The sequence below is a fragment of the Calonectris borealis genome, chromosome 10 (assembly GCF_964195595.1).
Source record: "Calonectris borealis chromosome 10, bCalBor7.hap1.2, whole genome shotgun sequence".
Lineage (NCBI taxonomy): Eukaryota > Metazoa > Chordata > Aves > Procellariiformes > Procellariidae > Calonectris > Calonectris borealis.
The window spans coordinates 19,209,136-19,280,631 of record NC_134321.1 but is presented as its reverse complement, the minus strand read 5'-3'; the positions used below and the strand labels follow the sequence as shown (position 1 = coordinate 19,280,631).

Here is a 71,496-nt window from a genome sequence, read left to right as displayed (position 1 = left end):
GTTCAAGAAGAACCTCTTTGCAATGACCCTCACCACTGGCACAAGCAAGTGGAAAGACTGAAATTCAGCTTGAGGGAGGTGCTGAGCGTGTCATTCTCACAGGATAAGCAGGACTGCATTTGTGTGCGGAAGAAGGACTCCTTGATTAGAAAAAACGCCTTGAAATTTCTTTCAACCCAGCTATCTCTGCTAACCAGCAAATACCACTCAACTTTCTTTTCTTATTGGAGAATTCTGCTCCGGTTGCTCCATGGCTGTCTGCTTTTCCATCCAATTGAGGGTGGGGTTTGACACCCCCTGTTTGCTTTTACAAGCTCTCAAGTCTGTACGGCAGCCCTTGTGGTTGTGTAAACCAGGCTGACCGTGATTTTGTGGCTAACTTGTACAGGCAGCAGACAGGAGATGTGGCAGTGACACAAGGTAAAAAGAAACAGCAAACATTTTCCAAACACTTCCATTATTCTGAGGGCGCTGCCATTCTGGAGTGTCCCTAGCTGAGACAGATTCTCAATACGATTTACAGGAATACACAAACTCTTGAGGATCCACTGTTCTAAGCTCAAACACCTTGCAAAAATGAAAGTTTCAAAACTGAGCATGCACTCAGGGCAAAACTCGCAAGTTTACAACTACTCATTTTTCAGAATTCTTTCAGTCCTCTTTTACATCCACTGCAATTACATCCACTGCTCTGGTTTGAAGTAAGCAATAACAAGAAGGGAAGGTAAATGAGATCTGAGCCCTTTGTTTCTGTTATTGCTGTTTTGCTGGAACTAATATAATAAAAAAAAAGCTCCTCAATGTGCAAACGTTTCTTACATTAACTAATAGAGTTACAAAGAAAAGGAATTAAAACAGTACAACGCTTACCAAGAACCTTATTCGGTTTCATTTAAGCTGTGAGAGAAGGAAGTGAAAGAATGTGGAGTGGCAGAGGAAGAAAGAAAAACAAATGGAAAGAAATACAGAAATGTGTTTTGACTATCCCCTATATAGACTGTCCTCTGTTAAATTGACAGAAAGTACAAAAGAATCTGTGGAAGATCTCAGGAGGAGATAGATCCATCTTAGTTATGGTTTCTTGAGGCTTTCAACTTCTTAGTGAGCAGCATTTGTTGTATTCACCTCTTCTATCTGCCAAGAGAGAAGACTCCGAGCTACTCAGCATGTAGGTAGGCTTCTTCAAAATGCCTCTGTGCTGCTCAGGCAAACATCCTAAGACAGGTCGGAACAGAGATGTTCTTGTCATATCTGAACAGTCATTGTTTGGACAACTGAGGACAAAACTTTTGTCTCTACAGAATCGTAAGTCTCTAACTCCATTTTTCAGATATTGCAGAAAAAGAAAAGTGAAAGAAAATCCCTTTTTCCTGCAGACTACAGATCTAGGTCTCGCAGAATCCAACCACAGCTTTTAACTTCTGGAAACCAGACAGAAATTCAGACTTATCACAATGGTATCTGGAATATTTAACACCCCAAATATTCAGAAGAGTGAGGTAATGTGGTAGGAATTATTCCATTAACAAATTCAGATCATTTAAATTTTATCACCTTCAGCTGATGAAACAGTCTTAACCTAGTGTGCCAGTCTACTAGTAACTTTTTCTGACCATCAAATTTTTTTCTTGTAATGTTGAAAGACACTGCTGGGAAGAGTTAGGGTAAGACTACACTCATTTCCAGACAGGATATGCTAGAATACAGTTTTGAGCAACTTTTTGTCTTCAAGGTAAGACCAGGATTCAATATTGTCTCCCCTGACCTGTCAGGTCAAATGGGGAGAAACATTCCTCAAAGTCAATAGCAACTGTAGGTCATGCATCCCTGAGGCCTGGCTTTAATCACATCATTTCTGTGCACCAAAAGAATATGAAAACAAGGTACCAAACCAGCATGTGCACAGGACAGTTAACTGCACTATAAGTAGGCCAAACGGTCCAAAGACACTGAAAAGGGGTAAGCTAAAAGCTCAAGCCTCTGCATAAGGACTATAGGTGTCAAGCTGGGCTGCAGAGGAGGACTAGGCTTGTTGTCCTTGCCAACTATTAGATCACATCGGTGTCAGTCCCTCATGATTTCCCCTCTCCCTACCAAAATTCCCTGCTGGTCCCACGATCACTTGAAAATGCAAGGACAGAATGCTTTAATGAGCTGGAGGCAAGAGAAGCTGGCCACTTCTGAAAGACCTATGACTTTTCACATCATCAGGTAAGAGCCTCCTGTGGGAAATGCAATTTTTATATTCACTTTATCCCTCCAATGCATTGACTCAATCGATTAATGGCAACTTCCCAATGCTCTGCTTAATTTTACTGCCAAGTCAGGATCATGCTGGGGGACAAATAAGTAAAGTCTATTAGAAGGGAAAAATGCTGCACAGAAAACCAAACTCAGCAGAGCTACACCATGGATATTATGGCAAAATTCAAAGAAGCAGCAGATTTTTTGCTTCAGATGGGCAATAATGCTCCTCCAGCTTTCTCCCATATATCTCTGATGCTCCTCAGGTCTGCAGCCAGAAGGAATGGGAAGTAAACTCTCTCTTTGCCTTAAATGCTCATGTCTGATCAGGAGCTGAAAAAAGATACTTGCTCTGCCTGCCCCACTATCCCTTCTTTTATTCCTCATGTTTCTGTCCAGACGCATCTTCTTGCTTGCTTCTTGCATTCTTCATCCCAATTCCAAAGAATTGCCATTTCTGGGAATACCTTTCTGTGTACCACCATTAAGGGCTGAAGTTCTTGTTTTAGCTGGTTGTTTTTTTGCTTACCTATTTGCATTTTCCTCTCATTTTCTAGTCTGAAAAGTTCAGCTTGTCCTATAGGTGTGCATTCCTCAGTTCTGACCTGGGATAACACTGTAATTCTCAAAACACTTTCAAGAAATTACTTCATTTTCTCTTAATCCAAAAATTTACCGACACAATTTCAAGCCTGTTGCAAACCAACAGGCTGGTTCGCAGAAGGACAAAAGCAGCTCTGCTAAACTTTGCTAACCTTCCTTCTACAATTTCATGCCAAAAGGCTCTCTTAGGAAGTCCCCAGCAAAATTGGAGGCATTCTCAAAATATGTCCTAAAACATATCCTAATCTTTTATGAACGAGGAATTAGGGGCACAGAGACAATGGCACCCTACTACAGCCACAATGTAGATCTGTGCCAGAAAGGAGCAGAAAATGGCAGCAACTGGGAAGCAGAGAGGGAAGATTTAGCACAGCATCCTATTGTGAAGTTTTGGTTCTGTGAAAAAGCTCTAAATTTCGTCAATTTGGTGAAGTCTCTGTTATAAAACACTAGATACAGCCAAAGCTGGATATCTGTACAGCTCAGCTATCCTGAAACTCCCCATCTCCTGCGGCTGACTTGTAACTTGACCATCGATTCTTAATTACGGCTGCTGACCGCTGCTTCCATCTTCTACTGCAACTTGCCCTCCTGCCTAGACTATTGGGTCAGGCTGTCTATAGCATCAACATGCATAAAATAAAATGAGACTGTGTCAGAGATTTAATTTACTTTCCCTTTGCTACTGCAGGCTCCTCAGGCTTCTTTACAAAGCTCCTTTAGTTTCCATTTCTCCCTTTGAGTGACTGCTCCAGAATCTCACTCCTCTAGTGGCTGAAAATCTAATTTCCAGGCTAAGTTTATTAATAGCAAATTTGTACCAATTTGTCCTTGTGCCAGCATTGATCTTTATTATAAAGACCTTTTCTTCCCCTCTAGTATTTACTTTGCAATGAAGTGTTTACAGAGAGACACCACATTCCTCTCCCAGTCTTTGTTTTGCTAGGCAAAACAAACTCATCTCTTTTAGTTTTCTCTCATCTGCTAAGCTTTCTGTCCTTTACTCATCCTCCTAGCCCTGTTCTGCACCTGCTCCTGCGCGAGTACATTTTTCTGACAGAACTGTACACTGTGTTCTTGGCACACTCTTGCATCTTGGTTTTAAACCTCCCTATTTGTAGCAGGACTGTCTCCTTGAAACTATCCTACAACCGTTACCAGCCCTCACACTTCTCCACCATATGTTCCTATCGCTATCAAAGTTCCTCTGCTGCCTCCAGCAGCCTCCTCAGCACTCAGCTCATTCCCTCCTCTACTCCCACCTGCCAGCACCTCGCACACATTGTTCCCGCAGTGGCTGCGGACGCTCCTGGCCCAAAGATGGTGCCAGCACTCAGTCCCGCACCCTCTGTGCTTCCACAGGGCTCTCCCACACACTGCAGGTACCAGTCATACTGCCCTGCTCCTCGACTTTTAAAACAAGCAAACTCCCACAGAAGACTCCCGGGATCCTACGCCTCCTGGGCCTCCTTCCCTCGTTGGTAGGCTCTTCTGAACACCACTGACTCTCTGGCTTTCAACCCTGGATCTTCTATGGCTCAGTCAGCGGTGACAGAAGGACAGAGCCTCCCTTAGGCCCTCAAATCTTAGACCTCTGTCCTACTCAGAAGTACACAGCTCTTAACTAGACTCTGCAAGCTCTAAAATGCAGCCAGACAACCCCGTCAGAATGGCCAGATACATCAACTGAACCTTCCCTGCTGCCATGAACAATGGGAACATCCTTTTCCTAACATGGGCCAGTTCTCCTCAGGCTTCCCTGCCAATGAAACACCAATTCCCTGCTCATGGGCAACATTCCTGCTGACTTCATTACATTGGGGTTTCCCTGTAGCTTCTAGTGTCACACACATAGCTACGATGTCTCCCAGGTTACAGCCTTTTGCCTAGCCTTTCGAAGATCCACTTTCAGTATAAACTCAGACAGGGCAAAAACGGCATACAAAATACTGTTTAAGAACAAGCAAAGGCATTTTCATACTTGCATAAAGAATCAATTTGGACGTAGCTAAACCCAGATCTTAGCCTAGGGAATATTCCATTTTCCAATCCTCAATCTAATTCTGTGAACTGGGGCAAGTGGGGACATCTGTTGTCTTGTGGAAATAAAATTCAGAGGAGCACACCCATGGGAACTTGTCCAGTGCTATTTCAGTGGCATGGTTCCAGAAACTGCCCTCATACCCTGTCTTCACTCATGCACTGCTCCCAGATCCTTGCAGTAATAACGGCATTAAGGTTGCACAGCATAAACCAGTTCATGAAATCTGCTTGTTCTACACTAACTCAAAAACCGTCACCCATCTTCTTATCTCTGCATTTGCAACAAAGCTGTCAGCATCTTTATTTCTGACTTCTGGAGAGCTTAGCCCTCCCTGTTAGGTAAGAGTTTCTTCCACTGATACTATTAAGAAAAAGAAAGTCTTTAAATCAGTGGAGTGGGGTGAACATGGCAGCTATGTCTTGCTAAGGGCAGACCAGTTTTGGCAGCCCACTGCTGACTCATGCTTCTCTGCTGGGATACTTTACATCTTAAAATTATTGATGCCTGGATTGTGTACCAACTCCCATGAAAATATCCTACTTACAAATCCCATTGCCACTGCAGTTCTTTGCCATGCCACAGCGCAGATCTGCTCCTCCACTGTGGATGCTATTCCCAAATTGAACACCTTTGCTTAAGACAAACAAGCAAGCTGCTTCTACAGTATCAGTTTGTTTTCTTTTAACTATATGGTGTAATAGGTGCATGGATTTAACTTAAGACTGATAAACTCTTCATCTGGGCTGTGAGCCACACTGGAATTTGGTTCCCCAAACTAGCTTCCCACCAGTGTCTGCAGTGATGAATGCCAAAAGGTAACCACTGAAACACCTTCCTCCACAAGAGCAGCAAAAGCCGACCCACTAGTCATCAAATCTCAATGCAAAGCATGACAGGAAAGGAAACTTTGGCTCTATTAATTTTGCGGCCTCCCCGTCATGCTAGCTATCTTCCCCGCTCAGGCCATCCTGGGTTTTTTTGGAACTCTTTTTTATTGCTTGCTTGGGCAGCACCTTGGAAAAGAGAAACAGGCACGACAATGTTTGCTATTTCCTCCGCGTGGAGGGAGGCCTCCATGGAAGAGGTCCAACCGTGAGGGCACACTGTCCTTTCCTGTGTGAGGGGCAGGAAAGACAGCAGCTGTCTGAACAGCATGCTCCTGCCTCAGGACAAGGAGAATTATTTCACACCTGACATGGTATGTTACAAACAGTACAAAAGCAGCACAGAAGCCAGAGAAGGGCAGCTTGTGCAATGAAGGAAATTTTAGTGCTTTCACTATGGAGACTTGGGTTTAAGTCCTAGTGAAAAACATCTAAGTCTTCTCTACTCACAATGCTAAGGAGCATAACAAAGAGTACGTTTGCTGGGACAGAAAGACAGCTAGTAGAAAAGCACCATCAAAACATCTTCTTGGGAAGAACTTCTTTTAAGAGCAGATTTTTTTTTTTAATTTGTTTTTGAAAGAGCATTGATTTTGATAAAAGTTCCTGCCAAAGCTACTTGGAACAGATTTGTTTCTGGCAGTTCAGAAGCTCTATTTCAGAACTTCCAAATTGTACATATTTTATCTTAGAGGTTTTTATCCCACATGCATCGTTATTACCTTGCCCTAACATGACAGAAGTAGTGAAATATTTTATTGCTTTTTAAATCATTAAGATGAATTGCTACTTACTACAGAACGAAATGTTACCTGCTTTTCTAGATGAAGTTGTTCCTGGGTGTTGTAATGGCACTGCCAGACTTTCATTACATTGCAAACAAGGGACTTCTTGTTCTAGAGAATAAGATAAGACGTTTCAGTCATATTAAGCAGCAGCTGTTCTTATCAATTTAAAAAAAAAAAAAAGTAACTAACTACTGTGTTTTCTTATATAATATACATACTCTGACCTACTAGTAGTCTTTCCTCAGCAAATCAACAGTAAGCATAAGCAGTACAACAACTTAAAATGGATATAACTCAAAACAAAAATTCAGAAATCCCAGAGCAAAACATTTCTAAAACTCAAAATCTGGGACACAGTGTCCTCATAGGAAATTTTAAAAATAAATTATTTAATTCTGATGGGGGGGGGGGAGGAACAAACAAGCTTTACAGTGTCAGAACTTCCCAGGAAATGGCAATTCTGAGTTAGGCTAATGTACGTTAATTCTGAGAGGTCTTAGCAGGATTTTTTGCTAGGGACAAAGTCCAAGAGGATCAGGACGGAGGGAATTCTGCAGGGAACCGCAGCACAAACAGCGAGGTTACGGGAGGTCAGGCACAGCGGGGTGTGAGAGCGCTCCAGGGCTGAGCAGAGCTTTGGTGGAGGAGTAAGGCACTGCCAGATTAGAAGGGAAAGGAAAAAGGGCATTGCCTTCACTCTCCTGCCCGCTGTCTGCAGAAAAGCAGCAGGTCAGACCTTGAGAGGGAGAAGTGTCATGCTCCTGTATGGGACGGACACCGCTATCCATAAATGGGTGCTCGAGGCTCTATGGCAAGCGCCCACACCTAGAGGGGTGCTCAGGAAAAGGCATGCCATCAGCAGCGGGATGGTGCCTCCTTTCTTGCTTTTCCAGACTCTGCGTGAGCAGTGGAGGGTGCTAGCAAGCACCAACTGCTGCAAAGACAGGATTTCAAGCAGTTATTTTGTGATCAGGGCACCAACAACAGGCTACAGGGCATTCATCCGGATGCGTTCATCTTTTAATCTTTGTGCTCATGACTCATGACCTTTCATGCTCATGACCTAGCCTGGCCTTAATCCTGGCCCTACTTAGTTACAAAGTTACTTAATTACTAAATTAAATACTTAATTTATTTAATACTTGACTAATTTCATTAAATTATCTAGCTTTCACAAAGGCCACCTCTCCAAAGACACAATTTTCACTCCCAAAGAATTTATGCCCCTTTTCTTTCCCACATAGGCAATGATGGATGGAAAAGCCAAAATAAATTAATCACTACTCTTGGCTTTATTGCTGATCAATAGGGCACACAATCAAGCCCTGAAGCAGAACAGATGATATATTTGCTGGGCTTATGGAACTTACCGTGGAGTTTATTGCACAATTCAGGATCGGCATCACGTGTGTGTGTGTGTGCGTGCATTGCTGAGGTGGAAAAAGTTGTGATGCTGAACAAAGGGCTACTGTCTGCTGACACAAACGAGACAAAAAACTCACTGACCTGGAAGCTGAAGTATAAAATCTCCTTTCAGCCTGACTGCTTGCTGCCCATACACATTAAATGAAGAAGCCTTGTTTGAGTGAAGTATGATCTTAATACGCTCTTCTCAAGCAAAGAAAGAACATGCCAGGACCATGACTCCCACCCCAGCAAACACCATCAGCAGCAAAATCACGTGAAGGACAATGCAAGATGAAACTGCCTTTTAAATTAGGATTTTTCTGTCACAAGCTTACTCCAAATTATTTAGCATAAAGAAATTTATCCATGCAAGCCAACAATATTGGCAGGGGGAGAATTACACACAATACTGGCAGGGGAAAAGCGTACTGAAAGCTTAGAGAGAGATGGAGCAACCTGTGAGAAAAGCTTCTAAGCACTACGGCAATACAAACACACCATGAACTGTAAAGGCTCAGAGAAGGACTCCAGAGAAGCAGCAAGCTCAGAGTCAAAAGGGACGGTGAGAAGGGCACTCCCAGATAAGTGGCAGAGTAATATGGAAAAGGAGAAAAGATTTATCAGCTTAACAGCCACCAGTCCCTGGAAAGGCTTAAATCAATGACTGGATGCTTGTTTCACAGAATACAAATACCACATATGACCAGGTGAGCCAACTTTAATCCAACTGGAATGAGTGGGATGACTCCACTGAGGTCAACAGAGTTGTAACAGCTTACTCTGGATTTACAGCTGGAATATCAAAGCACTATGCAAACCTAAGTAATTAATCATAAGCCAAATGGCAGGCCAGGAATTTTATAATAATTCAAACCTTTTTCAACAATCCAAGCCTCTGTGTTCACATTCTAGACAGTCTTGGATATTTCAGATAAACAGTGAGGATTTTGACGGCAGAAGCCACTCTCCTACCAGCATTGCTGGGTACTGCGGCTCTTGCAGCAGCTCAGGCTGCCAGGTAAGGACTCCACTGCAGTAGGCACTGTGCTATCAAGCTAATGGGCATGCCCCACTGTGGTCATGTTATAGCGTATATAAAAAACACAGGAGACAAGCTAACCATCAAGAAAGGAAGGAGAAGCAGGTGAGGAGCTAAAACTATAGGCAGTAGCTAGCATAAAGTGGAAATCAAAATCTCCCTTGTAAGAATTGCTGAAGACATCCCACCAGAAGCAGAGTTCTGCCTCCCATAGAATCATACCCAACTGTGCAACTGGCGTTTACAGAAACTCAGCAAGTGGCATCTTTGTGACACACCCTAAGCAGTGCTCTGCTTTCAGTCAACAAGGCTCCTCAGAGCCTCTGTCCACTGTTGCTTGCCCTTTGCCTCTGGTCCACCAGAAAGCCATTCACGCTGGAGAATGGGCTCCATTCACTCTCTGAAGCACAGACATTAAGCAGAGATGCTCAGAGTTTGCCTCCTATATACAGCTTGTACCTTATGGAGGCTCAGCCCCACACTTCTAAACGTTTCAGAGTGGCAAAGCAGGAATGTGGCAGCATAAATCATCCCTCCTAAAACCTTGGCTTCATTTTAACACACCCTTTCTCAAGAATCTTGTCTTCTCTAGATGAACTTCATGTAATCATTTCTTCACCACTCCCTTCCTCCTCCATCACATCTGTCATTTGCGTACGTCCAGGTCCTGCAGTGTTTAGTAATGGCTGTGCCAGTAACACAAACTGTGAAAATTACCCTCACACCATATCTCAAGACTGAGGCTCTCCAAACTGAACATTTCTCTGGTCACATTCTCCCATCTTTTCTTCATGCAAACAGGAAGGATTAACAATAACTACTTCCTACTCTCGAGGCACTAACATCCACCCAAGTGACAGCTGGGATGGCTATACTATTTAAAGAACCAGTAAAGGGAGAAACAAGTACAGCTAGAGCTAGGCTGCAAGAACTGCCATTAAAAGCGTTCGAGCTCTTCATGTGACTCTGCCGGGGTTCTTCCTTTGCTGTAGCTCAGTTTCTCACCACACCTGTTGGCCCTGGATATTTAAATGGCAAACTCTTCTTTGCCATGCTGCAAATTCCAGCCTGGGAGCTGAGAATCCCTGTGATGTCTCCTGATGCTCCCTGCCATGGACAGGATGATCTCAGAACATCCTGGCTATCACAAAAGGAAGGATGAAGCCTGAGAGTACTTATGCAGCCCTTTGAAGCAAGCCGAACCCAGAGCAAATATATAACGGGCACAAGGCCATTTCCTCCCCAGGCAGCAGCTTGTTCACATGCAGTTGTTCTAAGGCCTTCTACCCTGTGGTAACCTTGTTCATGTAGCCATGGTTATCATCATAACACTAGCAGGGTAGCTGCAACCGAAATGACATGTTGATGCCCACTCTGCCCAAAATGCTGGGACGAGCACACAAGACACTGAAGAGTGACCATTCAGGTTTGCTGGTGAAGGGAGAGGAGGAAGCAGGTCTTCAGAGCTAGAAGCTGCCACTTAAAACAAAGCTACAGTTCTGACATCAACCACGTAAAGGAGACAAACCATGGAGACCACAACATGTGGCAGCACTTCTCTCCACCTGTTTGCAATAGCAACATATTTGATGCTCACGCGCTGTAAAAGCACCACTTGCTTTTGTGAACAGGATGCACTTCCTCAGCACTCTGCAGCAGGCTGGTTTGTCTGTGCACCACGCGCTCGTCACACTCAGAGATGCAGCGCTTGCTGCAGAAAAACTAGCGCTGGTACTTTGGCTTACTCCCACATCCTTTGGTTTTGCACTGGCAGCACTGGAAATCAGCAAAGCAAATCTGATTTATCATGCTGCAGCAGGGTGGTGTGCCTTGCCACCAAAAAGCAGATGAGATGGATTTCATAAAAGTTGGCTCATTCTTTGCTCTTTCTGGATGTAATTGAAGAAGAGGTTGCCATAGGATGGTCACAGTCCTTTCTGAAGTAACCGAGTACCCCGCATCCTCTATATAAGGTACTCTTACAATGGTCTGTAAGACAGCAAAGGGATATTATTCCAACTGTAACAGCAGGAAACAGAGTAAGCAATAATACACCCAAGGTCAGGCCTGCAGTTGTCACACAGCAGGGATCTGAACTCAGGTTTGGTGAATCCCAGTATAGGACGGAACGACTGGCAAGTTTCCAGCAAATACAGCATTAAACTTCCCAAAGGGAGCAAACTGGAATGACAGCTTATTTGCCTCTGACCTAGCAATAGCAGATGGAGAAGAGCGTGCAAGTCACACCTGCTTTGGGGCAGCTGGAATTACTCAGGCCTTGCTTGTGGGCAGGAACCGCTGCAAACAGGTTCCCCCTTCTTTGTCATCCCTACCCACTCTGTCCCCACAGTGATGCACTTCCCATGCCTGTTCCTCAGGCATGACAGAAAGAAATCTAAAGCAGTTTGCTCAAAGCAAATCCCTTGAAAAACAGTTGATTTTGCAAACGCACCAGTGCATCTGCACACACCATATTCACCAAAGGCCTGATCCTAGGATCCAGCCCAGAAGGAAAACCATCATGGTATTCAATTCAGCACAGCACACACAGGTTAGCCTGATCACACCTCTTACAACTAGCATATTCCTTGGTCTGCTCCATTCCTTCTACTTAAGGGGTAACATAACCCTTATGTACCCTCTCTTGAGGGGATCAAAAACCCCAAGTAACACGAGCAGGCAATTTAGCAAACCACTTATACTTTCATTCTACCCTCAGAAGGCTGTTCTGCCAGACCCATCATGGCAGTGACGGGCGAGACCCGAGAGTCCGGGCAGAGAGTTCCTATAGGTCAGTATCCTGCAAGACACCACCTCCTGCTTGCAGGCATACTTACAAGGGACTATTCCAGGCCGGAGGCAAATCTTGGGAATCGTTCAGATGCAGGCTCTGAACCCCGGGCATGTCAGCCTGAGCCCATCTGGCACAACCAGAGAGGTGACTGCAAGGCAGGAGAGAGCTGGGTACAGGTCTGATTCTGCAACTAGGGCACATTTTAGAACATCCTTGTTCTAAAGTAACCTCTGCTACCTGACCGAATTGCAACAACTGAACGCAGAGCATGCTTTGGCCATGACCCCAGGACTGCAGGGTGGTAGCATGTAAATAGCCTCCTGCATTCACCGGGGACTGGATGGACCATGCTGAGATTGCAGGCAGCTGCCAGGCAAAAGAAACAGAGAAGCACTGTGACATGACCTTCCACAGGGAGGAACATCTGAAACTTCCAGCACTTAACTCAAAGCATATCAAAACATCTATGGAAGAGGAAATAGGCTGGATAAAGTCTCTCTTGGTATCTCATCATCTTCCTGACTGTGAGAGAAGCCTTCTCTCACTGGGTATTTGTCCCTCTGTATGCACCCTGGAGTAGAAATAGTAGTTTATTAAAACTTAAATACAGCTTTTGAAAACTTGCCAAGACAAACAAAATGTTAATGCAAGTTTTGGCTTGGTCTTCACTGCTTGGGAAATATCTCCTGTAATAAGATGAGCTGCAGCAGCTCTGTTATTCCAATCACCATAGGCACAAGTATCACCTGCAACACGTCTGAAGCACACTACCCTTCAGCACACCTGGTCCCCCTTTACATCTCTCAAGCAGGGAGGGAAGGATGTGCAAGCAGCCTACAGAAACAACACAATGTTGGTGTTCTTTCCTCAGAAATGAAGACTGCAAGGAAACATGGAAGCTGCTCTAAGGAGAGAGCTGTTCTCCACCTCAGAACAGAAGAAGTACTCAGCTTTAACGGCAGCAAGGAACACTAGGTACAAAGGATAACTTTCTAGCAGGAAGAATAACAAAGCACTAGAACAGATTGCATGCAAAAGTCCTTATCAGCATTGGAGGCCTTTTAGATCAGGTTGGGCAAACATTTGTCAGGAATGATGTAAGCCAAGTTGATTCTTACTTGGATAGGGAAATTAGGCTAGATGACTGTCAAACTCTCTTCCAACCCATTTTGATCTATGGCCCTGCATCAAGGAACTGAGTGCTGGCCAGTAATCCACACACATTCAGTCATCTGGGTCCCCAGAGATCTCCTGTGTCACCCTAGTAGAGTCACTCTGTGTCTATCAGTTCCTCACCTGGAAAGGAGTCTCATCCCTACAAGAGCACAGGCTCAGCTGAGAGCGCTGTGAGGACAAGCACGTTTCTTAGACTCTCTAAGGTCCCTGAGAAAGTCCTTTTCACCCCACACCTTGGGTGGAAGATTGAAAACACAGGTGGTACTTGCAGGGTGCTTCATTGAAATTACACCAGAACAAGAACGGTACTCTGTCCTCCAGCATACCAGATTGTCCAAAACCATGGATTAATGCAGGCTTCAGGCCTCCCATTAACAGTATGAGGTACAACCCAGTCCTGTATCACGAGGTCCCCTCCCAGCTTCCCCACATGAGCCCCGCACCGAAGTTCTGTTTTACTGGCACAAGAATAGAGGTTAAAGCCCCACTTTGCAGCTGCATCCCCACTGAAGCCTTCTGTTGACCCGAGCTCTCTCACTGGGGGACTGCGTCTTGCCATGCTGCCCACTCAGCGGGAAGCCTGTGGCAGGACTGTTCTCCAGCACAGACACAGCTAAGCTGGGACCACAGCACCATCTGCAGGGCTCTGCCAAAGACCGAGCTTCTACCAGCTCCTCCCCAGGAAAGGCCAGCATGATCCTAGCAGACACTCGCACCTGGTAACTCTCCAAAACACAGACGTGAGCACACACACACAACCACACTCTTCAGAGTCCTGGAGGAAAACAAAGCCGCCCTCTGAAAGCATCACTTCAGGAAACAAATCACCGTTTTGATATAGTTCCAAAGACCCAGTAAGTCCCAGAAAATCAAATGTATGTCAGCTACTGGATTACGTAAAACGCCGACTGAAGCATCAGCCTTCTGTGGCTTCAGGGAGCCGCTATGCCTCTGCAGAGCTCACGTGCACAGTATATTGCTGGCGTCAGCTGAGCCTCCCGCTCACAGGCAACAAAGACAACACAGACACAGTCCAGTGCTTCAGCAAGGGCGCTGGGAGTGCCTGTGGCTCCTTAAAACCACCATCTTCAAAAAGCTTCGCAGTCCTTCTGTAGCAAAATGAGGCTGGGCCAATATGCGTAAAGCACTGAAGAACAGATTGTACTACACCCGCACATTCCCTCAGATGCGAGTCTGACAAATAAATCCAGCCTCTTGGGAGGAAGAACCATTTTTCTCCATTCTTGTCTTTATGAGAAGGTCAGCAACACCATGTGATTTTCTGAGATGTATAAGCACTACGCAGTGCAAACCCACAGAAATGTAAGCATTTTTATTATTGCGTTAGCTATAAATGTAGGAATTTAACACTTGCCCTACTGGATTAGGCCAAGAGTCTGTCTCATAGAGAAAGCGTCCTGCTCAGAGCGCTGACAAGTGATTGATCGATGCTTCCAAGAAAAGGCACGCTGCTTTCTGCAGCCCAGCCACCAGTGCTCTCAGCAGGACATCTAACTCCAGCTTGCTGCAGGGAATCAGCCTGCCCCTTGAAGAATGCAATATGATGCCATTTAACACTCTCAAAAGCCAGTAAACTATCCAGCTTTTAAGGTATCCTGCAGAAGTAAGCTGTGCGTATTGCTCCTTTTCATACATGAACACTGCCAACACCCAGATGAAATCTGTGAACTGTGTTTAAAATTTAAATTTAAAGAAATAAGTCTGACAAACTGAACTTTATAAAAGACCCTAAACTATTATTTAAAAAAAACACCAAACAAAACAACACCTCTTTGACTACAATTTGTACTCATGGCTCTAGCAGGCAAAACTGCCAGAAATCAGCTGTGCTGGAACTTTATTTCCAAACCTAGGACCAAGGGCACTTTAACTGAACTTTTTTAGTTCTCTCCTTCCCTAGATTTCCTCTACTGTGTTTAACCAGGGCAGGTACTGCAGTCCAGAGAAGGCTTGTAACTTCAACTAGAAAGGGTACGGGACATGGCAAACTACTGGGGTGCGCAGAGCGGTGGGGAGGATAAATGCAGGGCTGAGCGGTACAGTGGGGTGAAAGGCCAGTCTGTGAACAGAGCAGTAAATGCCCAGAGGGTGGGTAGAGGATCCAACTGGAGACCCGAGCGCTGGTACATCAGAGAGCGCTCAGGTATCTGTGGAAAAGCAGGGCCAATGTTCAAGAGTTAAAAAGCGAATGAAAGAGGACAGAGAATGGCTGTGGGAGAGGTAGAGGGGAAAGGGACTAGATGTATTAGTGCTCATGCAAAGCCCTCCGGATCTGCTGCAGCCTTCCAAACAGATGCAGCTCCTAGCTAATGTTTCCGGCTATGCACTCCCCGTTCAGCCTGGACAGAGAGCCTGATAGCACCTGCCGCTATCTGGACACTTCCACCCTCTACTGACTGCTCACCTCCACTGTTTCCATTCAGACTGGTAGACCAGATCCTTTAGTTCGCTTTCTTTCCTTCCTTCCCTGGCTAGCTATGGTCAGGAATGGAACTTGCAACACTGGAAACACCAACAACACCACGAAGCAGCTTGAATTTAATCCTTCCATTATTTATAATGTCATGATGTTGACTGTCCATTTCAAGGACTTCTCTCAGTGCCGTTTCAGGCAGCCCTACTCTGAGTCATGCTTCCCAAAGAAACAGACCTCAGCTATTCCCATGGCTGTCAAGAGACTGGGTCCTACTCCAAACTTAGACTGTTGTCAAATTTTGTACAAGTCATTTCACTTCCTGTTTTTCAACTTCTCCATCTGCGAAACTGAGTCACGATTCTGGCCTTCTTTGTAAAGTCTTGCATTTAAACGCCTTACGTGGAAGTTAGGCATTTCTATTACTATGCGAAGCAATGTGCGGGTGCCAGATGTTTATTCAGGTCTGCTAGCATGTTTGAAAACATAATTGCACAGCAGTTGCTGTAAGGACACTGATCTGAAGCACTATCTTTATTACAATGTTTTGATTGTTACTGGCAGCATCCACCAAGTGTCAGGTGCTGTAGATTTAGATGGTGTAACATGTGCACTGATCCTTCAATGACATGTCACTCCGCAGGACTGGGAAACGAAGGCTGCTTTGCTGTTGGAGATCTACTCCAGAGCATCAGGATCCCGGAATAGAACTGAATTTGAAATGCGCAGCTTAGTCATGTCCCATTATACCAGCAAATCCATGTGCTGATATAAGCCAGAGTTTGGACCTAACATTCAATCTGGTCACATTCTATACAAATTTATCTCAAGGCCAAAAAAAAAAGAAGTAAAATTCTTTCGAGGTCAAATGGGTGATCTGACATGTTGAGTAGTTGTATTTTTAATGAAATATCTGGAACTGTGACCTCTTCCATATTGGGTCCTGAGATTAATGAGTTACTTTAGCAGAGCAAACTAAAAAGTTGCATGCATTCCCTGAGGAAGATGAAACACTTCTACACGCCCTGCTGAACTTCTACATCTCTGGATGAAGACTGTATCAGGAAACGAGGGGGTCTGCCACTGCAAGGAGAGTTCAATGCACTGGGGAATGCAGTGGAGCTTCCTTTTGCCATGCAGAGTTTTCAACAAGCTGTTCAGCAGGGCTCGCCAGCGAAAAAGCATACTGCAAGAAGAGTTATTTCTGGTACAGTTGTCATCTGCTTTGTTTTTGGATGTGCAGAAACCTAGGCCTGTGGGAAAAAGAATGATCAGAGCTTTAAGCCTTGCGAGGGAGAACATGCCTCTACCTCCATCCTATAAAAGCAGCAATTTTCCAATGGTGATAATCTCACCAGAGCTAGTCACCCCATCAGAAATGCTTATCTGCATCAGAATTTCTGACTCAGAAACACTTGCCAGGCTATCTCAGGATACAAGAAGGTTGAGATACTTGAAGGGAGCCCTTATTTTGTTAAATATAGGCTTCAGCTGTGGACTTTCTCTGGCTGAGTTCATTCAATACATCAGGGTGCAGGGACATAATCTACAAAGGACACAGACCTATACCTGAAGCAAAAATCTGAAGGTAAAAGAGACTTACTTGCCACAGAAGTCCTTGTGAATGGCATGAAGGATGAGTAGTAAGTTGGGGTGTGCCTGTAGCCACTTGTCCACCATATCTGGGTGTCTGGGATCAACTTCCAAAAACACGCTCCTGAAAGGACACATTTGGGAGTAGAAAGTGGGGAGATGCACACATTTAGGTTGCTAAACTGATAAAAATTAAGGTCTTTGTTTCTGGATGACTCCCATCAGTGCAGGAAATGAGAAGGTCAGCAAACACACTGCAAACCAATAATCCTAGAACAGATCATAGCTGTCCATTTAAGACGCAGATCCCAACTACCTCCTTCGGGGGGAGAAAGTGTTGATCTTGGGGGGAATTCTCATGGTACTCCTCTGTGTGAGCAGTTAAACCTTTCTATCGAGATGTAAAGATCCCTTTTGAACCCCATGCAGAGATACTGCCAGCTCTGTCTTTCTGAAGCCCCCAAAGATTTAAGGCCAGAGTGAAGTTTTATGATGCAAATGCATGAACACTGAGGACTGGACTGGCAGCATGAAGTTCCTCTTTATGTAAGCAGGGTGACATTAAGTCCCAGTAGCAAGAGTCATAAAGCACAAGGTAGTACGCACATTTTCCCACAGTAAATGCCTCCATAAATCAATTATGAAAGCACCACTAGCATTCAGACCTACATAGAGGACCGTAGAAAGGAAAGTGCAGCAGCGATAAGGGAACTAATCGGACAACCTCAGTCAGTGCACCAGGACTAGGCCTGGACACTGCAGGGCTATTTCCATCTCTGCTGCAGCCGGGCTTTACGACACCAGCCCATTTCTGAGTCTCCACTCCCGCAACGCGGCAGAACCACCCTAGCTTACAGGCACGTGGAGACGATGGAACTGGTTACAGCCTGTGACAGTGCAGCAACATACAAGTTTAAGAGGCAAAGAACAGAGGCCAAGCACCAATCATATGCTCTCCCGAGAATTCCTAAAACGTCCCAGACTGAATACTCCCTACAAATTCACCAAACTAACTACAAGCTGGGTGTGGATCTCATTCCTGACCTTAAAAAACTTCCACTCCTCAATGGGGGCTCCACCTTATAAAACATGCAAAAAGGGAAGGAAAAAAAATAATCCTAACAACCAACCCCATGGGACCAATCCCTGTTGCTGGGAAGTTCTGAGGAGCATCTTCTGCTCTTGTGGTCATGCAAAGCATGAGGAATGAATTCTTCTGCATGCAGTACGCCTCTCAATATTACTGTTCCTCTTCTCAAAACAGCAGATTTTCAATGACCTCTCTTATGCTGGTAAAATGTCAGAAATTTTCAACAGGATATGTGAATGCCCTGGCACAACAGACTTTTGGGTATCATCATGTTGATCTTCAAGCACAAAATGGATCCCACGTGACAGAGAATAGGAACAATCCATCTTGAGTATTAACCATGGAGAAGTTTAACATTTAAGAAACTATCCCTGGCTGATCTTCTTTCTCCTGGGATATTCAGCATTGTATCCTGGCACAATAAACAAAGTTTCCCATAATTAAAGGGTGGGAGGGAAGTAGAGATCTACATCCATTCTCCCAGAGTTCTATATTGCTTCTCCTTCAATCAGTTATGCTGCTTAGAAAGCTTCCTTTTTTTTTTTTGCATTCTCTCTTTCTCTGCTGCTCTCTTTGCTGTTCTTTTTGTTGCTGCTTTGACCTTTAAAGATTCTTATTTCACTAATGACTATGAAACACCACCACTGGTCAAGGAAGGCTCATATCCCTTTATTAACCAATTTCAAGCTAATTTTGCTTATCCACATGACATTTTTTAAACTGCTATTTTTAGATGGGGGCGGGGGAAGGGGCATTTTTGCAACTATTTTCCCTCTGTACCCTCCTGTATGAAAACAGAAGTTATAGAAGTAAATGGACAAAAGACATGAAATTCAAATAGAGAACAGTGCTTACCCAGAATCCTTCAGAAGAGAAGGAGCCAGAGCCAGAATTGTTTTGATGACTCTCATCCCATCATCTCCCCCATCCAGTGCATCAAGGTCTTCATAGCTGGAGTGTGGGAATAAGACATTAATAGTAATTCATGTGACATGAGCCATGCCCTTGAGGACGCATTGCCCCATGCTCCATGGAGAAAGGTGCACCTAACACACCTGAACTCCATTACTCCTATAGCAGGTGACAGCACTCATAGCTTTTATGTAAAACACAGAGAGTAAGGCGGCAGCTACCCCTAGGCTGAGAAACACTATGTTGAGTAGAAGCAGAAAACATTCCCTGAACTCTGCCTGAAAATTACAGGGTCACACAGTTCCAACACATGGATCTGTTCTCTCTGTGCCAGCTGGACAGGGAGAGAGTGGGTTGTACAGCAAGGGATCATTTGCTTTATTTCAACCATGCCAACAACCAGGTTGGACTGCCTCCTAACCTAGCAGAGCAAATTATGATGTAGAAAGCTCATCTGTCAGAATCTCCTCTGGTGCACATCTTGTACAGAGGTGGGTGCAGGACTTTGTCCTGACATGCATGACAACCAATTCTGAGGAAGAACCAGCACACACAAAGTAGTACCACATCCCAAAAGAGCTTATTCATGTTTGTGTGGGTTTGTTTGCTTAAGACAAGTATTGGAATGAGAATGGGTCGCAGCATTTTCACCCAAGTTTTTTTTTCCATCACAAAAAGCTGCTCAGATTACTTGTACCTTCTTTCATAAACTCACACCAATTATGGAAAAAAAAAAAGGTCTAACAGGAGAAATGTTCTGAAACAGTTTTCGGTTAGAAACTTGTTAATTTCCAAGTGTGTGCTTTTTCCATTTTTATAAATATTTAAAATACTTTGATATTGTTTCAGACCTGTAAGCAATATCAAAGTAACACTGTATTATTATATAAACACACTTACGCTATGTACACGTACACTACATTTGCATGTTTTGTGTGCAATTGTATGTAGTATAAGGAAGCAGACAGAAAACCTTGCTTCAAGGAACAGGAGAAGAAAAATCTATTTATTGGATTACCGGAGGATTTCTGCATCCAGGGAAGCCATGTCTTCATGGAAGACATATGGGGGGTTACTGACTATGAAGTCTATGGGGCCCCAGAGTAGCAGCTGCTTGGCAGAACCTAGAAAAGAAAAAGAATCACAACCAGCTCTCAACCATAGCAATCTTCCCTATAAGCTCAGTGTCAAAATCCTATCCAGGAAACTGTCCCTCCAGACACATGCCCATGCGTATTTGGCTTTGCTTTTCTCTAATAAAATTTTATCCTATTTCTTTTTGGGATAGCCTGGCCTGCTCACTCTCCCACCTTGATGCAAGAGTGATACAAAGCTAAGCACAGGCAAAGTATCATTTTGTCATATCAACCACCCTGCTTGGCAGAACATGTTACAAAGCACAGGACCTTGATGCTCTGGAGCTCTGTGCCCATCTGGATCTAAAACAACAACCGGAACTTGAGAGAACCCACAAAGGCCTAAGTGGGAGCTTAGACTGCTGTCAGGATGCGTATCCTTCCTCTTATGCAGAAGGACCTCTAATGAGCAAAAGAGCCAGGCCCTTTCAGTAGTATCAACCATCTAATGGTTTGCTCTTCTGCAGATGGTTCAGCTCGCTACGCTCATGCCACTGTCCGGACTGACACATACCAGCCCTGAATCAGACATCATGTAACCGTGTGAGTGTGGCACTGTCCTCAGCCCAGCCTCTTGGCACAGGGCTTACCCATGCAGGTGCAATGCCAACACAGCTACACGGCTTCTGGACTGGAGCTGGCTGGCTTACTGCTTTTTGGAGCATGGGCAGCACAAACTCAGACTTGCAGATAGACGACTGTGCAGACATACCCCTAAGAAGTAATACAGTGTCAAAATAATAGTGTCAGAAAGGTGCACAAATAAATCTACAATGCTGGAGCTCCTGGCTCCACAGCTTCTGGCTAAGAAACAGCTGAGCATCTTACCTACCTAACTGGATAAGCCTCACCAAATGGTTTCAGCTGGGTCCGGGGAAGACAACAGGTATCCTTCCCTGGTTCAGCTCACCTAATTTCACATGAATAAGGCTGGGCATTTAATCTAAGCTAAATATCTGGGCTCCCTCTAACATCAACGGAGAGACAGGCACATACATGTTTATCTAAAGCAGCCATGTCAGCATGGAATGAATTACACTTGGTATATATTTGCCTCTCCCCAGTAACACTGGAGAGCACCTGAACTACCAGCTCAGACACAACCTTTAGACACCTAAAACCAGAAACAATTCACCTTCTGATGTAGTCAGGGACTTCTCTCAGCTGATCACCTGGCCTGGAAGTCTCTGAAGGGAAAAGCTTCACTGGCTCACTTCTTACTGACCTTTTTCTCTATTAACTTCAACATCCTCCTGACGCCTGCATCCCAAGGGGGTCCCTTGGCTGTCTCTCACGCCTGCCTCCCCCCATCAAAGTAAAAAGAGAGAAAGACAAAGGGGATTATAACAGTGAAAAGAGTTACTGTATGAAACATCATGATGGAGGATGTGGATCCTCTCCTGGAGTTGCAGCCTGTAAAATTCCAGATGCAAGAAAAGAAAGAAGAAAGATTAGGAGGCATGTTTCTGTGGATTCAAGAACAGCACATTCTATAAACAGATCATTAAATATCACATCTCTTATCTGATACACGTGTACCCTACCCCACTGACCGCAGCTGGATTCCTCTCAAGCCACAAGGAAAGTTTAGGATCTGCCCTCTGCCCAAGGAACAAAATCCAAAGCAAAGAGCACACTGTGCACCCATGGTGATTCCAGGGTGTGGCTCCTGTACACCCAAAACGTATACGTATCACCCCTTGTCATACATACAGCAATATTCCCACACCCTGCTGCATATTAACTACATCTCCAAGGCCTCCCCAAGTAAGCTCACCATCCCTCAAAAAAAAACCAAAAAAAAACCCCAAATCAAAAAAAAAAAAAAAGCCAAAAAACCCACAACAAAATCACCTGCTTCAAATACGTAAACCTGCTATTGTAAATGGAGACAACATGCTCACGTTTGCCACATTCTTTCTCCAGCCTCCTTGATAATCTAGATCTTAACAGTGTTCTGGCATCTGAGTGTATTTTCTAGGCATCTCTGGATGTCATGTCACATGCCAATGTTAAGGTGACGAGATGTTACTGCACCCTACCAGGAGGCCAGGACATACAGTGCAGCAGAACCCCTGTGCCAGACAGAGAGCTACGAAAAGGGACTCCTTTAGGGACAGCTCAGGCACAGACTGTATAGTATAATGTATTTAAAATACACACTAGGATCTCTCAGATGCTAGTTTCTAACTCATGATCTTTCTTGCCCCTGACACCTCTGGGCACATTAATTGGGAAACACGTTATGGTCAGTGCCCTTCATGTGCAGCCAGATGTCCCCTGGGTGCTCATACCAGGAGAACCCCTGAAGGCACTAGAAGACACAAACACCTCTCCTTTACCTATGACAAATGAGCAAGTAAGCATGCTGGCTTACTATTTTTAAGAAAACAGGTCTATAAACATGGTACTTCTTAGGGAGAAATCTTGGCCAAGATTCTGATCTGACTCATTGCACTAATCCAAGGTAAGAACAGCCTTGAGACTGCCAGACTGCCACTGCACGGTGCTCCAGTCTGTCACAACTTCGCATGATCCATCCCTTGCTCCCAGCTTGCTACAGAATATGCTCCCAGCCAGGGGAAAATAGTTGAGACAGCGATCCCCTTAAACCTTAGGAATCCTGAGCAAAGTTCCCTTGATGCTCCTGGGATAGGAAAGAGAGGCCAGTGTGAAAGTGGCCTTGGTGCTTGGTGACAACCTGATACTACAGGAGAGGTCACAGAAACAGAGAGCATGAGGCAGCAAGGAAGGAACAGAACCTCTAATTCCTCAGCTACATGGTCCACCCACCAAAATACCTCTGTCTTCTCACAGGTTTGCCTCTGGCTTTTGTGAAGACATTTGCACAATGTCAGAGGAAGCACTTTGCAAAGTCAGAAAGACAAGGCTGATCAAGATCTGTTGGTGGAGAAAGACTCCAAGCCTCCCACAGGAGATGCCATTCCCTGACCAGCAACAGCACATTGTGGCAGAGAGTCTGCACTGTCCCCTGACTCCTGTCCTCAATGCAGTCAATGTCTAGAGAAAACAAAACTGCCCAGCTCTTCCCAGCACATTCTCTCGTCCCACGAGAGACTCACCTCAGTGGCAGAGTCTTCCTCCCAGCTCTTCAGTGTAACACCTCAGGGCTACCCAACAGGGTTCATAGAGCGTGCTGCAACAAAGGCCTTATACCCAAGTCCTACTTGCCTTTGCTGAGGGCCTACGGTACTGCCCTGTCAGCACACACAGGCATCAAGAAAGGGAGGGGTTCCTGCATCTGCCTGCAATGTGCCCAGGTGGGCCATCTGGCCACTGGGATTGATTTAGCAAGAGCAAGACTCACCTAAGCATCTAGAGAACACAGCTGTGATAAGGGAGCTCTGAAAAGAAGGCAGGAACCAAGCTGGCTTCAGTCAAGCAGTAGCACAACTTATCCTGCTGGCTTCTCTCCCAAGAGCTACAGGGCACCATGCCATGGACAAGATCACAAGGACACAATGAAAATATCCGTGGAGAAATATGAGGTTCTCTGGCACTGTATTTACCCTCCCTCAGCCACTCTTGAGCCAACAAGCAATGTTAATAACAAGACTATTTTTTCCAGATGCCAAAGCAATAATCTACTAAGGAGGCAAAGATCTGGCCTGCTTTTATTATATCTATGAAAAATTGCAACAGAACTTGGTTTGACACTGACACATCAGAAGGAAATCTCTGCTCCCCACTCCCTATAACTGGACTAGGAGGCAAAGGGTAATAGTGAGGCGACAAGTTTGGGAAGGGCTTGTTACTACACATCACTTCAGACTCACATAAGAGCTGGGACTGGGTTGCAAGAAATGAAGAGATGCAGCTCAGTGCAGCCAGAAACAGAAGCAGCCTGTCTCTGTAGCTTCAATGCTGGCAGCAGCTGGGAAAAAAGGATATGTGGGCCCTGTTGACAGAAATGTCAGTTAATGAGCACCACTTAAGACTCACAACCGTACTAGACTCCATAAGAGGTAGCAACAGGAATGCTTTCCAAGACTGCTCTAATTAATGCCTAGGGCCCAGCGGTTTCTGAGGGTATGAATATATACTAGAGCTCTGTACCTTTTACAATGTCTACAGAGACTGGGATCCTGGACTCAAAAGCGTACTGACATTCTAGCTCTGGTGCTTGCTATGTTAGTGACAGTCCAGAATAACCTGGGTTAAGAAGAACCAGTTGAGGAAATGGTGCCACTAGGAAGGGCAAGGTCAACCTGATACAGAGCTGTTCTGACTTCAGGCACAAGATGCTTGACTCATTGTATGGGGGGTTGGACTAGATGACCTTTAAAGGTCCCTTCCAACCCAAACTATTCTACGATTCTATGATTCAGCAGCTCTGAACATCCAGCCACAGCTCAGGTGTCATGCAAACAGCATGGGACCCAGCAGCACCATTCTCACCAAACCCAAGACTTCAAGGAGGATGCTGACGGATACCACACTAGCACATCAGAGTGAAGGTGCTATTTGAGCGTGCAACCTTGTATCTGGAGGAGCAATGACAGAAACAAGCACAGCCGTAATGATATAGGGAGTCAGAGAGAGAAAGGTTCAGGCTATACTTGTCTTAACCTCCTAAGTGACATATACATTCTTACTAACTGCTGCCTTGAGTTTCCCAAGTTCACAGACAGGGATAAGAGTAGTCACCATGAAACACTGAAAACCCTTGAAAGACAGGCAGCGTTTAAGTACTATTGTTTTATTTAGATTGCCTCTGCAAAGCGCATTCACAAGTCAAAGGAAAAAAAATACTCTGGTAAATATAAGCTTTTTTTTTTTTTTTTTTTTAAATTTTTACACACTTTAGGAGCTCAACCTAGGGAACTAGTGAAACATTCCCTGGTTTCCAGTGGCAATAAACATGAACCACATGCCCAAATATTACGGACTCTTGGTCCTTCTCAAACAACAATTTACAAAAAACGGGTAATGTGGGCTTGTACCTATGTGCATTCTCCGCGGTGAGATCCACAGCAGCCTTCTCTTTATCCACAGCTATCACCCGGCTCTGGGACAGAAAAAACAACAACAAACAAGTATTACAACATCAAGGTTCCTGAGCAGACATGCTCTGCCAAAAGGGACATGCAAGATAAGAACTGACAATTCACTGTTCACTCCTGGCTCCTAAAAGGAATAGTTCATGAAGAATGCATCTCAGGGCACTGACAGGATTACGAGTCACTTCTAGTAAGCCCACTAACGTGACAGAAGGCATTCTGCAACACTGCCAGCAGCCTACCAAAATAGACAGGCTTCTGACCGAACCGACTCAGCTGACAACAATGGATTTACACTGACTCACATCACCCGATACGTTCATAGCTTCTAGACTCTGGCTAGTCTGGGGTAGACACAGGTTAAAGGAAGATCATGTCCTAGGCTTCTCCCCTCTAATGAGGGCAGAATCCCTTCCAACCACTTGGATAGAGGTTCTGGCATTTTCCATCTGTTATGCAGACACCTTTTGCCTAGTTACTCCACTACAGTCCTTACACCACATTCACTGTGTGTATTGACTGCATGTACTTGACTGTGTGTCAAGTATTTGAGAGTCCTCCAGCGTAACATTAAGAGATAGGACTACACAGTTAGAGATTTGTTTGACCTTCCATTCCACCTTGGGAAAAGTGCAGACAAAGGCCTGACTTGTTTTTGCTTTGTTTAATGTTTTTTAAACACAGATGTTGGTAAGTATTCACATAGAGAAAGCACGCTCAAAGAAACTACTTTGCATTTGGAGATGATGGTGTGATCAGCCATCATTCCTAGGGGGATTAATTTCACAGCCTGAGACTAGCATCCACACACATGAAGCTGACCCTTAAGGCGAAGGACACAGCTGAATCCTTAAGTGAAAAGTTGCTGTTGCTTTCTCAATACCCTAGTACCAAATTCTGCCTCAAATACTACAGACACCACACAGAGCGTAAACTCCACTTAGCTGTCAGTGTGGCTGCCACTAACTCTAATCAGTCAAGGCTCCTCATTTCTCTGGGCACAGCAGTTTGTATTAGTCAGCTGGGAAAGGACTTATCAGTTACAGGGACAGACTGACACAGCTCTTTAACTTAACAAGCAAGGAAAAGAGCATGAAGTACAGCTCAGGAAATCAGAGTAATTATACTTTGAAGTCATGAAGCTCAAGTATTAATCTTATCAGGTCACTGGGAGGAGGAACACAGGCATCAACCTCTAACTCTTACACACCAAGTCTTATACTTCTACAAGAGGAGGGGCTAGACACATCAATTCTCGTTCACGAGAGGGAACTGGCTGGTCTGCAATTCTGAGGAAAGGGGAATATTTTTCCCTTAACCACATGCGGTGAGATCTTGGATTCATTTCTCTTTCTGTTTACCAACAGATCTCAGTCCCCTTCCTGCTCTTTTCACTGTGTTCAAAAGGTGTGGGTTGTTATTAGGGGAAAAGACTTCAAAAAAGTAGTTTGGCAGTTGTGGCAGGTTGACATATGCTTGTCATACAGATCCCAAGTACTGACACTTCTGTGGTAATCCCTTCCCTGTATTAATTTAGTCTTCAGTCTCCTAGAGACAAGATCTTTCGATTCACAGCAAGGTCATTTTTAGAGATGACTGCCCCATAAATTCGACTAACAGAGTGTGTGCCCATGCCTCAGTCCCTCTCGTCCACAGCCCAGGATATTACTTAAACCAACATCCACCAGTGCTTCAAGCTAAGGTGATTAATAGTGAGCTGTGACAGCTGAAGAATGAGCACATTTGCTTCTTCCATCCTGACTATGCCTCCGCTACTCCTGCAGACAGCTGGGGAGAGCAATTCCTAAATATGCCTCTTCTACCTAGCATGAACTTATAGAGCCTGACTGTCAGAGACCTTAGCTGCTGAAGTTCCATCAAAGCGAAGAAGTTTGTCTGTGAAGTCTCAGTGAAGACTAGTAGAGTGGGATTGTCCTGTAACACGGGCATCTATTGTACCATGAGCACTGAAAAAAGCTCACCTGTGGCATTTTGCACAACAGACTCAGAGCAATTGCTCCAGAGCCACAGCCAATCTCCAGGATCACAGGATGAGGGACAGGACCTGGGAAGCAGAGGCTTGAATTTTTCTCACATTTCCGAGATTCTTCCTCTACAACTAAAGAGACGAGATCCTAAGAAAACAAACAAAAAAATTTCTAAGGGAGCTGTTTTGACTCACACCTTCATGGTCTGAGAACTGGAGTTTAAATTTCTTGACTCTGTAGCCCAATTAAATGTATTTTTGTTGCTAATTTTTAAAACACAGATGGCAGCAGTGAAACTGATACGCCAGAAGTCACTTCAGCTCCACCTCCCCCACAGGGTGCTTTGATTAGTAACCAAATCCTCAGGATACAATTTCCCACAGATCCTCTGGAATCTTCTAGCACTGTTGGGAAAAACAATAACCAAACAGCTGGAGCACATTATCTTCTGCAACACCATTTTATTTACTCCAAAATTCCGGCTTTCAGAATTTGTAAGCTTCAAAATTTAAGATTTTTACACTGTCTCAGTATGGTATGTAATCTGGAAGCAGAGGTACAGCTCCTAACAGCATCTAAACCAATAATCCAACCTGCAGATGGAAAGCAAAGGCAATGAATTACTAAACGATGCAAATGAGCAGCTCCCTGCATGGATTTCAGATTGTGGACTCCTACTACATTTTGTTGGTATAAAGTCACACGGAAAAGATTTTCACCCGTGCTCCTGGATCCGTATGCATCTCTGCCATCGCTGCCTCCTCCCTCCCATCAATCTCCTCTTTTTTAAATCCCTTTGCAATTTCATATAAAATCCAACACAGCAGGAGAGGTCTCAAAGATATACAGTTTTAAGGTTTGTGAAAATGAATGACTAGCTGCAAGAGAAAGCACACAGGTGCCTCCCGCAGACTGCAGCATGAACTTCCTGTGCTATTCACTGGAGAAAACTGTAAGACAGAAACCTTGTAAACACCTTGCGTGCACCAGCAGCTTCAGCAGGTGCTCACAACTCCCTGCAATCCTTGTGCTTTCATGGCACAACAGTACAGAAACAAGGTCTTACTGGCCCAAGGCGCTCCCACGATGGCTAGGTCATTTCACTTGAGAGGTCTGCTCTTGGACCTCTCCCGTAAATCCAGAAAACTTACCAAAGAGTAATTGGCTTGATTTTGCCAACAGTTAAAAATTAAAGACATTACCAGGAAAATTACTGGCCTTCCATTTTTACAAGGAATCTTGCATGTTCTTGGCATAAGCAGGAATATTTAAAAGCAATGCATCCTGGCAGGCAGGTCAGCTTCTCTTTAGTAAAGCCTTTTTCAGGAGCCTAAACCAGGTATGCTTGTACATAAGGGCATAAGCCCTTCCTTGGATATATCACCCTAACGGAGTAATAGATGCCTTGTGCAAAGCTGTAGTTTTTAAGAAGATATTTGTTGCTGTTGGTCATCCTTCATGCTAGGCCAATTTGTGTCTGCAGTGAGTAGGGAGGGAGAATGCAAACAAGTATTAAATTGAAGCATTCAGGTAGATGAGCTCCAACAAAACATCCCTAGCAGCAGAGCACCTGAGACATGCGCTGTTTTGTCAGGCAGTATTTTCCGAGGTTTCCCACAAGACGTGAATTTCTTTTAAACATATTGAAGTACCATGCCCCTGCATGAAAGCACACACCCAGTACTTAGAGAACAGAAGTGAAGCGTGCACTACTTCACAGTCAGGACGGAGAAACAGGCATATTTCAACATCGTCCAGGCCTTGAAAAGCCAGGCAGCTTCGAACCACTCCGTTTTAACAGAACCCTTTGCCTGTTAATCCCTCCTGCTGAAAGAGCCTGAAAGCATAAGTAAAAAGGAAAGATTTGGTTCATTTGAATGTGTACACACTCCATATTTCCTCTAGTAACATTACTACTTCTTCAGATCAGCTTTTCTGAGCCTTTGCCATTTTCAACTCAGCTGTGTTAGGCTTTGCTGCTTTTCCAGTAGCCTGGCTCTGCCAACAATAGCCTTTTGGGAGCCACTGGCTCCTCAACTTTCTTTAGGCTCCTTTTCACAGCCACAGCCTTTTGGGGCCTTCAGGGGCTTTTTAGCAACAAGCACCTTCAACTGTTTTCATTGTTTTCTCTCAAATCTTCTTCAGTTGTTGACCCGGAAAGAACCAGAGATGCCTTTGCTCACCAGATACTCAATGACAACAGCCTTCATGCTTCTCCAGACCGTGCCCTCTGCCTTCCACAGCTTTCAGTGCTCCTCAGCGATGAGCTCTGTTGTGCTCACACCCAAAAGCCCAAGGGGGAACAAGAAGCAGCCCACAGGCTGGAGGGCACTATTCTGAGAGGCCTCTCTCAAAGGTTCGTCTTCACTGCAAAGCTTGGTGACTGATACCTAAGCTAGCCTCAGCCAGGTATGAGGAGCCATACCCTGGTTACTATGTCATTATTGGCACTGCACTCATAAGGGAGTTTTGCTAACAGCCTCCAAAATCATATTCCTTGTTGCTGCACTGGGATTCCTTTCCTAGACAATTATGGAGGAAAACATTCTTATAGTCTCCCACCAGGACTGTGGGAAACCATTAGAGGATTACCAGCACTCAGATAACAACAGGGAAAACCAAACACTTCATCTACCCACTTTTGTACGAAAATGGTTTTTGCCTTTCAGCTAACAGCTCCAGATGAATCAGTTTGAAAACACTTCTGCAATGGAGACAGCCAGATATTGAAACTGCAGCTGGTTTGGGGAAGCAGGTGCTGATGATTCCAAGACCACAGAAAAAGAGCCACCCAAAAAATTCTGCTCGGCCATTAAATCACTCTTTCAAATACCAGCCATTGCAGGACGCTTACAAATATTTCCAGGGAATCTCTACAGTAACTCAGAATCATCTGTCTCCAGGGCTGATCACAGAGTAGCACAAGTTACTGATTTCAAATGTCCAAATGTAACTTCCATACAGTAGAACTACTGTCAGCATTTATTAACTTCCTTAAGGTTTATCATTAGTAACTTCAAGCTTGGAGTTTTTAATGGAACTTCTACTTTACACATTCCACAGTGAAAGTATTTTTAGAGTGCTTGCCAAAGCTCCTATTTAAATATGACTGATTTCAGTTTTAACCACATGTATATTAAAAAAGGGATGTTGGTATTACGTAGGCTTTGTATCCTATTCCCTGACTCCCCTGTCCTATTGTCTTGGTTATTTCATATACTTCTTACTGAGGCAAAGGCTAGTTCTCTCATCATACACGTTTATCATAATAGTTCAAAATTAAAAGATATTAAAAATAATGTGACAACCTAAAGAAATACATCCTTTTCCAGACATTAGTATTTCACTACAATTAAAAAGTTCAATAATTATGAAAATAAATTCTTTTATGAAATAAATTCAATTGGCAAGCAAAACAGAAGGTGTATTCTAACCAGCAAATTAGGAAAAAAAATTACTAGTACAGATTATTCTATGTTGAATTAAATTTGCAATTATGTATGTATTAAAAGCAAGAAGTAAAGACAAAACAGAAGGCACTGGAATAAGACATTTTGTGATTCTGCATTAACTGGCTGTGATACCATGGTCCTTTTCTTCACTTACAGCTTTCACGTGAAAACCACATTTCCCCAACATCTACAAAAGAATCAGGAAAACCCAGCAACCACGATACAGAGTATGTCCAGTTAGCCCACTACCCTTGCCACTAGGTTTCCTTTTCAGAAATCATGAATGATTAAGTTATCCAAAATTGTTCTGAAACAGTATTCTTCAGATTCTTCTCAGTATTTTCCATCTTTTAGCAAGTGATCCAGCCAAAATCTGTGCTTCTCCAAGCACACCATTATCTCCAAGATGTCACCACTGGAAACTGATAAATTACAGCACTTTGCAGAAGATAGCAGAACCACTTTCAAATCTCATCTTGGGAGATGAAGTATTTCTGGCCACGCATTACAGTGTTCATACAAAGACCACAAAATACTCTGCAAGACAGACATTCCCTACCTCTGTACAAGAATCTGGCTAGAGCCACGCCTGGGGAAGAGCAACAAAGAGGCAGAAGGTGCTAAAAAGAGATGCCAGTCCCAGACACAAAGAAACTGGGACAACTGCAGATGGCCAAAGGCTGTGGTCTTTATTGTGTAGGATTCTCCACATCTTCTCAGGCTGAACAGATTCCGAGCACAAACACCTGCTAATATAATGCCATCATTGCTAAAAGCCATCTTAACCACCCGTTTGATCACCAGCTCTAAAGATTGAGAGATGAAATTACAAAAATTCCACTGGGAAATAAGAGAAAACACTTTGGCAGCCTAGGTAATTAACCTTTGGAATACATTAGGTAAATTCTCCACAATCTGGCACTTTAAACCGAAATGGCAGGCCGTTTAAAAGGGCTTACTTTCACCCACATCATTTACAGGATTCAATACATCAGAGAGAGAATTTCCTTCACCACAGAAAAATGCTATTTTGGATAAAACAAAGACTTGACAATCAGCGCGTCTTTAGAGTCTCTAAAAACAGGAAAATGAGTTAGCTTGCGCAGGTGCCTCGTCCCTGCAACATGCTGAGCACTTCAGTACCTTTAACACATTTACCTCATAATTCCCATTTTCCAGATGAGCAACTGTAAAACAGTGAATATCCCAAACTCATGAAGGAGGACTACAGCAGAGCAGAGCATTGAACCCAATGCTCCAGAAGCCTCATTGGCACCTTTCCAATGACACCACTTTAGATCATGGAAACGGGTCCCCCCAAACTCCAGTTAGGAACAGGCAGGTCTACAGTTGTGTGAGGGCAACTGACCTCCTGCAGGAAAGCAAGAAGTCACAAAGATCAGAACCAGATTCGCACATCATCTAAACAAACAGTGCTTGGCTGCTCTTGAATTGTCTTTTTGTTTTTACTGTTGTAGATAAAAAACTGTAAATATAGGGGAAAAAAAAATCCAAAGTGCTGTATTAAGGAGCAAGTAAAATCATACATTAAAAGAATATCTTAGAAATGTGACCCAATTCCATATTTGCCCACAGCATGCTAACCACTGAACAGGATGAATGCTCAACTGTGGAGTTATTAAAATTCAAGTTATTGCTTACAGTATGCATCACTATTGTCAGTAACAACACAGCCTACACTAAAAATCCTGCTAACCAGTCCTACAGGTACCGGCAGAACTACTTTCATCCTGGAGCCTGGTGTACGCGTATATGGGTATAAGTGTGATATTTGTGTCAGCTGGGAAATGGAACATTTTGAAGATCTTTTCTCCCCTAGCCTGTGAAAGAAGCTCCTTCCCCCAGCAAAAGCCAGTTTTGGAAGGAGTAGAGGGACTGAATGGCAAACAGACAAAACCAGAGAGAAACTAAAATCCTCTCCTTGCTTTTGCTAGCAATGGCATCAAGGTGGAAGGGAAGGAGGGTCCTGGACATGGCTTGGGCACCCCCAAGACTCGGAGCTGTTGACATCTGCGTGCAGAGGCAGATTGCACATTTCATTCAATAGATGGGTGTACAGAGATGTTCAAGCAGCCGAGAGGAAGAGCTAGAAGTCACATGGAAAGGTGAGCTCAGTAGCCACTGCTGTCCCTTGGAGCAAATCTTACATATGACTAAAACTGCCCCACAGCTGTCCTCTCCCCCGCAGCTTGCAGGATTGCCATGCGCCTTTCCAGGGCACACCAGCAATGCCAGTGTGCTCCAGGGCCTTTTTGTCATGTTACAGGCAGACAGCACAATAGCCAGGGCAATAGGCTAGCCTTAGGAACAGGGCCAGCTCACAGCTCTGCAGAGTTACTAGTGTGACTAAATCCCAATCTCTGTGCATGTTGCAAACTCCCCTTGCACAGCAATAATCAATGAGCTTCCCCTTCTCCCGCATTTTACAGGATTTTGTGCAAATAAATATTCAAGAGGATGTCAAGAGCACCAGCCACCTCCGAAACCTGTACATTCACGAGGGTAGTAAGCTAGGTGCAAAGCGAAGTACCTGGAAGGGTTTTTACATTGCACTGGGCTGGAGGTGATGCAGGCATCAAGTGACAGATTTTTAGGGACCTACATTCTGTTGCTTAGCATGGAGTGGGGAAAAGGTATCTAGACCCTCTATGTCTTTGCCAGAAGTGAATTTAAAAATCTACAAGGAAAAACGCAGGACATCCTTGGGAGGGAGAAGGATATCTGGTCCTGACTAGCAAAGGAAGAGCTTGCAAGGACTAGAAGACTATAGGGACTGTGGTGCCCTATACAGGGGACACAAATATTTGCTTCCCATGCTACTTAATTTCCAGCACTCAGAGGTTCTCAAGCTTTTGTCTCTTAGCCAAGCCACTCACAGCCTGCTCTCACCTTGCAATTCCAGGAAGTTTTGCTTCACTGCCAGATTTGCCCTAAGTTCACGCTGTCATTTATTTGTTTGGTTTTTTTCCCCCCATCTTCTCTGTTGAACGAAACAAATGCAAAACTTTGCGAACACCTCCAGCTTCCCATGAACCTCTGCCTCACCCTTCCACCCATAACTCCTGTTCCCCAACCCACCCCCAGCACACACTCATGTTCTGACAGGTTCTTGGTATTACCTCCCCCTCCCTGCGGCCAGGTCTCTAGTTCACTGTATTTCTTGGAACTGCAGCTGCACAAAGAAAGCGTGAGGACAGTGTCTGCCAGCACCCAAACCACAAGCTCCACAGCTGCACAGCTCCAGCCAGCAGACAGCACAAGGTCAGGCAGCTTTCAGCACCAAGACAGTCGGGAGGAAACAGCAGAGATTCTCGCTGCTCAACAGTGGCTACAGAGCTGTGCGGAAGTCCAGAGTTGAGGCAACTGTGTGCTACAGTCCAACAACAGAGAATGACCCATCTGATGTTTCTGCGATTACAAGTACAAGGCTAAGAAAAGCAAAAGGAGGGGAGGAATGGGAAAGGAAAGAGTGGAGGTCACAAATTCACACTGTGCTCCCTAGAAGCACCCTTTTTTCGTGCCCTGCATGCTCTGGGGAAAGCAAGGAAGACAAGGTTCCAGGGGTACGAGCCAGGGTGCAAGAAGCTCTAACTTCCCAGGTTAGCAAACAGGACAAGGAAAGCAAAAGACACATGAAAACCTGGGTAACCTTCTCTCTGCTCTCGCACACTTCCTGGGAATGTTTTACTTATTTGTGTGCTTTCCAGAAACTTCTGTTCTCAGAATCCAGGACTTTCCATAGAGCTTGATCTGATATTAACCAAATCACCCCTCCCCTCCTGTTTGTCCACTTGGCTGCCAATCAGCACATGACAAAACACCAGGAAGCCAAGCTGGAAACCTAACTCCATGGCAATGGCCCTAGAAGATCACTGCCATGTACCCTCCTCCCAAAACCAAGCCGCCAAGCCAGCCCAGTGCCTAGTGGGGCAGGCAGGCCACGGTGTTTTTGTCCTGGGCTCTTCTGCCTGGCACCGCAGTAGGAAAGAGAAAATGTTGCACAAAGCCTATGAAACTCCCCCTATACAGGTATAGAAAGCAGAACACCGGAATAACTCCAGAAGGAGCCACTGATCCTGAAAGAAAAGGTGGCTTTAGGCAGAAGCAATGACAGACAAACAGGTAAAGGCATGACTAATACTGAGGAAGGGGTTTGGCTTCTCTGTCACACAACAGAAGCAGCTCCTGATGTGTCAGGGCACATGACAAATGCTGTTTCATCTGTTGGAGGAGAGGCTGTGACAGCGCCCAGAAATGACTTTACTAAAAGGCAGCAACCTTTGTAACCCATATATGCTAGTAGTGCCCAAGAGAAATTACCACAATTGTCACGTCTAAACTTAGCCATGCCCAAGAGGAGCAAGAAGAGTGGATCAACGTCACTGTAAAATGGCTGTACCTCGGGTCTCCAGCACAAACCTCTACCTAGGCACACCTCTCCAGAATCAAGGCATTTTCTTTCTCTGCAGATACTGGTATTGACCACTGCCAGATACAGCATCTAGACAGATGCGGTGGTCCAGCTCACTAATCCCTAGCTCTGAAATTCCAGTTACTTGGATGTCTGAGAGAAACTAGGGGGAAATAGATTTTTTCCCCTGTTCATGTGGGAATCCCCTCGAGTCCCACCCCTCCTGTTACAGCCATTCTATAGTTTGTTTTTCTCCAGTTCTAGTCCTAAATCTTGCTCTAACTGCTGATGAGCTAAGCTACTTAGCTGAAACTCTCAAAATAGAGACCCTCTTTCAATCGGAAAAGAGAAACTAAAAAGCTGATTCTTCATAGAGTTCTTTTAGGGCCAAAAAAATAAAGCATTAACAACACGGAGATCTGGGAGAACATATTAGGAAAGTCTGTATGAGTTAACCTGGGGAACAGGTTTGTGCATGACTTAAAAGAACAGCTGATGCTTTCCCTGCCTTCAGCACAGATTTTAGCTTTAAATGTACATTTTTGAGTCTGCCCAGGAAATCACCAACTTTGAAGTAATTCTCTGCACTAGCACAGCCTTTTTTTCTTGCATAGAAAGCCAGGAGAAACTACCGCCATAGTTTCATCTTGGCCAGTTAGCCAGGAACAATCCTGGTTTTTCTTCCATTTCCTTTTGAACAAGAAGAAATCTGTCCTGGGAAAACATCCTGTCCTGATTTTGAAGTAGCCAGCAATACACTCCTACTAAGCTGTTTCAGCAATTAATTACACTCTCTGTTAAAAACATGCACCTTTTCTTCTGGCCTGCATTTATAGTGCTTGTTATACACTTGTCTATGAAACCAAAGAGAATTCTGTTATCAAATTTCTGCTCCCTGTGCCAGGTAATTAACCCCTAAGCTTGTCTTTGATGAGCTAAACAGTCTTTCACAACAAGGCAGATTTTTCCAGCTGTTAATCCACCTACTAGTTCTTCTCCAAACCTAGTTTTCCATTTCATTCTCAACCGGTCAGTAACATAATTGGACATAATATTTTTGCAACTATTCCACTACTGCAGTACACAGATTATTTGCTACTTGTACTTGGCAATCCCCTGTTAACACATGCAAGGATCACATTAGCCTGCTGGGCAGCCCACTGAAAATGGGTGCTCATGGTCAGCAAATACCTGTAAGAGCCCCAAACCTTTCTCCAAGCTCTTCTGGCAGGGGAAGCCCCTCAGCCACAAGGCACAGGCTGCATTATTTAGTTCTGCATATGTGATCCTATTAAACACTTGTGCCTAGTTCAAAGGGCAATTCCAATTGCTCTGCAGCAACAACAGGTTCCCTTCATAATTCCCATTCCCCAGCCTCTGTGCCACAGCCCACTTTCAGAAAATATTGTTTTCCTCCAACATACTGGTAAAATATTACCTGTCATATGGGCAAAATCTGATCTATGTGAGGCCACAAGAGCAATGCTCCAACTTTAGCACATTTGTTTACAGCTACATTTTAACAGCAGTTAATTTTTGATCTATTAAATAATGCCCTATTGCATTTATGTTCAATATACCTTATAGGAGTCTATGTATATTTCAAGCTACGTACAAGACACGGCACCATCATACTTTTAGTTTCCCATATTGGGAAGCCAGTGAAACAGAAAGGAGAAGCAGCCTTCCTTTGAAGAGACAAAGGTCAGAGGCAAAACCATAAAAAAAAAGCCAATCTCCTGACTCCTGATCCATGGCTGTACTCCACTGTGACCTTTTGAACTTCCCGAAAAGTAACCATCTGTGGCAATGAAATTAGGGAAATGAAAGGCCATTCTGCATCAAAAGCTTCCTTTTAGCACTGATTAAAACAGAAAATGTGTACACTGCTTTGACATAAAGCACTGGAGAAAGGCCCCACCTTGCAATCTGTGTATTTGCGTATACATGTCAGGAAGTAAAAATCCTCCCTTCTCTGTGTGCTTGACCTTCCTGAAAGGTTAATGATTATGTTTAGCTAGAAGTAAGGTTAAACTTCATGAAAGGTTTCTCTCAGCAAATCTTTGCCTAAAGTGCTTTCGCAGAACACCCCAGCACAATGACTGCCATTCAGCTGACAGAAATGTTTTCGGTGTATTGAGCATGTTACCATGGGAAAGAAACAATCTATCTTGGGAAACAAGTTAAAAGCTTAAAAATCATAGGTGGAAGAAGAATTGATTAAACAGCGACAGCACTAAAAATTACAAATGCTATAGAGAGCATGAACGGTTTAGGTGTTACACAGAAAGAAGTAAGGGCTTTCCTGTCAAATGAGCAGGCAGCACGGAAGCAAAGAAAATACTTTTCCTACTTACAATACGAAATTAGAAAGATTCACTGTCAGATGATGTCATGGAGGCTAGACATAGACTCAAAAGAGGATTAAACAAATTAATGGAGGACAGATCCATTAGTGATTATGAAGCAGGATGGCCCCAAATCCAGCTTTGGCTAAGAATAGCCTTAACTGCTGACTATCAAAAGAAGGGGGGATCCTTTCATACCTATCTTTTCCCTTGTAATTTTGCCTCCACCATCTGCTACAAGCCCAGATCAGACAGACCAATATAGTCTGACCCACTTAGTCTTTTTTCTTGCTTTCACAGAAGATTGCGGCCACGATCTTTTTTGCATGACTGCTAAAAAATGTTCAGGACTGACTTGTAATTTCTTTCCCTCAGATGTCTCCCAGGCTAAACACACATCCTCACCCTACAGTGTCCCCCCCTTACAGGACAATGGACTGTTCTCATGACATAGCCACCACAACAAAGCCAAGACAGAAGAAAAATTGTGTAGGGTCTGAGCTCATGCTGAGATCACAACAGGTCAAAGAGGTGTCACCAGGGGACTCCTGGGTGGCCTGAGGGTCAGAGGGGATGGTGGGACTGTGACAATCTTCCCAAGCAGAACTGGAGCTCTCCTCCCAGCAGCTTTCCTCCAGCAAACATGAAAACTCGGTGTCCAAGAACCTGACTCTACCCACATAGTAGCTGCAAGGGATAAAGGGAGACCATTTTTGTTTCCAGTGAACAAATAAGCCTTCATTTGCTTTAAAACATAGCATCTGAGAGAGGAGGGGAGCAGAAACACCAGAAATCCTAGAATAATTAATAGAACTCCGCGAGCCTAAGCCTGGAGTGCCCTCTAGGGGTAAAAGACTGGTGAGCCACATACCCCAAACTACTTCCTTCAGAGAAGTCCTGGACCAAACTGAACCTTTCCTTAACGAAGTCGTGGTGAAACTTCATTTGGCCTATATTTGCCTGAACACAAAAAGGAATTATGTATCCACGGTTGGCTGAGTTCTCCTTCTCTTTGTCCTATTTTTCCTCTGATCCACAATGCTGCTGCAATGGTAACACAGCCCAAGTTTTAGAAAGCCTTGCTTTGGGAAAAGGACTTTCTTCTTCATTAATACAGTGACTGAGCAATGTTGAGGCAGGGATTCCTTGACATTACAATAATAATCGCATAACAAAGATAATTCACGAGAGTGAGCACATCCCTAAATTTTGGCCCGAACACCTCCCCATTGCAGAAACCTGGCTCTGGTGGTCACGCGAGGAAAGCAGGCAGGACACTGGGTTCTGCAAGCCCTTGCAAACCCAGTCAGTGCCTGCAGTCCAAAGCTTTGCTCACAGAGGGCCAGGTAACTGGAGGAAGGTGAGACTGAGGGCTGCTTAACAAAACTCTCCTCCAACGCAGTCTGTCTGTGCTCACAGAAGTATCCATCAGCCCTGCACGCCAAGAAGTTATGACTGAATGCAATCAGCTTTGTTATCCTGATCTCAGAGCTTAAACAGGACCTGCTAGTTTCCTAATTCTGGCTCCCCACCCAGATTCCCACAGAACAGAAGACCGAAGCCACATGTGCTAAAAAATATTCCCAGAGGGAGCAAACGGAAGAGGGTTCAGCTACGAGAGAGAACAAAACATACTATAAAGGGGCAAATTTCACACAGGGCAAAATTAAGCAGACAACTGAGCTTCTCTCTTTGCATGTGTCTCTCTGTCCCCAGGACTGAAACAATGCTGGTGGTTTATGTCATACTGTGTTTGCCTTCGTGCCATTACCAACGCGTCTGGGAACAAGAGTCATAACCCTTCTGCTGTAACCATAGAATAAAATGTGCGCCATAAAGATGGCTCCTCTTCTTTTCAGACTTTGAATCAACAAGTAGGAGCATTTGCAGAAGCTACATAAATATAACTAGGAAGCAAATTTTGCAGCTGCTTGTGTATCTGCACTGACAAGTGAATTTAGGGAGTCACATTTACTCCGCCAAGGACACGACATGCCATGTGGCTTCTGTGTGCAGTCACAGATAAGCAACTTGAACCTGGGATATCAATGTTGGTAATGAACTGCTTCCTAAAGAACAAGGATTACTTACAGATATTATTTGGTGAAAAGTTTCAGCACTACTGGTTTTAAGAACGCTGCAGACAATTCCTAAACAGAAAGAGAGCAACAAATGCAACTAACTTCAGTATTTTTGAAAGGAGATATTTCCACTGCAGTTTTAAAGTTCAGTGAAGTCTGGAAAAATTACTCTGATCAAATAAAACATAGGCAAACCCCAACCCAAACACACTCCACAGAGCTCTGAGTCAGAGATGACCAGCCTTTCCTTCCCAGCAGAAGGGAAGGATCTGGACACTAGCTCACTTTGTGCAACAGGTTACACACAGTACATGGATCCTGGAAGCAGCACATGCCTAAAGCAGTGACCTGCCAGGTGCTGCTAAATAGCTGGATCTTGTCCCCGTGCTCTTCCTATCCAAGTAACCTCCCCAGCACCACATCACAAGAAAACCCTCAGTTGCCAATAGAGCTCCATTCCTGAGCTATCATCATAAACTTCTGGCCTTCCATAACAGATGTGCTACAAATGTGCCTCCTTAGCAAGTACCGTGACCCATCAAATAAAGTCTTCCCAGAGAGACAAGGTTTGGGTTAGGCTGTTTATGCTACATTTTTGCACCAGGGTATGTTAAGTTCAAACTCAGCATGTTACACAGCACTGCATTTCAGTTTGGGCCAGTGGAGATGCTTTTACCAAAATCACGCCTGTGGGCACAATTAACAGCATTCTCAAGCATTAGCCACCCTGGCTTCAACTCCACACAATAGGCTTTTGAAGCCTGGCACTGCATGGAGAATTCTCCCTGGTTTTAATGCTCACGTTGCATCCACGAATTAATGGGGAGTTAGAGGTTGGAAATACTCTCTTGAATCAACCGGAGCAGAAATACTGTTGACAATAACAAAGCTAACCATTGCTGGGCTCCAACTGGCAAAACTATTCCATAGAGCCCTATCTCCAAACTTAATTGCCACGGAGTGATCAAACCCAGACACAACAAAGGGCTCACACCTTCTCTGGACACAAGTGTCATCACTATGATTTAGGGCCCAGCAGGCTCTCAATGAGATGCTGCTGATGCCTCACACCAAATCAAGACTTCTGAATATTCTTCTACAAGCTGAGATGAGAAGACGTCTAAGTGGTAGTTGTGCTGATTCCCACTAAACTGTCTGGAACCCTCTCATGGATTTCAGTAGCACCCTCTTCTTCACAGGGCACAACAGAAGCACAGACTGTCTTTGCCTTTTAACTTTTGTGTAATAAAAGGTGTCAGATGAAGGATTCTGCAGACTGCATCCTCTCTTTAGTGAGCTGCTGCTTTCTTCATACATTCCCAATACTATCCCTTTCCCAGAAAAAGCGAAGGTGGTCTTCCCATCTCCAAAGCCCACTCAGTCCTTGGCATCTCTTCTGACATTGTTAGTGGGGGACATTCTGTCTGAATGAGCCTTTTCATTCTTTTTACAGCATGGGGCCCTACTTATAGAGACCTGAGTGGAGGGCCGCCAGCAGAGTCACCAAGCGGCAGGCAAGCAATTGAAGAAAAAAATATTAGACTGAAACAGGTTTAAGCTTCTGGGACTCCTAAATGGACAAGCTATGGAGACCACTTCATCTCCAAAAGTTAACACAGGCTCCAAAAGAAAACAAATCCTCTGAAGAAAAAAACAAAACAAAACAACAAAAAAAACCAACACAAAAAAAAGAACCAACCCAAAACAAAAAAAAACCCTCACAAAACCTAAAACCTCCTGAGGACTAGTAAACAGAAATACTTCCTTGCTAGGATGGTCCGAGACCTGAAAGCTATGCTACTGTCAGGGAAAGTGTCACCACACAGTTCTTAGGCTTTTCCCTAACAGCAGGAACACTGGGGGGAATGGAGTTTCAACTTGATCATGTATGGCTGTCCTTTACATTCTTATGACTGACATTCATATTTAATTGCAGCCCAGGTCAGAACTTACCCTTCAGTTTCCAGTGTTTGTTTTGTTACCATTCAGGAAACAACCCTTCAGTTTCCAGTGTTTGTCCAGAAACCACTGTGGAGCCATCAGACAGGTGGTAGGTGCCATTTCCTACCAGCCTGCACTGTTTTAGTCCGCACATGGACAAACAAGCTCTCTGGAGTCCATTACCATTTTCCAGTAGCAGTTTTCTAATACTGTTAACAGGATTTTGCTAACAACCTTTGGACAACTTTGAGATTCTTGTCCTTGTATCAAAGTACTAAGCCACTGGGATACAGCAGTATAGGTTTTGAACTTCTAGGAGTCATTACTATCGCAGAAATAAGGAAAGAAAGCCAAGTCCTTCCATCAATGGAGATGGATCTCTGTGTAATTAAGTGATACGCTAGCTTGCAACATCTCTCTGAGCCAGGAGGTAAAGTTCACCAGCATCAGTTCCAGATCACAAGCTTAGAATCCCCCTGTTCTAAAAGAAGTGGAGTGATCTGACCTCCTCGTCACTACAACCTCACGATATACAGGGCAGCTTCATAGCAATGTTATGATTGTATTGTATGATGTAATTCACAGATTCAAGCCCACCCTCGCTACGTTCCCCACATTCATACCTCTGTTTCAGGCCGAGGAATAAATACTGGGGGTCTCATCTTCAGAGTCAGGTCCTGAAAGTCCCACTCACCAAGCACATACTGCACCGGCATTCTGTGGCGGGCAAAAGCAAGTGTGAACACTTTAGGACTACACTCCGTAACACAGAAGAGCTCTCAATACCATGCTTACTCATTACTAACCACATAACCCTTCTGAGGGTGAGCACCTAGACACCCCTGAGGCTTTCAACTGCACGTGCAATGTGCATGTGCACTCTAAGGGAGCTGTGGGAGCTCCATTCCCACAAGAGTTTGTTATCAAGCACTGGACCTGGGAAACTACAGGCCAGTCAGCCTCGCCTTGATCCTGGGGAAAGGGATGGAACAAATAGTCCTAGAGATCACTTCCAAACATGTACAGGAAGGTTACTAGGAGTAGTCAGTATGGATTTACACAGGGGAAACTTCCTGACCTGACTAATAGCCACCCATGACACGATGACTAACTTGGTGCATGAGGAGAGAGTAATCAATACTGTTTATCTAGACTTTCCTAAGGCTTTTGATACTGTCTCCCATAACATCCTCATATACAAGCTGATGAAGTATGGACTAGATAAACGAACTGGCAGGCTCAGAGGGCTGTGTTCAGCAGCACTAAGTCCAGCTGAAGGCCGATCACTAGTGGAGCACCCCTGGGGTTCATAGTGGGGCGAATATAGCATAACGTCTTCATTAATGATCCGGATGAAGGGACAAAGAGCACCCTCGGTGTGTCTGCAGATGATAGAAAATTGGGAGGAGCGCTTAATAGACCAGATGGGTGTGCTACTTTTCAGAGGGACCTCAGGAGGCTGGAGAAATGGGCCGATAGGAACCTCATGAAATTCAGCAAAGAGTAACGCAAAGTCCTTATAAACTGGGGAGGAATAACCCCATGCACCAGTACAGGCTGGGGGCCAACCAGCTGGACAGCGGCCTTGCAGAAAAGGCCCTGGGGATCGGGTGGACAAGTTGGCCATGAGCCAGCAATGTGCCCTTGCAGCAAAGAAGGCCAATGGCTTCCTGGGCTGCATTAGGCAGAGCGTTGCCAGAAGGCCAAGGGAGGGGATCCTTCCCTTCTATACAGCACTCGTAGGAAACATCTGGAGCACTGGGCTCCCCATACAGGAGAGACACGGGCATCCTGGAGTAAGTCCAACAAATGACCATTAAGATGATTAAGGGATTGGAGCATCTGACATACAAGGAGAGATGAGAGCTGGGACAGTTTAGCCTTGAGAAGACAAGGCTCGGGCTGGGGGGGCAGGGGCGGGAAATCTCATCAATAACCGTAAGTATCTGGTGAGATGGAGTAAAGAAGACAGAGCCTGACTCTCTTCAGTGGTATCCAGTGAAAAGGCAGGCAAAGGGCACAGACTGAAACACAGAAAATTCCATTTAAACCTAAGAACCACCCCGTTTTTTGTTGTTGTTTTTGGTTTTTTTGTTTCTTTTTTTAAACACTGTGAGGGTGGTCAAACACTGGAACCAGCTGTCCAGAGAGGTTGCATAGTATCTATCTTTGGATATATTAAAAACTGAACTGGGCATGACTTTGAGCAACTTGCTCTAGTTGATCCTGCTTTGAGCAGGGGGGTGGATTAGATTTCCAGAGGTCCCTGTCAACCTTCATGATTCTATGAATTTTGGGGCCATGTTCTCAGCTGCTATGAGGCACCATACCTCACTTCTTCATGTAGAACAGCAGAGATTTGTTGCAACCTTAACAGCACTTAAGACAGAGCAATCTGCAAGTCAGACAGCTCTGGGAATTTTGCATTTCTGCTCCTAACACAAGACTCAAAAGCAGCAGGACAATTTCAGGAAAGACACTCAGATCCTACAAACAGTAACCACTGCTGATACACTGACTCCCTGAGAAACCCTCACATCCTATTCTGCATAAGACATGGCAGGATTAATCCACACAGCAAAATGAGGATCCACATCATAACCACACTCACATAAACAAGCAGGAGAATGCTGCCTCCAAACATACTCCCAGGCATCTCCCACCCTTCTAAATGATCCAAGTTCCTGAATATTTCCTCTCCTCAGGCCCAGCCTGATTCCAAGTAGCTCCTTCACACCAAACCCATTTAATTTTTGCACTAAGACAACCCCTCACACAGAGCAAGCAAATGGAGGCCTAATGGAGACCAAAGCTACAACAACAGGATACCTCTAAACATCAGGGAAATCCGGTGCCGGCAAAGCCTAGAAAGGAAAGCAAAGCAACACCACAGACCAGTATAGGACTGGCAGCTGAAGAGAATGCTGAATCAGACAGAAGGGGACAAGGCTAAATTTTGTAAGCACAGAAGGGCTTAATGAAAACATACCCAACTCAGAGTCAGTATTGCCAGTTTCCTGCTCCTCTGCAAGATCCCTTAAACCCTCTTTGCTCCCAGACAGGACAGACAGGTGATTTGCTACCTGACAACAACAGCAAATGCCCATCACTTGAGTCACCACGAGACACAGCAGTGTTACTTGACAGGTCAGCTGCTAACAGTCTTCTGCCTTTTCTCTGCTACCATTCTTCTGGCTGCATTAAGACTGAAGGAAAATCCTCAAAAGGAATGACTGTAGGAGGATGCTCCTACCTTTCTAGTCGCTTGTTGCTCAGCTGCTGGATTTGCTCCTGCTGCACTGCTGTAAGCGGAGTGCGGAGGCTTTTGGAGTTCAAGCTCTGAAACTGAAGATAAGGTCATTTTAAAACCTGCCCCCTGGTGCCACTTGGGTGTCCTCCGCACCCTCCCAAGGGCGTCCTCCAGGGAGACCCAGCATGCTGACAAACACATACGCTGGGACTGCCGGAAACCACAAATGATTAGGAAAATCTATCTGTATGTTTAAAAACAAACCTGTACAACTGTTCTTCTGCTACTTTTCAGGGCTCAGAAGAATAGGTAAAGGTAAGAATCATCCCACCAAGCCAGTCAGGGTACAGTATGAGTGTATATGTTGTGGGGTACATTTCAGTCTCTGCAAAAGAAGGCATTTAAGAGACCCCAAGTGTTCTACTGGCATTAACAAACTATGCCTCACCCTCTCTGCCATTTAAGGTAGGAAAAAGTTGTTCTACTTCCTATAAGTGAGATAAAAAGAAAGGCAAGGGATTCAACGAAAATGACAAACTGAGAGGCACGCACAGACCTTATTCTTTTCCTATTACTTAACTGTTTTTGCTCCCAGAACAAATGAGACGATATATTCACTGGATTCTCGTGCTTCAGGGATCCCATTTGTCTCAAACACCTTCTGCCAGTAGTTGACCACATCAGTGGCAGTCACTAGCCCAGGTCTTGCATTGCAGCTCTGCCTCAGAGATGACTGCTTTGGACTGAGGATAGGACCTTTACTTTGACTCAATCCCCCTGGCATGCACTGAGGTGAGAGACCCAACAACCTCCTGAGCAGTAAGTGGGTGAGGCATCTCATTGTTGTGAAATCAGTTCCTGGCTTCCACATGTGTTCCTCGTTGCCATCAGCTGATCTAGTCAGTGCTGAGACTCACAGGACATTTGGTGCTACCACAAACCACTGTGGCTAAGCACCAGCTGACCACAGTCAGTGGATTCTCCTCAGGGCAGCATGAAAACAGCATTGGTTTGCAGCTCTTCTGGTCTAGAAAAAGAGGCAAGAGTACAGCCTGAATCTCTTGGGTTGGCAAATCACAAATTCCCCTCCAACAGAATGCGGACTGCTTGCCCTAATCCCAGTTCGCAGGTACAAAACCAATTATTCACAGCCTAAGAGTACCAAAAGATTACCCCTAGAAAAGACTCAGGTGACAGCTAACCAGCTCTGCCACTGCAATCCATTTCTTGGCAGAGCTGCCCATCTCCACAGGCCAGAGCTACTAGGAGGTCAGTCCATGGCCGTGGCAAGGCAGAAGCGAACGTGCCTACACACAGGCACAGCACTCCTGCCTGTCCATGGTCCCAGAAAGTCACAGACACACCGACCTTCACCTCCAGCCCTTGGCTCTCCACCCCACGGGTGGGTCACCCTGGTTCCCTGTAGGAAGACCTTCAGTCTCTCCTAGATTCTTTCTTTTATTCCTCTCTCTGTTCATAAACCACAAGTCCTAGGTTAGCGGGTGTGCTCACAGAAAACCTTGACTCCATGGGTCAAGGGTCTTCCACACTGTCACTATCCCCAGAGAGCAGACAAGGGGCCACAGAGCCATGGCTGAGCCACTAAGAGCAGGGGAAGGAGAAAACACAGAAGGTACAAGTGAACGGAAGAGAAACACTTGAAAGATGCAAAGGCCAGAGAAGGCAAACCCTGCCAGAGGGAAGTCAGTCTTTTAAAGAAGAGAACAGGCACAGACAGACAGAGAAGGGAAGCAAAACAAACAAGATGACTGCAGGAGACAAAGAAGATGAAATTTTACAAAACAGCTGCTGCATATCACACTTGGAACTGTGTTTTAATGGAGACAAACAGAACAACAACCCCACTTTCCTGCTGTGATCCATCAAAAATGAGGGCCCCCCTCCCTTCTGACTCACAGTCCCTGGAGCCACTGTGGGTTTCCCTCAGTGCCCATTCCCATTCCTCTATTGATGGCTGCTTTTCATCACTGCCTCGGAGAGGCCACAACCTCCTCTCCTCCAACTTCTCTGGAAAACCACCACACAAACAACTAAATACCTCTTGCAAGCAGCGGGCAGCACCCAGGATGGGTGGGTCTCTGCTCTATAGGAGTGCTGCTGCAGGGAGATCTCGTCAGCTCCCACCTGGGCACGTGCTGGCACTGAACCCTTGCAGCAGCCCTGGACCCTGCTGCACGGGGCACCTGCACAGGCAGCAGTGTGGGGTCTGCTCTGCTCTTGCTGCACAGTGAAGCTGTAGGAAGAGTCAGGCCTCCACTGGCCTCCTTTGCAAAATCAAGCCAAACAGAGCTCAGGGAAGCAGCATAGGGAATACTCTGCAGCAAAGATCTCAAGATTGGCTCACTTGCTATCTCCTGACAAAGGGATGGGTGCTCTAAGAGCCCAAGGATCCCCTTCTTACCATCTTCATTACCCCCAGCAGAGAGATAAGCAGCCTCTGTGAAAACTTGCCTTTACGTTATGAATAAGCAGTCTGACAGCGACAGTCTTTAGCCAAGCAGCTCCCCACTTCAAGGCCCTGTTTTGGGGATACTGCCACAAGAGGAACACTAAAGGAATAAAACATTAACCATCAGTGCTGTTAGGGAGGCAGATAAGACTTTAATTGGCCACGACCGGAACAATGCTGCCACTACTGTCATTATTAATCAAGGAGACCAGCTACTGATGTGAGGTCCCTCCCCACCAAGAACAGCCCCTGTATGCTCCTTCTTGGTGGAAATACCTGTTTGCACACAGGTAGTGAACAGATTTTTTTCCCTCCAGTTCTGTTTGATCCTTTCAAGCCCCAGATCCCCACCCACTGTAGTCCAACACGTACACTGGTGGCCATCGAAAGGCATGGCCTGTCCCACTCTTGGCCCCTGCCCTACACTCCGTGCCTCGCTCACAGTCTCAGGCAGGAGCTGGGGCTTGCGCCATACAAGTCGATACCTTTCTGCTGCTGAGTTAGTGGTCAGTTGAACTGGCCCCTCGCACAGCCCCGCTGGCCGCACTGGGGGGGGGGGGGGTACAAGTCCCCATTTGCCAGCCAGCGAGCTGCCCACCCACGCCTCATTTCAGTGACCGGGCGGCTCTCCGGCGGTAAACGAGCCCCACAGAACACTGCCGGGACTGCAGCCCGGCCTTCCTTCCAGCTGTCCCGGCCTTCCCTGCACTCGCAATACCCTGACCAGCGCCAGGCACCCCGCCTGGCCTGCACCGCGGCGCTGGCGCGGGGTTGCTTTACCTGGGCGGCGGCGGGCCCGGAGGCCCCTCAGAGGCGAGCGCGACCGCACAGCGACGCTTCACCTCATGGCTACCGCCACTAGCGGGGCTGGAGGCGCAGCCGGCTCCCACGGGGGCCGGAGCCGGGGCCGGGGGCAGCCGCCTTCCGCCCCGCAGCCTGCGGTGGGGGGCTTAGGGAAGCGGTGTGGGGGAAACGGTCGCACAGCCAAGACGCTCCCGCCGCTCACCGAGCGCCGCCACAGCCGCCGCACCGCCTGCCCGCCGCCGCCGCGCGCATGAGTGACAGACGCACTGACCAACCGCTAGCCGAGCCCTGCGGGCGCCGGCCAATCGCCTGCGGCGCAGAGCGGCAGGGCGGGGCCGCCGGCCGTGCGGCGGTGCGCGCGGAGCTGAGCGGCCCGGCCCGGCCCGCCCCCCGCGGGCAGCGCGGCCCCGCGGCCGAGGGCGCGGCCCCCCGGCGGCCCCACCGCCAGCGGCGCTCCGGGGGGACCGGCCGCCTCAGCGGGGAGCGCTCAGTAAGTGCCGGCCCCGGCGGGCCGGGGGCGCCGGCGGGCAGCGGCCGCCCCGGCGGGGGGGGCGCGGCGCTGAAACGCGGCTGCCTCCGGGGAGGGGCGCGGCGGCGGCGGGCTGGGCCGCGGGGGCGTCCGGCCGCGCCGCCCCGTCCCGTCCCGCCGGGCCGCGGGCGCAGGCGGGGGCCGCCGCGGCCTCTCGGCGGCGGGAAAGGGCGGGCCGCGGCGCCCCGCGCTGTGCCCGACCCCATCTCTGTGTCGGCCGCCCCGGCGAGGCCCGCCCAGCGCGGCCGGGCGAGGCGGAGCGCTGCGGGTGACCGGCGCCGCGGGCGCGGAGCGCAGGCAGCACTGCGGCGGGGAGCCGGCTGCGAGCCCCGGGGCTGATCCGTCAGCGCCCGGGTAGCGTTTCGGAGCAGGAAGGGCCGTCTGGAAACTTCTCCCCGGGACGGGGGAGGAGTGACTTCCCGCAGGGACAGTCCCCGGCAGCTGTGGGGTGGCACTGCCCGGAAAGGGTTAGGGGTCAGGGCGATTGCTTGTATTTCAGTTTTCTACCAGTGCGGAGTCGGAGGAGCGATGACATTAGTGGGGAGTGTCCCCGCACCTGTGCCAGGGTGGGACGGGACCGTGGCACCCCTCTGACAGCGGGAGGGTGACAGCTGAGGAGCTCCAGGACAGTGGGCACACGCTGTTGGGGCTTCCCCCCCTACCCTGGGGGCTGCCCTGGAGCCTGGTCAGCCCTGTAGCAGGGGCAGAGGAAGCCACAAGCTCACACACTGGGAAGCCACATCCCATAGCCGACAGCAACCCCATGCTGCTTGCATTGCTGAATTACTAGAGACACTTCATCTTGGTGAAGTAATGCAGAAAAAATACTAGTTATTATTTGCCTTCTTCATCCAGAGACCCCGTGACCCATCTTCATCCCTGTGACAAAAACCTCTATTTCTGTCATACCCAAGAGGAAACTGCAGCACAGAGAGATTAAAACCAAGACTCAGAAAAGCCAGCAGCTTCAAGCTAGTGCCTGACGCGATGTTCTGCATCTCAGAGGTGTTGGCCACCGCAGCGCCTATCAGAGACCAGTTTGGAAGTGCTGGCTTAGGAGAGAAACAAACGTGTTCTTATTCCCAGACCCAGCAGAGCCCAGCACAGAGCGGTCCTGGCTGTGTGAGAAGCTCTGTTGGTGCAGGCAGTGGAAGAATGCCAGCTCGCAGCAGCTGAGGATCTGGTTCCTCTTCTGTTCTGTTCGTGCATGGACTATGCTGAAACCTGCTAGCAATAGGTAGTAGCTGTCCCTGGCCCTAGAGCAGCCGTCAGAGACTTGGAGTGTGCCCAGCCTGCAGATCAAACTTCCAGCACCAGGATGACAACTGGGAAAAGAAGGTGGTGGCAGAGATCATCCACCCCCATTGTAAGCCGTGGGCCCTGGGCCATACTTGGCACTCAGCCTCTCCATCTGGCCCTCTGCAACCTGGACCAGAAGGGGCTTGGGAACAGAAATACCCTCAGCTGGACCTGGAACGGGTTGTCTAAGCCATGTCAGAAACCTTTCACACAGGACCGCTTTGAGAACTAGGTCTCTGGGCTTGAGAATCCTTCAGCATGGACAGGATCCTGAAAGCATGAACAAGAGGCCCCGTTCCCACTTGACCAGATTTTCAGCTGGCTAATTTTAACCTAGCCTAACTTTATTCAGAGGAGCAATGCACAGCAGCGCAGTGTGTGGTCCATACAAAAGGGGTCTTACCCAAAGGCTTGGTATCAGCTTCAACATCCAAGTTCCACTCGTTTTCCAAAACTGACACTGCATTGAGATGAAGGCCTAACCCATTTTGTTTCCAAAATTCAGGAGCTGTTCAAGCTCTAGAGCCATACTTTGCAAAGCCCTTGGGCCTACTTCACTCCTTTCACTCAGGCTCTTTTTTCACTTTTTGTTTCCTTGGTGGTGGCTTTTTTTAAAATGTGAATTATCATCATAGAGAGTTTCCCTGAATAGCACACATCAATTATTCTCTCTGAGCAGCTGCTCAGTCTGCCCAGTACCTGCTCAACAATTCCTTCCCTTTCCCTGCTGGGCTGTAGCTGCTGCTGCTGCTGCGGCACTCAGATTTCAAATTTGCCATCCTTGTGCCGAAGCGTCCACTACACCTGAGCTCTACTGTGGTCAGTAATGGCAGGGGAAATCCAGGTGCCACATGGTTTAAGCTAGGTGTGCATGGTTTGGTGGTCAGTGAAGGACACGGTCCCTTTCAGCTGCAATGAGCTGACTCAGCATGATGTTAGATGGGACCAGACCAGAACTGCTGTCTTCACATTTCTTTAGAAACTCATGGGAGTTTGACAGCTCCCACAGTCTCCCAGGCACTTCAAAATCTCCCAGCAACTCCCACTTCACAAAGTTGTTCACAGGGAGCTGTGAGACAGATCCTGCATGTGTGGTGAGAGATTACCTGCTCAGGGAGATGCAGGACAAGCACTGTGCAAGTCGAGGTGGCCACTCGGGCTGCTGACTGACCACAGGGTGGCCTGGTGCTGTTTGCCTGGTGTGATTTCTCTGCTTCAGTTGTTAGCGACAGATGTTAATCACGCTGCTTAATGCCGTTATGGACAGCAGTAAGGCGTCACAGTAATGGGAACTGTGCAATAACCTTGCCTAGAATAGAACAGAGTGGAGAAGAACAATGGCTCATTTCTCTTTGCAGGCGCATCTTTTTCTATTCAGAGCTCATTAACCCCTACGTCCCGTCTGCATTCCAGTCCAGAGATGTAATGTCTGCTAAACTGCAGAGAAATTATCAGAGGACTGCTACAGTAGTTCTTGTGGTCGGCACTGCTCTGGTCCAGAGGTAGCTGCATTTTCATGGAAGCAATTGCTGAACTAATGTTATATACAGTGGGTTTATAAAAAAGTTGTGCAAATACTTCCCATAGGATCATCCCATGGTGTTTTGCAACTCCTGGTCATTTGCACAATAGAAGCATGAAGCAATTAAAGCCTTTCGTGTTTTCAGCATGAATAGATCTATCAAATTTCACAACTCCAGTCCAAAATTGGACTCATTTTAAAATTAATATTGATAATTAGAAGTGCATGACTAAGCTTGAGTGGGTGCTTTCATGGGGGACTTGAGAAATACTCACTGTTTTTAGTAGCAGATGGGGGACTGGTGCAACCCACTGCTTTAAGGAAGCTGCCTTTCCAGAGCGGATAGGATGAAGGACGCAACAGGGAAGTCCTACTTCGGATTCGGTAAAAAGCATCCTGAGATATGGATGCCTCACAGCTGAGTGCCATTTTATTGGATATGTTCCCACTGGTAAACTTAAGGGGCTCCATGTAGCTTTCCAAAAATTAAAAACAAGAGACAGAAGCAGGAAAATGCTCCCGGGGCAGATAGAGGCCACCTGGCTCAGCCTGGAGTAGACCAAAGACAGGAGTTCTGAGGTTGTCCCCACATAGATCTGCCAAGTACCTGCAAGGAGGCAGAGCTGAAGCAGTGAGGGGAGAGTGTATCACTGACTGCAAGTGAATCGGGCACGACTTCAGGGGCTCTCAGTACCCCTGAAAAATCTTCTTACTTTGAGTGGCATCTGTGAGCTGCTCTCAAAAATTGTACTAGTGAATTGGGAAGCTTTGGAAAAGGTTGTGCCTGTCTCCAAGAGCTCTGCACTGTTCTTTTGTTCTCATTCTTTCCTAGGCAGAAACCAGTGTGGTTCCTATGAAGAAAAACCGTCAGCGATGATGCTGCAGGATAGGTCTCACATGAGGGTCCTTGATAGGAAGGGCAGCTCTCCGCTTCTGTAGCTGATGGGTGAGGACAACAGCTTGGCAAAAGAAGAGACCAAGAGCTGGCAGGATGAGTTACAGCTCACCCTCTGTGCCTGACTTGTATCACAGCACCACCACCACGGCCAAGCCAGACCCAGGGACAACACTGGATGTGACTGTACCAGAAACAGCTACCATAAGCCCTGAGACTACCAGTTTCAACACCACCAAAATCCCAGATGTGGCCAGCACTGGACCCGGCATGAGCACAATGCTGCTGTCCTTTGGGATCATTACTGTGATTGGGTTGGCTGTAGCTATGGTAAGAGAGCCCTGCTAAATATTTCTCTGTCTGTTGAGGGTGGAGGGCAAAGGGGCTCACCCAGAACTGCTGGGAACTGAGTTCCCAAGATCCCTTTCTTTTTAAGGCCTTTATCCAGTGCTCTAGTATTTGTGGTCTCTCTGAGGTCTAGTCCGAACGGGATGCTCAGCAGGCCTAGAGGATACCACTGATACTGTGGTATCAGTATTTATTTTTAATAGCAATATGAAGTTCAGTTAAAAGAACACAAAGTAGATTCTGTTCTGACTTGTTAACTAGAACAGCTGCATCGATTTAAACCTTGCCAACATGGGGGCCCCCGCAACAAAGTTCATCCAAACTAACTTTTAAAGCAGGCTGTTGAAACCACGTTAATCTCCCCTTGCCTTTTTGAATTAAAGTGGCCTGAATCCATTTTAGCTAGACTCATTCTGGACTGTATTTCCAAGGTTCTACTTGCTGGGTATCAGCAAAGCCCTTGAGGATTTGCTGCATAACTAACCTTGCCATTAATACTGTAGGCAGAAGCTTTCAGAAACTAGTTCTGGGCCTGACACAGGCAGTGCAAGTACTGCAGTTCTTCTTTTGCCATATATCCAGATCGTTTACCTGCCAACAGAGAACAGAAGGTAGCGGCAAGCTCCCATTCCTCGTATGAGGAAGAGCTTCACTAATACAACCATCAGAGGAGCCTACAGAAAGGGACTACTGCAAAATTTCATTGCAGGCCCAAGGAGGAGTTTTTCCAAAAGCCCCTAAGAGAACCTGGAAACATTATCCTGGAAATGGTCGTAAGTTCCCAAGAGCAACATCCAGCGTTCATAGTTGTCAGAACAAGGCTCTGGAGGCCAAGCCTCACTTTCTTCCCGGCGCAGCCACTCTTACTGGCTGACACGAGGCAAGTCACTCAGCATGCCCTCTTTACTTCTTCCCTTTATACTGGGGAGGGGGTAACAGCACTTCTATGCTGTTGGAAATCTACAGATGAAAACCATAAAGGGAAGGTTCTTCATCCACTCTTAAATTGCAACGTATGTCCTGCAGCCACCAGAAATGTGCTGAGCTACACCTAATAATAATACACCTAACACTCTTGCACCTAATATTCTTACTACTACTAACACACCTAATAACAGGCCACTTGAGCACTTGGTGTCAGACATGATGTGCTACCGAGCTTACACTGATGCATATGAAATTTCATTTTTGGTTGTCACTTCTCCCTTCCCCCTGCTTTGGTACGCAGCGACACCAGACTTGCTACACCTCCTTTCTGTTTGCCCTGTGCCCAAAATTTCTCTTCTCAGCCATTCCCCATCCTACTGGGACTGTTGTAATGATGGTTTTCTTTCTCCTTCAGGTTCTGTATATCAGGAAGAGGAAGAGGTAAGTAACATCTGTTGTTGGCTGAAGGGAACTCAGTGCTTCAAAATCCAGAGAGAGCTAGGAAGGAGACAGAGAGATGGGGAGAGTGTAAGGGATGGCTGTCTGAGAACAAGCCTACGGGGAATCAGCTGCGTGTGAATGAGACGGGTAGGGACACTGCACTCCTGGTATTGACCCACCTCCTAACACCACAGCCTCCAAGACTCCTCCGCAGCTTTGGAAAGGAAAACATGGTTGAGCAGGAGGAGGTTAGGGATCCGGCAAACTCTTCATGCTTCATCTATGAGATGCACTACAACAGAGGAAGGGGTTATGAGTGGATAAAGAAGCTGGGAACTCTGTCACGAGAGGTGTGGATCTCACGTTTCAGCCATTCCCAGATCCCTGTTTTCCAACAACCCGGGCCAATGACACTGGCCTTGCAAGGCTGAAGCCTCTTTAGCTGCAGTCACAGCAACTGGCAGCAGCATAGTGCAGAGATGCAGCTTTCTAGCCCAAGACTTAGTGTCTTGATTTCCTTGTTAAGCTCCTGGCTGAAAATAGAGAGGAGAGCAGCACGCAGGGAGACACACGTCTTGATTCTCCCGTCTCTGACAGCAGAGACACTGGTGAAGATCCATTAGATGTGGTACCTCCTCCCTGCCTGACTCCTTGTGGCAGGCCTGGCCTGGCCACAGACTTTCAAGAAGTGCTGCTGCCCACTGTAAAATTTCCAAGCCAGACTCTGAAGCCCAGATCTGGGTACTGCCATAGGAGCAGCTAATGCTTGGCCTGTGAATATAGAGCTCTGGAGATAATGGTTGTGTTGGCAAACCCATACAGAAGCAGGGAGGGAATGTGTCATCCTAACACTTGCCAAAATAGATATTTGTGGTGACACTGCCAGTAACTGCTTGTGTTTCCCTCCCCCACCCCCGAAAACTCAGCTACAGCCTCAGGCCAGGGCTCAGTGTTTTCACAGGAGCATGCCCACCCATCCATCCTCCATCTCTGAGCTGCCCAGTATTTAGGGAGACCCCTTGGGGTAATACTTTATACCTCTGTCACTTGGAGCAATGATACAAGAGTAAGAACAGCCTGTCCACAGGCATCAGCCTCCTATGAGAATCTATTTTTCCTATTTATTATTATTTTTCTATTTATTTTTATGCACTTCAGCCCTAGAGTTAAAGTACTACTCGTAGGCCACTGGACCTAGAAGTGGACTTCTGCTGGCAGACATAGCGTGACATGGCAGGACTGGCTGTTGTGGGCAGAGGGACAGGGGAGAAGTCGCAAAATGCCTAGCCAGTATGTTCCACTGTCTCTTTTGTTCCACCCACATAAAGCTTGATCTTTTAAGGTCTGCAGGAACTTAAATCCCTGTCTGATTCCTCTGTGCGTAATGCCTGCCAACATAGATTAGTGATGGCAATTAATCCCTGTAACTGCACTCTGGGTATCTTCCACTCCTACCAGCTGTGTGTAGTAGGTTCTTATCCTCATCCCTGCAGGAGAGGGCCTGACCCTTATCCAGCAAGAGCAACAAGAGCAGAATCCCTGTGCAGCAGGAGAAACAGCCTGCAGAAAGCCTCAGCAATGGGGTGGCGAAGGCAGCCTGAGCATCTGTCCTTCTCAACCAACCCTTTCCCTTCCCTCCCACGGGCAGGTTGGAGAAGCTACGGCACCAGCTTATGCCCATGTACAACTTTGATCCCACCGAGGAACAGGATGAACTGGAGCAGGAGCTGCTGGAACATGGGCGAGATGCAGCATCTTCCCAGGCATCGCAGAGCAAGGTAGGCAGCAGGGGCCAGCAAGTCTATTACTACAACCACTGGTACCTGCACTGGTTTTGTTACAGAGTCAAAGAGGTTTTGTAGGGTTGTAGAGTAAGGAAACCGTGTAAAACCTCAGGAGGACTTTCCCCATCTCTGCCAGTCCTGCTCAGGTGGCTTGAGCATTTTGGAGTGCTTAGGATGGACTGAAGAGTCAGGCAACTAGGATAAAGAGCCTGGGGAGGCAAAGTGCTGGCTCTAGTGAAGTAGGAGAGAGAAAAGGGCAACTTCAATAATTAAGGGTGAGTTTACTACAGTTTACCACCCAGGGCACCACAAGGGAACAGTAGGATGAATGCCATTTTCTGGAGAGAGGGGTTCAATGCCCACAAAGCACTGAGGCTCCTTTGCCCTGGCCCTGAAAAACAAGTAATTTCCACCCAGTTTTAAGGTATCCCTGCTTTGCCTAAGGATGCAAGTGTGGAACAAGGCCTTGCTGAGGGAAAGCCTGTAAGCATAACAGTTAACTGTGCTGCAAGCCCTGAAGAATGCAGGCAGAAAGCCTGCACATTGTTGTGGCATGGCACATCTGGTCTTGTCAGCACCTCCAGGCCAACCTTGCTGGGCGCAGAGCAGGCATGGCTCAGAAAGAGAAAAGGGAGGAGAATTCTCTATTTGAATTTGGGGAGAGGGGAAGAAGGATTTGCTTTGACCGCTTCTGAGTGTTCAAAGGCATGCAGCATGCTGAGAAATGATAAGGTCCTCAGAGACCACTGCCTTACTACTTTTGTGAGTTAGGAAAGAGCTTGATAGCTTGGCCACGTATTTTTGGTTAATGGTCCAGACGGGTCTTTGACAAGAGGCTATGTCCTTCCCCAGTGTACCAAGAGGTAGGAGAAATAGGGAAGAAGGGCTTCTCACCATCATTTGCAGCCAGCTTCACCGTGTTTTCTGTTTCCTTTGTCACCACCACCATACAAAAAGCCTTTCTGAAAGACAGAGCCAGCAGGGATGGTTGGAACAGGTATGTCTCTTAGCCCGTGATACAGCCTCCCCTTAGAGTAGACATCTCTCCTTTCCTGAATTCCTCTCCAGCTGCTCTGTGTTGCCTGTGTCTTCCCTTGCTTTTCCACTTCCAGGAGCAGGAGTTCTCCCAAACAATTCTGAGTTTCCACATACTTTACACCTTCAGATAATCTGTAGCAAGCTTGGTGTGAGCAGAAAGGGAAAGAGGAGATAATAAATACAACTGTAATTATAAAATATTTACCTTGAGACATGCTTCCCAACCTGCTGAAGAGCACAAAGGAGATGTGTGTGTTGGAATATGAAAGGTAGTCAACATATTCCATACACTGGTTTGGGAAAGCAAGAAATACTGTTGTATAAAAGCAAAGGATCTTGTACTCCGAGTAGCGCATACTGGGAAAACATCAGATCCCTCTATTAGTGCACATGGAGGGCTTCCCTTCAGGTAGTGAAGGGGGAAATGACAAGGCCAGAGTTAAACTTAGCACAGTAAAAGCAGATCCTTCCCGTACAGGGACTGGCCAGCAGGATACCTCGGATCCCTCCAGAGTTTGCTAATGCACAGAATCCTCTGCTTGGAAAGTACACAAATCTAAAGGCTTAACATAATAAGAGAGAGAGAGTCTAAAACAACAGCCAAAGTTCAGTCTATGGCACATTTCCAGGCCGCCTTGATGTTTCAAGTCTTTTCATGTTGCTTAGTATATATAAATAGTGAGACCCAGTAATCCAATGACATGGGGATTTTAAACTGGCATGGATGTGCTGACTTGCTCTCTGGCCTGTTGTATTTTTCTGTCGCAGCTTCGTTAATGCCGTGTTAGTCAACCAGCCTCCCCTTAGTAAGGGGCGGAATCTAGTTACAATACCGGGCAGTCTGTGCCCAAAACACGCACCTGCGCAAGAGCAGATTTGCTGGGTCTCATCTTTCACTGCTTCAATGCAGATTCTGCTGACAAGTCAAGGAGCCCTCCAGAGACCCAGCCGTCTTGTGTTCACAGACGTTGCCAATGCCATCAATGCATGAACAATACCTGCCCCTGCTCTGGGATCATGCTGAGACTGGGGAGGATGAAGCCGAGAAGCCAGTGACTTCCTGCAAGCATGGCCGATCCACTGAGCCCACCTGGTTACCCCGTTGGTTTGTGTTACAAATGGGCACAAGCACTGGGAACTGTCGTCACTTTGGGAAGCAAACCCTTTGTGATGGCAATGGTGATTTTTTGGTGCGTCTGTTACCACTGAAAGGTCCTGAGCTCCAGTTTCTGGGCTGCTGCTGACTGATACCATCTACCAAACTGCGTGCTTAGGAACAGTGCCTGCTTTGTTGTAGATTAACTTGTCAGAGCACGTGTTCGCGCTCTCTAGGTCAGGGAAGGAGGAGAGGTGCATGTTTCAGAGAGCTTCCCCATTGGCTTTGTGCCACCAGACCCCAAGGAAAGCGATAAATGAGCCTCTCTGTATAGTGACCACAGGTTTGGCAGATCCTGGAGGGGTGACTGGTGGCAAAGCCCCTTTAGGCAAGGAGAGCTGATTCCCCTAGCTGAGTGGTAATCTGGGGCACGCCAGGGAAAACACATACCATGGGCTTATCCCCCTTGCGTCATGTGGGCTGCTGATAAGTGTGCGCCCCAGGTGATGTTGAAGCATGGGGAATTCACTAGCTTTAAAAAGTGAAATGGTGAACATTTGGCTGATTACATCTTAACTGAGGAAGTGGCTGAATATCCCAAATTAGGGCTGCCATATAGACAGAGGGAAATTCACACAGCTACAGGCAGGGGGTGTCAATGTCTGGCTACGTGACTCCTTGCCGCTGAGCTAAGAATAATGGTGGTTGGGCCACAGAGAGGAGTAGAGTAGAACTGGGGTTCCGATACCATCTATCCCCCTCCTGCTTTGGCTCAGGGAAGTTTCTACAGTGCAGAGTGTTATCCAGAAAAAAAGATTAAGCCTTGAAATACTTTCTTTCACATAAGGAAAAACATGTTTTGGCTCAACATTACAACAGCCCCATATCTGCCCCCAGAGGTGACCGAACAGCTGGTTCATACTTCCTTACCTTCCAGGACCTGCAGTCAGAGCCTTCTCTTCTTCCTACTGAAGGAAACACAGAGCTTTGTGTTAGCCTCTGCTCATGTTACCTGCTAATGCAGAAAGTAGGACTAGACAGGTAAGCCAGGAGTTTCCCTGTAACCCTGAAGCATCTCTCTGCCTGTGCGTCCTTCAGGGCTGCAGGGGGAGAGAGTGCAAAGGGGTCTCTGGCCACCTTGGCATGCTGCAGTGCGGCATGGGGGCTGTCCTCTGCAGAGCCTTTTGGTGGCCACGAACCCTGAGTGCTGCAGGCCAGCACAGTGGCCAGCAGCAGAGCCTGCATGCAAGCATCAGTGCCCAGCCATGCACTGATCACCTCCTAATTTTTTTGCAGTACATGCATTTGTCAGTCAGATTATATTCCATCCACAGTACCAGTCAAAAGGGAATCAGGGCAAGCCAAAATTTGAATGCAGATCTAAAAGTAGGCTTTATGCAAGGAGATGTTTCACTGAGTGGCAATTCAGGTATCATGTGCTTTGCTGCAAGTTTGGACCTGCCAGTTAGTTTTTGTTGTCCCAAATCTTTTTTTTTTCCTTCCCCACTGTGACTTTTTTTTTTTCTCTTTCCTGGGCATGTGCCACTGACCCCTGCAGTGCAGAGTTTCTTACCGGCCCTCCCTCCTTCACAGACACAGCTTCCTTCGTGACAGTTTTGCAGAGCTAAGTTGCTTTAATTTTTCAGTATCCCTCTTTCTTTTTAAAACCAGGGAGTTCTGGGAGTGTATTAGGGCTAGGAATGTCATCACCTGTGGAAAACAGCCCATCCTCCATACCCAGGAGATATGGCAGGCTGCTGGTTGCTGCTCGTGTTTGCACTCCAGGGATACTGTTGGAAGGAAGGTGCGTGGGTGCAAATACTCCATGTAATCTGGCTTAGGTCCTTAGAATTTGCACACTATCTGTGGTTCTTCCCAGAGGTTATGCCTACATGATCAGCTGAGAAGCAAATACATCACCCCGCACACACATGCACACTTACCATCTCCTCCAAGTGCTCACTGAGGGCAGCCAGCCGCAGAGACCTCAGATTTCTCCCTTCAGCAGCTGGCACATCACTGCCTGTCACACTCCCACGCTCTGCAGCAGGACAGGGATGCAAGCGGCAGCAGGGGTGCACGGCTGTCCTAAATGGGAACGTTTCCCCTAGAACTCTTAGGATTGGAACTTCATTTGTTGTTTTAAACTTGATAAAAGGCAAGTGTAAGCTGAGCTGTTTCCTCAAACCAACAGCCTACTTTGTGCTCTTTACCCAACTCCATGTGCTGTACAGGCAGCTGCCAAGCAGTGCATCTGCCAGCTCAGGTGCAAAAACATGCACCTTGTTCCACGTTAATGCCGAGATATGTCTTGTATAACAAACACACCTACAGAGGAATTCTCTTTAACCATTCTTCCTGTAATGGTGGGCTTTGTCCTGTGATGACTGCCCTTAGGTTAAAGAAGTACAGATAATAAGACTAAAAGAATATTACGGGTATTTGCTGGGCTTGTACTGGAGTATTCTTTTAGTTCAATAGCGCCTCCTCTCACAGTTCTTGGAAGTATATGTACAATTTAGCAGAAGCATTATGATGTAATTTAATTCAAGTGTTTCTGTGTTTTAAGCATTGAAATATAATTAAACTATTTACATGAAATCGAGTGTGATTGTCTTTCCCTCTCCCCATCATTTGGATTTTCCACAGAAAACTGCTGGAGCATATCCTCAGTACCTGTTGGTAATTTGTATGCAGTGAATTCCCCTGCTCTTTCAAAGACTGAAATAAGTGTGAAAAACTTGGAAGGACAAGCTCTCTGGGGGTCAAGGTTTAGTGCTCCACAGCATGGAAACTCAGACCTCTTCAGGAAGGCTTGATGCATGGTGGAGAAGTCAGGAAGGAGGAACTTCCAGCCTAGCAGATCCTGGGCATCCAGAGTGCAGAAAGACAAATTCCAACTTGTCTGTTTGCCATATTATCCTTTAACCAGCTGAATTCCTGGACAAACTAGGAGTTCATCAGCTCACCTGCAGCTCCGTCCACGACAGCCTGCCCACACTGGGTGAACACTCTGGGCAGCAGCCTGGGTAGCTCCATAGTGATATTCTTGGTGTATTCCAGATTCACTTTCTGCCTCATGTTTTGGCCCACAGACCCAAAATTTGGGACTAGTTAGGAAAGCTGTCAAACTAACCGAAGAGGCTATGCACAGGAACAGGATTAATTGTATGAAAAGTTAAATAGTTGTATGGCACACAGAACAATGCGGGGCATAAACAGACTCAGCTGTGGCGACTTCTGGATGTACACATGAAGCAGAACTGGCTTGTGTTCCAATCAAGCCAGTTACAAGGTACTATAAGATATACACAAGAGGATGGAATTAGGCAGGATGGAATTAGGCACCAACTTTTGGGTTTAAGGCCCTGTCTGTTTACCTCCGTTTGTGATTCCTCATGTTCATTATTCCTTGTTTTCACATAGATCTGTGGGTGCTCCTGAATGACCAAGTCTTGTTTTATAATCCCCAAAACTCCAATTCGGATTAAGAGAAACTCACCTTCTCTGGTGATATGCATGTGTGCTGAGGTTGTTGTATATGGAGAAGGCAAAGCAGAAGCCTGAGCTGCTACGTTTTATACCTTTATTAAAAACAAACTCCAAGGCTAATTTGCAAGTTGCCAACACTCTTTATGCCTTTACCAAAACCATTTATGAGAATCTTCCAAACTTGGCTAGATAACAAACCTCGTTCACCTCCCATGTTTTGATCTGACTGTAATGACCTCTTATTTTTGAATGAGTCAGACCAAAACTGTCTGAGCTTAAAAACACTTGAAATGCATTTGCTTAGAGGTAGGATTTGGCTACACAGAAAAGGTAACTAACTATATGGGAAATAAAAAGCGTTCATCATTTCAAAAAAGAAAATCCAAGTAATTCAGCGTGAGAGCCTAGCTCTCTGAAGATGGCTTGGATTTCTGCCCACCTTTAACAGGCATTGACGTTCATTCTAAGTCTCTGCATAAACATGGAAGCTGAAGCTATGGATTGGGATTTCAACTACACACAGAGTAGCTCCTAATAGCGTGGAATTCTGCTTGTTCTCCTTGAGCACTTACATTTTTATGGAGACATATTTTCTACTGTGGCTTCCCAATAGAGTATTAAGAGGTAGCATAGATTAGATTTTTTTTTTTTTTTAAAAAAAAAAAAAGAGTTTGTATGCATGTCCCAGAGGAATACTGCTCACCTAAAGCAAGGATTTACTATCTAGCTGAGGCAGTTTCCATCCCTACTCCATGCCACCAGCTAAGAAAGGTCTGACTGATGTCATAAGAAAAGCTTGAGTCTCTTACAGATGCAATCAATATCCATTTCGGAGAAGCTGAAGTTCCAGTCTCACATTGTAACAGCTATTATTCTGAGGTAATAGGGGTTCATTAAACAGGCAGTACAGCCTTGCAAGCACAGTACTAAACCTGCCAATTCACATGAAAATCAGGTAAAGAAGTTGGTAAAATATATTGGTCTGCTACTGGAGTGGCCTTTGAATGCAGACATGAACTGCAGCTGAACTTGTGTGTCCACTGAAGAGCAGCTCCCTAACTTAATTCAGAGGAACACCAGTTGGATCTTCTCATGTAACCATCAACAGTTATAGATTTGCATGCATGATGTCCCACCTGGATTTATCCACACAGCAGGAGAACGTGGTCAAACTCTTCCCATACCTGGCAGCATGCCTCATCCTACAGCATAAGATTTAGGTCACTCCCTGTGATCTAATCCTTTTAATCCTTAATTTCTCTGCTATGTGGTAGAGGAGGCACAAAGGTTATCCGTGATGCAGTTTTCTGCTGAGACCATCAAACTCCATAGACAAGAAACTACTGTTAGGGCAAACCAGACAACAAGACAGAATTAACAGGATCGGGACTCTGATCACTACTAAACTGGGCAGACTGGACAAAATGTCCTGGAAGGAAAAAAACTTTTTTTTTTCCTATTATCTCTCTCCAATCAGCCCTTCCTCTTAATTCTGCATACATTTTCTTGCATTAAATAAATACCTGCTAAGGGAACAGCCTTCTGATGAAAGGATAATAAATGAGCTCAATATACACTGCCATTTCACAGGTTTCTGCTATGCACTGCCATACATTTAAAGCCAATTATGTTCTGTTTAAATATTTAACACTGTAAAGCTAGCCAATTTTACATCTTGTCAAAGATAATTGAAATACCCACTTTGTCCCTTTAATAGGCAGGCAGAGAATCCATGAGATGGAAAATACCACTGGGATTTCACTGTTTGCAACTGGATATTGGAAATACCCTCAATTCCTCAGAATTTAGCAAGATCAGCTCTGACACCAAAAGCACAAATCTGCATACAATGTAAGACTGAGAGCAGCCAGCAACAATCTCAGACCAACTGGCTACTGCTGTCTCCCAAAACTAAACTGTATCAGCAAGCTTTTGTTTGCATAGCTGCAACACTAGAGGACCCCACATACGCACATTATGGACTGAAGATACAACTAATTTAAATTGAATCCTGAGGCTCTGCAAGGAAGCAACCTTTGTGTAACTGGTTCTTTACAGACACTCCTTTGAAGTGATAAAATCACAGTGAATGTGACTAAGCTTGTAAACATTGTGCACTCAGAGCTGCTATCAAATGCAGGGGGAGTGCCACCAGGCCAAAAGCTAGTTACAGGAGATGGTCCTGAGCTAACAATGCTAGGATAAAAAATTCAGAATCAATCCCCAAGACATCAGGGTGCAAACTTTCCTCTAAAGCATCCAAGTTGCTGACCACTGGAGCAACAGCATTAGGTAAGCTGGAAATGCCATGAAGGTTTTTCTTTCTGGTATAGTAAAGAAAGGACTCAAAGACTGTCTTTCAGATGCAATCTCTATGGGCATCTGAGCAAAACTTAACTCTTGGGACTGCTCCATCAATCTATCAGATGTGGTATGATATATAAGTTCAGCAATTAGCTGTGTAAATAGGTTTCCTTTACTGTATCTGCATTACTGAGTCAACACCATCTTTCTGTTGAACTATTGCTGTCTGTGGCAGGGCAAGGCACCATGTTATCCAAATATTTTTAAGAAAGATTAATATCCTCACAAAAGATACACTACAAACCGTGAAAGGCATCTCCCTGACAAAGCATTTGCCATTTCTTCCCCTAAGCCCCTGTTTGGATGTTTGGGGTAACTCAGCAGACAACAGGAGAGAAAGCTTGGCCAAAATTATCACAAAGGAAGAATTTGAAATATGACATGAAAAATCCCGTTTGCTTTCCAGTCTTCTGGCTTCAGCAAGACATGAACAGGTGGCATACTACTGAGCTGTGGCAGGGATGTTACTCAGAGATCTCCTAAGACCAGTAGTTTTGCCAGGCCTGGAACCGTCTTTTCCAGTGATGCCTAAAGGGAAAGATCACGGGAGAGAGAGGGTTAGAGCTCTGGGTCCAGGAGCCTAGCTGCCCAAATGCCCCATTGCAGAATCAGTGCAAGGTTAAAAGGTGGCAAGGATCCATTCCCAAACCACCAAAGGTCTTCAAAACAACATTCCCGTTGCTCTTGTACCAGCTCCAGGCTAAAGCTTGACACAAATGGCTTCCCTGGCAGCAGGCCTCAGCATGAGGCTATTGAAAGCCCAGAATTTATAGTCTGTGTGAAATTTTCTGGCTTCTGCTATGCAAACACACATGATCAACCTCTGCTGTGTGCAGTTATATGTATTTCCAACTAACACCCTGGATCCTCATGAGACAAAGTACCAGAAGTGCCCTACCCAGTATCATAAACATCAGGAAAGTAGACGCACAGAAGGTCTGAAAATTGTCTCAGAGTGGGGAATGTTTCTGGCTACACAGGCTTGTTCTGATCTGCAGCTAACCCCTTGGTTTCAGGAAAGCTGAGGTGACCATTGGGGCAGCAGAGGGAACAAAGTGAGACAAAGGAGTTTGCAGCTGCCCCATCTCTTAATGTACTGAGAGGAACACAGGGAAGGAAAGACAGACAAAAAGGAGCAAGATTTCAGGGCTGTTTCTGACTTTGGACTGGGTCTTGGAAATTTTGCCATAAAGCAAACTCTTTCCCTGTCACACCTATACTCCATCAGCCAAGCAAGGTTACTGAAATAAACCAAGGCTGCTTTTGTGGCTTAGGAGGCTTTGAAATCAGCTTCATCAATCATTCGGTAGTGATACTCATGGAAGAGAGAAGAAAAATGCTGCTTGGCCCAGACAAACAGAAAACATTAACAATCGAGTTGTGATTGGCAGCATCTGCAGGTAGCAACACAATAAAGCCTGAACCATTAACAAACCCCTGCCTGCTCCTGGATAACCTAGAGTCACCCATAACCAGTGCCTTGGGAAAATCAGAGCTGGATCCCCAGCTACAAAGGCCATGGAAAAACATCAGCTAGCTTTAAAGCTCTTCTCTGCCCCATGGCAGGCTTGCAAGTCCTGCATATTTCTAATTTGGCTCTTCCTACTTCTTGATTCTCCCCGTGACAGATTGACTGAAAAGCAGGGAGTCAGTCATTGTTTATTTCAGCAATTCTTCCTTAATGTTGCAGACATGAAGCCCAGGGCAGATCTCTTTCCCACTCAGAGCTGTACAGCATACAACCTGCAGGATGAGCAGGCACAAGTATCCTCCCATGCCCTCCCACTAGCACAGCAGCTCAAAAATCCTCACCTGAAAGGAAAAAGCAAACCAACCAACCCCACAATGACCAAAATCTCTGGCTGTGCCCACAGCAGAAGATTATTATGTGATTGCAGACTCCCACTGACATATCTCAGAGCAGCAGCCTCCTGCACAAGTAGCACAAAAGCTTGCAGGCGTGTAATATCTAAGTTGAACCCAGACCCATAGAATGGGTTCATCCAGAAACTACCTGTCTGAAAACTGCTACAGCTGCATCTCACTTGCAAACAAGCCACAGGATCTATAGTTTCCAGTAAGTCAGAATAGTAAGTCTCCTCTTTCCCTTCTTAGTCAGAAGTTTCTAAGAAGGATTACTACTCCATCTCAAGCTCCTGAGTGAGTAACAACTGTTATGAAATTTTCCAGAGGACTGCCAGGTTTCATACTGTACATGCTTATCCCTACTGATTTTCAGCTGGCTGTTTTTTTCTTACAGAAGTGCACACCTTCCCCAAAAGTAAAATTTCTCTCTCCATCCCTGGCGCTAAGTGTGCAGACACAGACGGCTTGCGCTGCAGTATCATGTGCTGCACTGCTGTCTGCCACTGACCGCAGCATCCGCTTATCCTGTCACATCTGGTTCTACCTCATTGCGACAGGAGGAAAACATATTCCTCATGTCACTGCCCTCGGTCCCACTCAAACTGAAAGGAAGAAGAAAGTACCCACATCGGCTGTGGTTTTGGGCGATGCTTAAGAGTACTACAAAAAGGCAGCGACTGGGCCGGAGGTGAGCTCATCATCCGTGAGCCTGCGGCTCTGCTGATGTCATCACACAACTCAGTGGCAGGAAATGATACGGGAGCAGGAGCCTGAGAGGAAACTGAATCGAGCAACTGAAGTTAACTACTCTGGCGTTTTATCATGTGGCATTTCCAGGGACTTTCTAAGAACCTGAGGTTGGGTTTGTCTGCCCAGCGTCAGTTAGCTTGCTTCGCACGCCACGCTCACCAGCGCTAACGGCAGCGGGATGAGAGAGCAGCTGTGCTGACCACATGGCAAACCAAGGCAACATCTGCCTCTCCTGGGTTGCTGGCCCCTTCCCCCTCCCACTCAAGGGAAAATATTTAACGAATAGCTTCCTACGATGCTCACTGAAGGTAGAACTCAGCTGCACACGTTTTCCTGGCATCCACCTCAGAAACGGCCCTGAATGGTATAGGCTGGACTTGGATTTGCACTTTCCCAGGGTCGTAGTGAGGCTGGGGCTCTGGGTGTTGCATCTGCAAGTTCCTACGACAGTGGTAACTTCTCATCTCAGAGAAGCGTAGATAACTTTGCAGCCCTATATAGAAACTCGCCAGTGTCACCATTCCCTGTGCTGCTCATGCACTAGCATCTCTGCTAGTGTGCCAGCCACTAACAGAGAGCACTGCCTTAGAGTACAAGCCAGGAAGGAGAGTGCAAGATTATCATGGAGGCATGCTGGAATTAATCCAGAATACTAGGATGTCCCAAACATCAAGGGATCTTCAACTCTTTTTTTTTTCTTTTCAAGTAAGGTAAGACATTCATGATAGACTATTTTCACTTGCTACATAACACAGCCAGACAATTTCACAGAGCCATGCCTGTAACAGTGATCAGAACCTCAGGTACATGACTTCTTGGAAAGAGAAAAGATGTAGATTCTCTTCCTAACCCTCTTTTCTGCATCCACTTCTGCTGAAGTAGTCACAACTGAATTAGATGGAAGGAATGTGCTACCCCTCCTGTTGTAATGTGCCTGGAAGCCTTCCAAATTCTCCTCTGTTTGTAGGATTTACCAGAATGATTGCAGCCAGTGCTAAAGCTTTGGGAGTACATGCATGGTTTGCCAGGAGCATGGCCGCACAGTTTAGTCTCGTGTAATTATGATTATCTAATTTCAAACCTTGTGTGGCTGGCGCCGAGTTCAAATTCAAGTCACTGCTTCCCTGAGGATTTCTTTCCTGAGACACTCCTTCTTGGATGACTAGTTGAGGCTACGAAGAAAAACACCAAAAACAAACAAAACCCCCCCATATAAAATTAGGTATCAAGAGACAAAATTGCAAATACACAAAGTAGATGGAAAGCAAAAAGCCTTTGATCAATGTTATTTAAATAAGACTATGCAGCCCTAAAAGCATGCCCATTTGCCACCGCTTCCTATATCCAACCATATGCAAGAGCAAGTGCCAGTGCATGTAGTGTCCACACAAATTCACAAGCATCTCTGAATGGTTGTCAGAAACCATAATAAGCCACCATATTACCAGTCTTACGAGACAGCCCCACTTCGAAAAAATCTCCCCATTATGCAGCAGTGGAGAAATTTCTTCATCCTTCAGAACACTTTCTATATTTCAAGATATTTTCCTGTCCTGAAAAACTAAACATTTTGTCTATTGAAAATTAAAACCTAAATGGCAGTTCTTTTTCTTCTGCTTTGGTTTTACCCCCAAAAAACTTCTCAGCTGTTAAAACAAATTCATTTTGAACTGAAACATCAGAATGCTTCACTAACCAAAGTTAGAATGACACTTTTTGAAACATTAAAAAGAAAAAAAGAAAAAGGAGCCAGTGTACAAAAAGTTTTAACTGCATTAAACTGGCACGTAGCAAAGATTTTTTTTTCTTTTTTCTTTGTTTTTGGTTTTTTTTTTTTTTTTTTTTTTTACAAATTACTATGCAGCTCATTGTTTATAGTAACTTACAGCTCTGGCACACAATTCAGTTAATTTAACCACAAAACCCCAAGCCTAACCCTAGAACTGCAGCTACTACAATCTGTTACAGAAGAGAATGGCTGGAAGAGTCTTTTCTGACCTCATTTGCAGTCTGTTATAGATGAGAGATGGCTATAAATTATTTCTAGCATGCTACAGGTGTCTATAGACTGGGCAAATCCCTGAGCACCCTGATCCAATTAGACTGCTTTGAGCAGTGGTTTGAACTAAAGGATCTCCAGTGGGCCCTCCCAACCTAAATTATTCTATGATTCTAAAAAAATAAAAAGAAGCATAGGTACACACATAGCTGAGGGATACCAGACGTTCAATACCACTATTAGTAGATCCTGGGAGCTGTAAGGGTGGTCCAAACTGTTGTCTTGCTTCTTCTGTGTGGCATAAAGGTCTCAAGGAAGAATAAAGTGCCAACTAAATTTATAAGGAAGTGTTTTAATTAGATTACCATTACAGAAAAATAAGAATTTCCATGGAAATTTTTTTTTTAAACTGCACTTCTACCAACAAAAAAAAAAAAGAGAACATAGGACAGGAAAACTATTCCAGCTAGCTTCATTTCAGACGTTAGCTTTTGACAGCACACACGTGGTATCTGTGCCCCACAAGATGCTGGAGAGCATATTCTCAACACTGCCTGGCTGCCCCCATTTCCTTTTCCACTGCAGGAGCCTGTCCGCAGGGGGGGAAAGATGGAGGGTCTCTCTCTGCAGCCGTGTCAGGCACACGGAATAGCTACAAAGCAGGGCTGAAGCCATCTCCCCTGTCACTATTACTGTCAGTTTAACCACAAGACAGCCCTACCAGCAGGTGTTTTATAAACTGTCCCTTGCTCTGAAACCTTCTCTCGGACTTGTCCTGCATAGGATCCTCAGCTTTATATAGTATGTACTTCACTTTTTTTGGCTTTCCTGAACCCTACAATAACAGAGTTTCACAGTCAAGGCTTCTCTGCCCTGGTTCAGACTGCATCACGGCAACAGCAGAAGCTGGGACTGAATCTGTTCCTCCCACAGAATATCGTTGCCTGCTCTTTCCCTTACCAGGCAGGAAGCAGAAAGGCACTATAGCACTCCTGAGGGTTAAACTTGCCTATTTCAGATTAGATGAAGAATGCATAAACTCGTGCCAGAAACTGCCTGCCAGCTCCTCTGGAGTCCTTTGGCCTGTGCATTTGCATTTACCCACTATAGTTCATGGCTACACATAGAGGACACATGCGTTTGTACCATTGTCCAAGACAAGGTAGTAGCTGAGGCGTCCTTCCCCCTCTCTCCTCAATCTCTGCCTCCCCTCATGCTCATGGCCAGGTCAAATAGCACCTGTCGAAGAATATCCCTCTTACCCCATCTCACATTCAACAATATCCAGACTGCTTTGAAGCTACTTGGAAAGCCCTGCTGCCTTTCACTGCTCCCAGGGAAGGACTGTCACACCACTCAGATTGTCTGCTAGCTCTCATGCAACCATCTGGATGCCAGTCCCTGACCCTACTTCCATCTGGTGAGAGCGTGCCATGTGATGTTGCTCTGTTCTCATCAGTGCTTCTTTTTCGCACAGATACTCCTCTCCTACCTATTGCTTTCTAGCTGGGTTGCAACTTCAGAGTAACTTCTAACGGTCAGCTTCTGAGCTGCCTGAAACTTCCACCTGTTTGCCGCCGGGATCTGTCTGAAATTCTGTTGCAAAGCAATTTGTAACTTACCAGAGTTCAAACAGTCTCAACCACATCTGAAAAGTACACTGCCAGCATCCAGCCCTTCCATGACGGAGTGAGAAACCCTCTCATCCAGGACAAATTGTCAGAGCAGGGAGAACCCTGCAGTCACGATCCTTCAGGAAACACCTATACTATCTCTTGCTTTATTTTTGCAAAGTTATCTCCGATCCATGTTAGCTGGGGAGTCAGATGTATGTTTTGTCGGTGTACAGGTCCCTCCTTGTCCCCAGCCCTAGATCAGGCTGATGCTGTGTCTCACACTCAGCTGTATTACCCTGGCATTTTCAGTCCAGCGCAGCAACGTTCAGCTCTGTTCTCTATGAGCAGATAACGATGCCTCCTTCTCACAGTCCCTTTTGTCCTGGACGCTCTGCATAAACAGGACTGTCCAGGGAGCAATCTGGTCCAGGGAGCAATCTATGTATTCCTGCTTATAGAGTCTTTGGGCAGGAAAATAACATCTTCCCCACAGAATCTGAGCTCCTTCTGACCCACTGTGTCCTTGAAAGGGAATCAAGACCTAGGACTGGCTGTGCTTCCCTATCCCTTTCTGATATCTCTCCAATGCGCATGGCTCTAGTATATATCTCTCTGAGCTATACATGTTTAAGTCATTTTGCTTGCTTGCATCTAATTCATAAAAGAGCATCTTCTCTCCTAATTTGGCTGCTGCTTTGTATTTTTCCCTTGTCTCATTTCTCCCTCTCTCTAAAAAACACAGACAACCTCCAAAAAAAAAAATTTTTTTTTTCTTTTTATACTTTGCAGTCCTGAGACGTTTCTTTTTGCTCCAAATGCACTTTGAGCTTTTCATAACAACCTGGCCATGGCACCCTACCACTACTGAAAGGGAGAACACTGTCCTTTATTCATGTCCTTCCAAGTCCTCCTGCTTCTCTTTGAGATTTGTCAGACCACAAATGTCACCAGCAGAACTCACTGGGTAAGATGTTTTGGTCTCTAAGACACAGCCATTTCTGCCTCCAATGCTTTTCCACAGAGCTTGAGGATCCCAGTTTGCAGAGCTGGTTGCTTTAAGCACTGGTAACGTGCCAGATTTCCTTACACAGTGTATTTAAATAACGTAATATAAATGGGCTTAGAAAAAGCAATGGGCTTTTAGCAAAAGCTATGTGCTGAACTAGACTGTGACCTTCTCATCTGGATTTCAAAGAAGAAGTAGCAATTGGACAGATTTATGGACTAGATCTCTTGACTGGGAGATTCAGTTCTGCACTGGGTTTGCAGACAGTTTCCCTCCACCACTATCCAAGAAATATTTGTATGCCAAGGTCACTGTCATGTCAGAAAAGTCTTCTAATCTCTCCCACATCCTGGCACTTCCTCCCTGGTGAAGATTTCTTTCCAAGCCTCCTGTGTAGCCCTGACAGACTGCTCTGTCCCTCTGTTTCTGCGGAACCAGACAGTGTCCCTTTCCATCCTAAGCACTCCTGTGGCACCGCAGCTGTAGAATAAACCTATGGATTCCTGCAGCAAGTGCACAGCCTGGGTTTGATTTAGAATTTTTTGGGGTAACAGATACACACCAAATAATAGTTTGTGGTTGTTGTGTTTGTT

The 71,496-nt window shown here is 45.9% G+C and overlaps 2 protein-coding genes and 1 long non-coding RNA gene across 4 annotated transcripts; 1 reads left to right on the top strand and 2 right to left on the bottom strand.

Moving 5' to 3' along the window:
• Positions 1-16,433: 16,433 nt before the first annotated feature.
• Positions 16,434-48,165, bottom strand: HEMK1 (HemK methyltransferase 1, mitochondrial release factors N(5)-glutamine). 2 transcript variants are annotated; one of them, XM_075159256.1, is made up of 12 exons: positions 47,908-48,150; positions 47,130-47,227; positions 45,238-45,684; positions 44,661-44,752; positions 42,031-42,124; positions 27,148-27,300; positions 25,109-25,173; positions 21,508-21,557; positions 20,027-20,132; positions 18,952-19,047; positions 17,017-17,130; positions 16,434-16,666 (listed from the first exon to the last, which is right to left on the bottom strand). In XM_075159256.1, the coding sequence occupies exons 3-12, from the start codon at positions 45,526-45,528 to the stop codon at positions 16,630-16,632; spliced, it is 1,098 nt and encodes a 365-aa protein (XP_075015357.1). In that variant the 5' UTR covers positions 45,529-45,684; positions 47,130-47,227; positions 47,908-48,150; the 3' UTR covers positions 16,434-16,629. The 2 variants fall into 2 exon arrangements, with proteins under 2 accessions (XP_075015357.1, XP_075015356.1); XM_075159255.1 differs by lacking the exon at positions 47,130-47,227 and having other exon boundaries at positions 47,908-48,165.
• A 3,018-nt stretch (positions 48,166-51,183) lies between these two features.
• On the top strand, positions 51,184-60,411 carry C10H3orf18 (chromosome 10 C3orf18 homolog). The gene is given in 6 exon segments (XM_075159251.1): positions 51,184-51,261; positions 52,114-52,265; positions 52,267-52,506; positions 53,867-53,892; positions 55,541-55,670; positions 57,680-60,411. Coding segments are annotated over 5 exon segments (717 nt in total). The 5' UTR covers positions 51,184-51,261; positions 52,114-52,223; the 3' UTR covers positions 57,959-60,411.
• On the bottom strand, positions 53,570-56,618 carry LOC142086321 (uncharacterized). Its single transcript, XR_012675080.1, has 3 exons — positions 56,571-56,618; positions 54,072-54,184; positions 53,570-53,949 (listed from the first exon to the last, which is right to left on the bottom strand). It is a non-coding gene; the product is annotated as an uncharacterized LOC142086321 (long non-coding RNA).
• Positions 60,412-71,496: the final 11,085 nt, after the last annotated feature.

Excerpts from the sequence above, each read along its gene's own strand:
- HEMK1 (XM_075159255.1), bottom strand. The coding sequence starts at position 45,528 with ATGTGGAAGCCAGGAACTGATTTCACAACAATGAGATGCCTCACCCAC. Across the intron at positions 19,048-20,026 it reads CTGGATGCAGAAATCCTCCG|CTATGAAGACCTTGATGCAC; the intron begins GTAATCCAATAA and ends CCCACACTCCAG. Across the intron at positions 16,667-17,016 it reads CACAAGGACTTCTGTGGCAA|GCCTAGGTTTCTGCACATCC; the intron begins GTAAGTCTCTTT and ends TTTTTCCCACAG.